The 56,476-nt window shown below is 36.6% G+C and overlaps 3 protein-coding genes across 3 annotated transcripts; 2 read left to right on the plus strand and 1 right to left on the minus strand.

The window, feature by feature from the left end:
- Positions 1 to 29,892: 29,892 nt before the first annotated feature.
- Positions 29,893 to 32,175, plus strand: LOC127137931 (uncharacterized). The gene is made up of 4 exons (XM_051064337.1): positions 29,893 to 31,033; positions 31,091 to 31,331; positions 31,533 to 31,642; positions 31,742 to 32,175. Exons 1-4 carry the CDS (start codon positions 29,893 to 29,895, stop codon positions 32,173 to 32,175), a joined length of 1,926 nt encoding a protein of 641 aa, XP_050920294.1.
- Positions 32,176 to 32,543: 368 nt separating this feature from the next.
- Positions 32,544 to 33,958, plus strand: LOC127137932 (uncharacterized). Its single transcript, XM_051064339.1, has 3 exons — positions 32,544 to 32,753; positions 33,065 to 33,331; positions 33,566 to 33,958. The coding sequence occupies exons 1-3, from the start codon at positions 32,544 to 32,546 to the stop codon at positions 33,956 to 33,958; spliced, it is 870 nt and encodes a 289-aa protein (XP_050920296.1).
- Positions 33,959 to 40,004: 6,046 nt separating this feature from the next.
- On the minus strand, positions 40,005 to 41,963 carry LOC127076054 (probable mannitol dehydrogenase). The gene is made up of 5 exons (XM_051017604.1): positions 41,653 to 41,963; positions 41,432 to 41,545; positions 40,709 to 41,222; positions 40,478 to 40,631; positions 40,005 to 40,391 (listed from the first exon to the last, which is right to left on the minus strand). Exons 1-5 carry the CDS (start codon positions 41,763 to 41,765, stop codon positions 40,186 to 40,188), a joined length of 1,101 nt encoding a protein of 366 aa, XP_050873561.1. The 5' UTR covers positions 41,766 to 41,963; the 3' UTR covers positions 40,005 to 40,185.
- Positions 41,964 to 56,476: the final 14,513 nt, after the last annotated feature.

Consider the following 56,476-nt stretch of genomic DNA (forward strand, 5'->3'; position numbering starts at 1 on the left):
GCAGCTTTTGATTCCTTCTGATTTTGACTTTGGCGCAATCTAGGGTTTTTGAATGGGGAAGAGGATGAACAGGGGTCGGGTCAGGCTTGACCCGGTTCGGAGTTGGGTCCTGGGTTTACCCAGTTGACCCTTGAGTCCTCTAATTGACCCAAGTGGAAGGAGGCCCGGATTGGGCCTAGTCCACTTCTGAACTTGGGCAAACGGCCCATCAGACCCAAAACAATAATAACCCTGATTTAATTAATTTTAACAATAATAGTCCAATAATAATAAATATAAGCTAATAATAATAGTAACAATATTGACAATAATAATAATAATATTAATAATAAAAGTCCGATAATAATAATAATAATGTTAATAATAATAATTCAATGATAATAATAACCCAATATTAATAATCCAATAATAACATTAATATTTTTAATAATAATCCAATAATAACAATGATAATATTAATAATAATAATATTTTTAGACATAATATCAATAATATTAATAATAAATAATTCTAATAAATAATTGTTATATTAATAATTAATAATAATAAATTAATTTAACTTAAATAAGATTAATAATATTCCTAAGAGTAATAAGTAAGATTAATAAGAAATGTTAATAAGTATTAATATAAATATTTTAATTACGTCACTTAATTTAAAAAGTCTCATTATTATTTAATGTAATAAAAGTAATAATTTAACCCTAATGTATCCCAATATTAATCAATTTCTGATTAAAAATACAACCCGGCGAATAATAATATTTTCCCCGATTAACCAACTCTTATACACCTCTAGCATGATGATATTTCCAATTATACCCCTAAATTGGAATTCATTCTCTATGAGGAACTAAAAGTCAAAATGGTCCTCCTTTGACTTTTTAAGTCATTGGAGTTGACTAGATGACCCGTATGAGACTCTGAATATATGAATGATCTATATATCTTGAGTTAGTAGTAAATACAAATGCAGTGGTTAAAATTTGGGGTACGACAGTAAATATTTTCATTTTGTAAATATTTTATTTTTGTTTCTTCTTAATTTTTTTTCTTTACTATTTCTTTCTCTTTTTAGTTTAGTTTTGTTTAAATTTCTTATCTAGTGCAATGCAACTAAAGTATTCTTCTTTTTATTTATATGCAAGGTCAAGACAATCATGCAATATGACGTCTATGGTACCTTTGCAAAGTTTGAAGCTTATGCAAAAGAACTTTCATAAAAAATGCTCATTCTGAAAAATGCTATAAATTATTCAGAACTAAAACCTTACACAGATCATTCATGGGCGGAGGATTCATCATCTCAACTTGAAGAAACCTTGACCCAATTTATAAAGATGACTCAACTCAATTTCGAGAAAATCAATAGACATCAAGAAACCGTGCGAAGTAACATGGAAACATCCTTCAAGAACTTAGAGATGTAACTTGGTCAAGTATCTAGCCAATTAGTATTAAAACTAAGATCTAGTGGGCATTCCTATGAAAATATGTTAGATAGTCCTAGAGATTAGGAAATTGAAAGAGAAGTCAAACAAGAATGTGAGGTATTCCATGAAGGAGGAATTGAAAAGGAGAAAGAATAAGAAAAATGCAAAACACCTAATAAAGAGATAGGAGCAAATATAGAAGAAGCGGAGGTGAAAATTATATATGGGACAAGAGCAAGAATGCAAGATAAAGATTGTATCATTTTGGATGAAGCTTCAGTTTCAATAATTAGTTCAGACTTAGATATCCAACTACAAGATCTTCAACAAAAGAATTGTCTTACACCTAGTAACAAGGATGATAAAAGAGGAGAAATAGATGAAGTATTGAATGAGATTTATGCCTTGTTCAATACTATCAAGCTAAAGAAAATATGGAAGAAAAATCTTCAATTCCTAAAAGTGACGGAATTCCTACCAAACAAAAGGAAGAAGAAGGGTGATGTGTTTTTCTTGTCATATATGCCGCCCTAACACAAAAATCGAAAGGTCAGGTTTAGGACCTTAAAGAAGCGTGTGATGGGAAGCTACCCATATTTTATAGAAGGAGAACTAGGAACCTAACTTCAAAGGTTTAAACCTACTTTCCTAAAAATATCCTACCCTAGCATAAGCCAAGTTACAACCTGAAAAGCCCTCTATTGTATGTGTTGTAATTTCTTTGATGAACTTTATTAGAACATGATCAAGCTAAGTTTAATTGATTTTGTATGTGGATTGAGTGATCACCATATCTAGTGAGTGAGTTATAGTTAGTTGAGAGATAGGTTGAGTGCTCATCATTGTTGAGGACATTTTTCGAATTCTCCGGATAGAAGTTAGAAGTTAGAACATGGTCAGGTAAAAGAAAAATTTAATTTAGTGATGTTCGATTGTTATTGTGCGACTTGTTGTCTATTGAGATGTGTAGTTATATGTGAGTTACTTGAAGACAAACAATGATTCAAGTTTGAGATTGTGATGACAGTCCATCATTGCATGTATTTAGTCAAAGAATTGGAGCAAAACAAATGAAAATTGAGCAAATATGAGAAGGAATGACTGGAAAATGAAATAAAAATAGTTAAGTGTGAAAATTGTGGACTTAGTGAAATTTTGAGTGAAAAAGGTGCAAAAAAGAGTGAAGCTTCGGAAATAATCCCATCCACCATCGCGCAACATCACACACGTGATAAGGCATTAAAACCTTCATTGCACGCGCAATGGTCACTTTTCTAGGCCTTTTTTTGGCGTGTTCTGGTCCATTCTAACACCTTTAAAAGGGGAAAGTCTTCACTTTCCCAAGGGTTACAGGATTTTGCACTGGAAGTACGATTTTACAACATCAAAGGGTGATTTTGATAGCATTGAAAGCCATTTGAGGCTAATCATTCAAGGGAGTTCATACGCTATTCTTTATTCAATTGGTATTGTAATTTTAATATGAGTAGCTAAGCTTTTCTAGGTTAGGTTGTTTGATGATGAACCTTATTCAATCTTGTTGACATTATATATTGGTTTGACTTTGTATGAATCCTTTGAATTATAATTTTATTCAGTTGTTACTTAACCTTAATGCTTTTTATTTGAGATACTTTATTAATCTGATTTTGGACACATAGGGATTACTGACATTTAACCTTTGTGTTGGACCTATGGCAACTGTTTTACTTACGTTGGTTGAATATGGATAAGATACTCCGAGTAGTGGCATATGGAATTAACATTATGTACATCGCCTAATCATGCTTACGCTAGTAGACTAGGGATAGAAATCTCCGAGTAGTGGTTAATGAGTTATTTCATGAGGGATCGACTATAACGGTTTTGTTAATTCGCCGTGAGATTATAAGGATAAGATCATTTATACAAGTCATCATACATCAACAAGTGAGGATAAAGGGATTCTAATACACAACCTAACCGTCTTAATTACTTCTGTTTCAAACTCGTAATTTGTTTTCCGTCTAAAAACCTGAACCCCCTCCGCTTTTTTACTAGTTTTTATACATTACACACATTTTGTCTTGTTTAGAGGCAGTCCCTTTGGATTTGATCTTTTTTTATTACTTCGACATTATTCTTACACTTGCTGAGAAGTCATCAATTACATACTTTGACCTAGTGTAAAGATCCATACATTACATACTTTGACTTAGTGTAAAGGTATGTACATTACATACTTTGATTTAGTGTAAAGGTCCATACATTATATACTTTGACTTAATGTAAAGGTCAATTCCTTAATGAACAAACACCTAGTAATTAGAAACCAAATGAATAGGAAATAAATTTGATCTAATAGATAATAATTTTCACTTTAATGTTCAAGTTAATTTAATTCATCATTTACAAATAATTATTGAGAGGCGTAAATGTGTTTAATTTTTGTAAGAATAGATATAACTTAATAAAATTAAAACTTAAAATATGAATAATTATATATTTTTCTAAATAAAAGTAAAAGAAAGAATAACTATATATATATATATATATATATATATATATATATATATATATATATATATATATATATATATATATATCTTCTAGATAAAAGTAAAAGTAAACATAACTATAATTTAGTAATTTGAATATATTATAGAAATGTTACATTAATTAAATGTTTATGAATAATTTTTTATTAAATTAATCTTTTTTAATTTATAAAAATAAATAATTATTATATACTAATTAAAATTTAATAGACTTCAATTTGAGATAGTGTTGCAATATTAATAAACAAACATAATATCATTTAAAAAAAAAAGGATAACTATAAAGTCTGAAATAATAATAAAAAATTTTCAAGCCATTTAAATATTTGGTGCTATTTATTTTAATAGTTGATATTTACATAAATTTTAAATAACTTTTTGTATATATAATTAAACTGATGTGATAGAACATCAAACACTTTTTAAAATTCTATATATTTTAAAAAATTTATCTACTAGATAATATTTTTCGATTTAATATTTAAATTAATTTAATTCACCATTTACAAAGAATTATTGAGAGATGTAAGTATGTTAAATTTGACACTTAATGTCAAAAAATTGTAAGAATTATAATTTAATAAAAATAAAACTAAAAGTAAGAATAAATATATATATATTTTCTAATAAGATATAAAAGTAAGAATAGTTAATATATATTTGAAGAAATATCCTTGAAGCTTAGCTTGGAGAGACCGCAATCGTCCTATTAGTTAGGAGGTATTAGTTGTTGTCCTCTTCCTAACGAGGGAAGTTTCCTTTTATACTGTTTTACTTGTCAATGATACTTAAAGGTATGCCTCTTCATATCCCTCATTAAGTCGACTCTGGATAACGTTCGCCGCCCTCTATAATTATCGGATAACGCCTCCTTCATCAATTTCTGTAACTCCCATGTAATCATGGAAGCATTTCGTAACTATTCCTTGTGACTATCCATATGGTTTCCTAACACTAACATCATATTCGACTTGTTCTTCAGTGATATCACGATATCGGCTCTGATGTGCTTAAATTGTATCTAAGTGAACACTAATCGGGTTCTGACTTGTGTAAGGCTATGGCTACTCGACCCACTTGCCTTTTCGTACTCGGTTCTCAAAAGCTCGGCTTCATGGAATTCCATGGTGTACATAAGTCCCCCGATCACGAGGTCCTATTGGATTTGAAGTGTTAGGTCAAGATAATCTTGGAATTCATTATTCCTTAAACTGACCTCTTATTCGGCTAGTCACTGGATGTCATCCATTTTAATGATGAAAATATTTCTCTCTCCTCGTCATGATGGCTTTTATGAGAACTCTCACTTGTCATCATTACTCTGCTTCGGTACAAATTATTGACCATTGCAAGCTTATTTTAAAATAAAAGTGGGACTTGTTCTTTCACTTAGCTTATTTACCAAACCTAGTGATCCTCCTTTCAATCGTTGTGGACAAACTTCTACTTTATGAATCGCTCGATTTTTCTGCAATCTCAAGCTCTAGGTATCGATTTCTTTCCCCTTTTCACTCTCTTTTTGTACTTTTTGTAGATGTCTAATTGGCTGCATTGTATAGTAAAACACTAGCTGGATTCTAATGTCGTGACTGATGTCATGACATGCTGTGGAGATGTTTGTTTGACTGCATTGTATGTTAGAATATCTAGTTGTACTCTGATGTCTTGGCTGATGTCATGACATACTTGAGTAGTATGTTGTAGGATTAGCTAATACAGGATTTATTGAATGTCAAACTGGATGTTATGACATTCATCCCTGTCAGCAGATACTGAGGAATAGAACAGTTTGTGTTCTGTTAGAACTCAATATTTATTTTCAGTCTGGTTATCAAGGAAATACCAGACCTGGCATAAGGCCTACTGTCTGAATGTCAAACTGGATGTTATGACATTCATCATTGACAGCATATACTGAACAATAGGCAGAGTGGTTTTCTGCTACATTTCAGTATGCAGCTCAGTCTGCTTATCAAGGGGATAACAGACCTGATGTAAGGCTCTATGTGTAAATGTCAAATTGGATGTCTTGACATGTATTAATGTACGCTGATACTGAGGTATGGACAGATTGGTCATGTACAGTTCAGCAAATTTGTACAGTCTGTTTTCAGGAAAAACAGACTTAGCATATGGTCCTTAATTTGGATGTCAAACTGAATGTTGTGACATTCATTCCTGACAGCGTATGCTATATTGTAGGTTGTTTAGTTTTTCTGTTTCAGCATTTTTCTCAGGCTATTCTTCAGGGATTCAACAACTGGGAGAAAATCCAGGAAACCAACAACCAAGCTACAATTAATGAACCTAACAAATAGCCTATTTGTTAGCAACCTAGATGTGGAATTTAGGGGAACTCGCGTGACCTTAATTTCAGGAAAATACAAGTACAAGGCCCAAGTGCTGCAATATAAAAGGATGGCAATCCTTCATTCAGAACTGGGGATTTTAGGCGTGAAGATTTAGTGTGTTCATCATACTTCACTGCTGTATTTTTGTGTGTCTTGTATTAGACGTATCTTGTAAGCCAAGCTATTATCACTGAGATGATAGCATTGGTATAGGGTGTTCATTGAGTTGTAAGTGTTGTGTCACTCTAAGCTTTTAAGCGTGAGTGCTGTGTATCTTGATCAAAGTTGTTAAGCACAATCAAGAGTTGTTTGACGTGTGACTTCACAAGTGTCTTTAATAGTAATTAAAGGTTGTAATCATTGAGGTGATTGAGAGGGAATGAGTAGGAACTCTGATCTTAGTGTAAGATTGAAATTGCATTGGGTAGGTATTAAGTGATAGGGTTAAATAGTTGGTTTAAGGTCTGAATTAATACTACTAATAGTGGATTTCCTCCCTGGCTTGGTAGCCCCCAGACGTAGGTCATGTTGGACTGAACTGGGTAAACAATTACTTGTGTTATTTACTGCACTTACTTTTAAGTTCTGCATAATTCTTGTCTGCGCAGAATCGGATGTCATAACAACCCGTGTGACATCGAAAGTCTGATAACTAGAATTTCAATTGGCATCAGAGCAGGCACCCTGCCTGTTAATTTCTGGGTGAGATCTAGGGAAGTTACTTTCTAGTACCATGGACAAGGATATAGGACACTCAAATAGACCACCCATGCTGGATGGTTCTAACTATGATGACTGGAAGCCTCGTATGATAGCCTTCTTAAGGTCTCTAGATAGCAAAGTCTGGAGAGCTGTCAACAAAGGATGGGAACATCCAACGAAGACAGGTGAAGATGGAGTCAGTGTGCAGATTCCTGAAGAAGAGTGGGACAAGGAGCAAGAGGCATTAGCCCTTGGAAATTCTAAGGCCTTGAATGCATTGTTCAATGGAATCAGTAAGAACATCTTTAGACTGGTGCACCACTGTGAGCTGGCTAAGGAAGTTTGGGATACCCTCAAGATAACTCATGAAGGTACCTCCAAGGTGAAGATGTCCAAACTTCAGATGTTGACCACCAAGTTTGAAAATCTGAGGATGAAAGAGGATGAGACTATTCATGACTTTCACATGAATATTCTTGAGATTGCAAACACCTCTGGTGGCTTAGGTGAGAAAATGGCTGAAGAGAAACTTGTAAGAAAGATTCTCAGGTCATTACCTAAGAGATTTGCCATGAAGGTCACTGCAATAAAAGAGGCTCAAGATATCTGCATCATGAAGGTGGATGAGCTCATTGGTTCTCTCCAAACCTTTGAAATGGGCATGTGTGAGAATGTTGAAAAGAAGAACAAAAGCGTAGCTTTTGTATCAAATACTGAAGAGTAGTCAGAAGCAGGATATACTGGAGGTGATGAAAGCATATCAGAAGCTATAGCCATGCTTGGGAGACAGTTCAACAAGTTCGTGAAGAAGATTGATCAAAGAGGTAGACCAAATGTCAAGAACATCTCGTCTGACATCAGGAAAAGATCAACTTCTGAAGAAAAGTTCAACCAAGGCAAGGGAATCCAATGTCATGGATGTGAAGGCTATGGACACATTAGAGCTGAATGCCCTACTTACCTCAAGATGCAAAAGAAGGGGCTAGCTGTCACATGGTCTGAGGGAGATTCTGAAAGTGAATCTGAAGGAGAATCTGCTAAACATGTCACTGCACTAACGAGTGTTTGTGCCACTGATGATGACTCAAGTGCAGATGAACTAACCTTTGATGAACTTGCTGCAGCTTATAAGAAGCTATGTGTCACAAGTGCAGAAGTGCGTGTACAAGGAGAAAAGCAGAAAAAGCTCATCAAGGAGCTGGAAGATGAGAGACAGAAGCATTTGACAGTCATAGAGGGTCTAAATGGTGAGATAACCTTGCTGACCTCCAAGCTGGATCAAATGACTAAATCCATCAGAATGTTGAATAAAGGAGCTGACACCTTGGAAGACATCCTAAAGGTGGGACAGAAGTCTGGAACCATATCTGGTTTAGGCTTTGTGAAAAAATCCTCAGCTGAACTCAAACGCCCAAAGGCTAAAGTTCAGAAATTCAAGCGGAGGTCACACCCAATGTCTCAACATCAGGGAACCAGGATGAATAATCATCAAAAGAGGAAATTCCAGAAATGGAGATGTCACCACTGTGGTAGCTTGGCCATATAAAAGCCTTCTTCTACAGGCTTCATGGTTACCCTAACTAAGCCCCTCATGTCAGACCTAAGCATAATACATATAGGCACTATGTCCCCATCAAGAAGCGACAATGGTATGCTAGGTTAGCTCACACAGCTCTAAGGGCATCTACCAGAGAAGACTGGTACTTTGACAGTGGGTGCTCAAGACATATAACTGGTATGGAGAATATATTGGTGGATATACAACCGCACACTACCAGTTATGTGACCTTTGGTGATGGTGCTAAAGGAAAAATAAAAGGTGTGGGTAAGCTGGACTGCTCTGGAGTCCCAGAACTGAATAATGTATTGTTAGTAAAAGGACTGACGGCCAACCTCATCAGCATAAGCCAGCTGTGTGATCAAGGATACTATGTTCAGTTCACTAAGGAGCTATGTGTTGTGACAAATAGAGATAATCAAGAAGTTATGAGAGGATCCAGATCCAAAGATAACTATTATCTGTGGGAACCTAAGCTCTCAAACTTTTCCACAATGTGCTCCTCAGCCAAGGAAGAACAGGAGGTGAAGTTGTGGCATAGACGCCTTGGTCATCTACACTTAAGGGGAATGAAAAAGATCATATCCAAGGAAGCAGTTAGAGGAATCCCAAAGCTGCTTATTGATGAAGGAAGAGTCTGTGGAGAATGCCAGGTGGGCAAGCAAACCAAGATGTCACATCTGAAGCTGGGACATCCTACAACTTCCAGAGTTCTGGAACTGTTGCACATGGACTTAATGGGACCTATGCAGGTTGAAAGTCTGGGTGGAAAGAGGTATGCATATGTGGTGGTTGATGACCATTCCAGATACACGTGGATAAGCTTCATCATAGAGAAGTCAGATACATTTGATGTCTTCAAAGACCTGTGCATCAGACTTCAAAGGGAAAAGGACAGTTGTGTTGTCCGAATTAGGAGTGATCATGGTACGGAGTTCAAAAATTCCAAGTTTGATGAGTTCTGCTCGTCTGAAGGAATAAGTCATGAGTTCTCCTCTCCTATAACTCCTCAGCAAAATGGGATAGTTGAAAGGAAAAATAGAACTATTCAAGAATCTGCCAGAGCTATGATTCATGCAAAGAAGCTCCCTATGCACTTTTGGGCTGAAGCTATGAATACCGCTTGCTATGTTCACAATAGAGTCACCTTGAGAAAAGGAACCTCCTCCACTCTGTATGAAATATGGAAAGGCAGAAAACCCACTGTGAAGTACTTTCATATCTTTAGAAGTAAATGCTACATTCTCACAGATCGTGAACAGAGAAGGAAATTGGATCCCAAAAGTGATGAGGGTATATTCCTAGGATACTCAACTAACAGCAGAGCGTACAGAGTGTTCAACTACAGGACCAATGTCCTGATGGAATCCATAAATGTTATTGTGGTAGATAAAGAGGAAGGAATCGATGTCATAGAGGATGTTGGAACATTCCTTGATACTACAACAGACATCCCAGTCAAGTCTGAAGAAGTACAAGAGACTCCTACTGAATGTGAGGTAGATGCACCCACCAAAATGCCATCTATCAGAATTCAGAAAGACCACCCTAAGGATCTTATCATAGGATATCCCAATAGTGGTGTGACTACCCGATCAAGGGAAATTAGCTCAAATTCCTGTTTTGTATCCAAGGTTGAACCAAAAAATGTGAAAGAAGCCCTGACTGATGAATATTGGATCAATGCCATGCAAGATGAATTGGAGCAGTTTAAAAGGAATGAAGTATGGGAGCTAGTTCCACGACCTGAAGGGACTAACATCATTGGTACCAAGTGGATCTACAAAAACAAGTCTGATGAGAAAGGAGTAATTACTAGGAATAAAGCAAGACTAGTAGCTCAAGGATATACTCAAGTTGAAGGGGTTGATTTTGATGAGACGTTTGCACCCGTTGCTAGGCTTGAGTCCATCAGATTGTTGTTAGGTGTAGCATGCATTCTGAAGTTCAAATTGTTCCAAATGGATGTGAAGAGTGCATTCTTAAACGGCTACTTAAATGAAGAAGTCTATGTGGAACAACCGAAAGGGTTCTGTGATCCTAACCAACCTAAGCATGTGTACAAGTTGAGGAAAGCCTTGTATGGGTTGAAGCAGGCACCTAGAGCTTGGTATGAAAGATTGACTGAATTTCTGACCTCAAATGGATACAGAAAAGGTGGGATAGATAAGACCTTGTTTGTGAAGGATGAAGATGGCAAAATCATGATTGCTCAAATCTATGTGGATGATATAGTTTTTGGTGGAATGTCAGAGCAAATGGTAAAACATTTTGTTCACCAAATGCAATCTGAGTTTGAAATGAGTCTGGTTGGGGAACTGACTTATTTTCTTGGAATGCAAGTCAACCAAATGGAGGATTCTATGTTTCTCTCCCAAAGCAAGTATGCCAAAAACATAGTTAAGAAGTTTGGTATGGATAATGCTAGGCACAAGAGAACTCCTGCACCTACTCATCTAAAGTTAACCAAAGATGATGGAGGGCCCAGTGTTGATCAATGTTTGTATAGAAGCATGATAGGTAGTCTTCTATACCTAACTGCAAGTAGACCTGACATTTCCTATGCAGTTGGAGTATGTGCTAGATACCAAGCAGAGCCCAAAATGAGCCACTTGAATCAAGTCAAGAGGATTCTCAAGTACATCAATGGGACTTGTGATTATGGGATGTTGTACTCACATGGTTCTGAGCTTGTCCTATCTGGGTACTGTGATGCTGACTGGGCTGGGAGTGCTGATGACAAAAAAAGCACATCAGGAGGATGTTTCTTCTTGGGAAACAATCTCATGTCATGGTTCAGCAAGAAGCAGAATTGTGTATCTCTGTCCACTGCAGAGGCTGAATACATAGCAGCTGGAAGCAGTTGTTCCCAACTGGTTTGGATGAAACAGATGCTCACTGAGTACAATGTCTCTCAAAATGTCATGACATTGTTCTGTGATAATCTCAGTGCCATCAATATTTCCAAGAATCCCATCAAACACAGCAGGACCAAACATATTGACATTAGACATCACTTCATCAGAGATCTGGTGGAAGACAAAGTGATTACCTTAGAACATGTAGCCACTGAACTCCAACTGGCTGACATATTTACAAAGGCTCTGGATGCTACTCAGTTTGAAAACTTAAGGGGCAAACTGGGAATATGTCTCTCTGAGAACTTATAGCAACCAATGATGTTTGGGATGTATTGTTTAATATCTCTGCCTATTAAACAATTGGAAGTGTGCTCCGATTGGTCAACAGATCATAGCTATGTCACTTGCAACAAGTATGGCAACAAGAGGTTAAGGAGATATCCTAACTTGAGGCAGCCTATGCACCTGCAGGAGTTCAAGGACAATGTTCATGCAGGAGTGGTTCTGGATGTCAGACACAAAGTCATGGCATCTGATATGGTGGTACCTACTGTAAAGCAAGAGTGTGTGACTACTTGTTCAAAGCTGTGAAGCAAGATCAAGTGGGTGTTGACTTGGTTGAAACTGTGAAGTAAAACCAAGTCTGTAATTCTGTCAGTTATGTAATTATGTTTATGTTATGTGGATCTGTAATTTAAAGTGTTGCTTTGGCAACATTTTTGACAAAAAGGGGGAGTAACAGGTGATACCCCAGGACAACAGATTGTTTTGCTTATTGCTAAACAGATATTCAGGACAGATATTCAAGATCCTCTAATCCAGAGGTTGTGCTGCAGCAGATGTTCCACTCCTATGAGTGTGAGTGTGTTTATGTGTGCTGCAATTAGAAGTTTTTATTTAACTTCTGTATGTGTGCTGATATGTGAAGTTTTTATTTAACTTCCATTTGTGTGAGTGTGTTGCTACTCTGAGTGTATTAGCTAGGTTAATTTTCTGCTAGATGTGTGATTTCCGCTGCTATGGACTCTGTTGTGAGACCAAAGTGTTTTAGCCAAAAATTTGCCAAAGGGGGAGTTTGTAGATGTCTAATTGGCTGCATTGTATGGTAAAACACTAGCTGGATTCTAATGTCGTGACTGATGTCATGACATGCTGTGGAGATGTTTGTTTGACTGCATTGTATGTTAGAATATCTAGCTGTACTCTGATGTTTTGGCTGATGTCATGACATACTTGAGTAGTATGCTGCAGGATTAGCTAATACAGGATTTATTGAATGTCAAACTGGATGTTATGACATTCATCCCTGTCAGCAGATACTGAGGAATAGAACAGTTTGTGTTCTGTTAGAACTCAGTATTTATTTTCAGTCTGGTTATCAAGGAAATACCAGACCTGGCATAAAGCCTAATGTCTGAATGTCAAACTGGATGTTATGACATTCATCATTGACAACATATACTGAACAATAGGCAGAGTGGTTTTCTGCTACATTTCAGTATGCAGCTCAGTCTGCTTATCAAGGGGATAACAGACCTGATGTAAGGCTCTATGTGTAAATGTCAAATTGGATGTCTTGACATTTATTAATGTACGCTGATACTGAGGTATGGACAGATTGGTCTTGTACAGTTCAGCAAATTTGTACAGTCTGTTTTCAGGAAAAACAGACTTAGCATATGGTCCTTGATTTGGATGTCAAACTGAATGTTGTGACATTCATTCCTGACAGCGTATGCTATATTGTAGGTTGTTTAGTTTTTCTGTTTCAGCATTTTTCTCAGGCTATTCTTCAGGGATTCAACAACTGGGAGAAAATCCAGGAAACCAACAACCAAGCTACAATTAATGAACCTAACAAATAGCCTATTTGTTAGCAACCTATATGTGGAATTTAGGGGAACTCGCGTGACCTTAATTTCAGGAAAATACAAGTACAAGGCCCAAGTGCTGCAATATAAAAGGATGGCAATCCTTCATTCAGAACTGGGGATTTTAGGCGTGAAGATTTAGTGTGTTCATCATACTTCACTGCTGTATTTTTGTGTGTCTTGTATTAGACGTATCTTGTAAGCCAAGCTATTATCACTGAGATGATAGCATTGGTATAGGGTGTTCATTGAGTTGTAAGTGTTGTGTCACTCTAAGCTTTTAAGCGTGAGTGTTGTGTATCTTGATCAAAGCTGTTAAGCACAATCAAGAGTTGTTTGAAGTGTGACTTAACAAGTGTCTTTAATAGTAATTAAAGGTTGTAATCACTGAGGTGATTGAGGGGGAGTGAGTAGGAACTCTGATCTTAGTGTAAGATTGAAATTGCATTGGGTAGGTATTAAGTGATAGGGTTAAACAGTTGGTTTAAGGTCTGAATTAATACTACTAATAGTGGATTTCCTCCCTGGCTTGGTAGCCCCCAGACGTAGGTCATGTTGGACTGAACTGGGTAAACAATTACTTGTGTTATTTACTGCACTTACTTTTAAGTTCTGCATAATTCTTGTCTGTGCAAAATCGGATGTCATAACAACCCGTGTGACATCGAAAGTCTGATAACTAGAATTTCACTTTTATTATGTCTTTAATACAAGGTTATAATCGTTTTGGAAAATGTTTGATTCCCCTTATTGCCCATGATAGAAATAGAATTTGGAATTATTGCATGAGAGAGTGTGAGAGTCACTTGATTCAAATGGATTTTGACCAAATTATTAGAGAAGTTTCTGGTGAAATCCCTTCACATATTAGTAACATTGACTCGGAGTCTTCGTCCTTAGGATCCTTGGACACTCTGATGGAGGCAACATGATATTTGATAGATAAATAAGTTCTAAGCTATGATTATAGTATCATTGATGATAGCTACATCTCAAGGCTTATTTCTAATAACCTAATCTCCTCCACCGGGAATGAGGAAAATGTTATACTACAACCTTGTGTGGTTGGTGAGAGGGTCTATATTACTCGGTCCAAGGGAGTGCCTGATGAGTACTTCTATTTCTACTCAAGGGTGATAGAGGATGTTAAAATCCGTACCCTGTTTACCAAGTTTGAATTTGATCTCCTCAAAACCCTAAATATAGCTCATTCTCAATTACGCATAAATGGTTGGGTATTTATCAAGGCTTTTGAAATAATTTGTGACGCAGTAGACATAACGCCTACCTTAGGATTGCTTTTCTCATTTTTTGAGTTGAAGGGGGGGAGAAAAAAGAGGTTGGGTTTCCCTCAGCGGGATCCTGGGTAAGAGCTTCCTTCAAGCTTATACTACCAATTATAAGGGTTTTAAAGACAAATTCCTTCAAGTGAAGAGCAAGAAGAGATGTCCCTAGGTTATATATGCGCTGGATGGGAACTATCATTTTCCGATTTACTGGTCGGATACTCCATTGTCGATCTCCAGTTTTGACTATGACAAGTTGAACGCTCTAGAAATTGGGGCTTTGGACATTTTGGATGCCTTCCAGGTAGTGAAAGTTAAGGATTTACTACAAATGGTTGAAGACCCTGAACAAATTTCTAATTTCTTGGATAATGCTTATATGTACTTTTTATAACCTTATTAACCTTCATATTTCTTGATGTTTTCTTTGTTCTTTTCATTTCAGCTAACATGACAAACCTCAAGCTTTCCGAACAAAAGAAGCTGATGGTTGAAGCCAGAGCGAGGCATGAGGATCAACCTACTTCTAAAAGTTATTTGACATGTATTCAAACTCGGACCCCAAAAAGGAAAAAGATGGATGTTATCAAAGCGGCTCCCGTTGTGTCAAAGCCCCATCCAACCTCTGTTCTTCCTCCCGGGGAATCCAAATCGGGTTAGCCAAAAAAGAAGAAGACCCTAATGAGTGATGATGTTAGTCAGGATGACTTGACAATTACTACCCTGATGCAGGATTCAGGTAGTAGTAATTATTCTAAATCCTCTTCTGAATTTAAGTTATGGTCCAACAGCTTTGACAGATTGGGATATCTCTACGATCATTTGACCATGTTATTTTATTTGATCGACTACTTAAGCCATAACTTGGCCAAAGGTTTCAAGACCTGACCAGAGGTTTGTCTTTTTCCTAGTCGATCTTACACGTTATTGATTTTACTCGGCCAAAGAATTAATGTTTACCTAGCCGATTTCATTGGTCAGAGGTTTCATTGAACTTAACTTGGGTAGAGGTTTAATTTTACTTAGCTAATTTCATAGGTCAGAGGTTTTATTGAACTTAACCTGGCCAAAAATTTAATTTTACTTAGCCGATTTCATATGTCAGAGGTTTTATTGAACTTAACTCCGCTAGAGGTTTAATTTTATTTAGCTGATTTCATAGGTCAAAGATTTTATTGAACTTAACCCGACCATAAGTTTAATTTTACTTATCCAATTTCATAGGTAAGAGGTTTTATTGAACTTAACCTGGCTAGGTTTAATTTTACTTAGTAGATTTCATAGGTCAGAGATTTTATTGAACTTAACTCGGCTAGAGGTTTAATTTTACTTAGTCGATTTTATAGGTCATAGGTTTCATCACCTATTGGTATGATTTTAGTTCTTATGTAAAAGCGACACACAATCATATGAACTAAGGGTGCCTCGTTAAAAACCCTTAGCCTTGCAAGAGAAAAAAGTTTACCCTTAATTTTTATTTAAATAGTGTTATTACATAACATTTAACTGTAATAAAACCTAAGGTTGGAAACATTCCAGGCCCTCAACATTTCTACTTTTTATAAGTTCTCTAGCTTGTAAGCTCCATTATTTAGTTTCTGTTTGATCTGGTAAGGCCCTTCCCAATCTGGGGAGAGCTTTCCCTTCTTCTGTGTGTCTATAATATTTTTTATAACCAAATAACATCCACGAAAAAATCTTGGTCGGACACTGGTGTTGAACCTTCTTGGCATCCTTTGCTTTGTTGCGCATTCCCTCACATGAGCCATTCTTATGACCTCTTCTATAAAATCGACCGAGTTCTCCAGCCCCTCCATATTATGGTTATTATCAAAATTGAAATTGAAATTCTGGTATAGTCAGAGTTCAGATATTCTACACGAAGTCATGACATCTGATCCAACATTGCTACTAATATAGCAAGACAGTTAGAAGAATTAAAACCCAGTACTCATATGCACACAGTCCCAGATGTCACGACATCTGCTACTCTACCACCATGGACAGAAAAACATCCAGTTTTATCCATCTAGTGCAAACACCCAGTAGAGATCAAACATAGCCCTTATGTTTATTGATCCTGCCCAGTTATCAGCATGATGTCTCAACATTGTTTTGAACATCACCTGTCTCAACATTACAAATGGGTGAACTGTAACAGACCAATCAGTCTAACAGTAACAGCAGTCAATAATGAATGTCATAACATTGTGTTTTGTCATCAGACGGCAGGCTATGTGTCAAGTCTGTTATCCCCTTCATTAACAGACTAGAAACAGACTGAATTATAACAAACAAAATATAGTGTGCAGAAGGTAAAAACACCAATAATTGTTAACCCAGTTCGGTACAACATTACCTACTCTGGGGGCATACCAAGCCAGGAAGAAGATCCACTATTAGCAGTATTAATTCAGAGTTAAACTCCCCCGTTTACAACTCCTCACTTAATCCCTACCCAGTGCAATCTATACCTAGGCACTCCTAGATAGAAACCTCCAGTTTCCATTCCTATCACTACAATTACCATGTAATGCTTAGATAACTTGAACATGCTTCACAGCTTCGTTCAAGAACACAATCACTCTTGCCTACAGGCTTTAAGTTACAAATAATCTCATGCTTTCAAGCACTGAGAAACACCTGGTAACCTTCCCACAGGTTGGGAGGTTTACCTCACACACACACCTCTAATTTTTACATTGTTTGAGGCTTACAAAACCTAGGTTACAATCTCCTATTTATAACCTAACCACCCAACTGAATTTGGGCCTTCAGAAATCGCAGCAAATCTTTCCTTTGCTGTTACAGAGCTGGCAGAATTCTTCTGCTACAATCAAGGTCTTCAATCTTTTATATCCTAAAAGATCTCCATATTTGGAAACTGTATATTCACCAAATATTCTGATTGAGTCTTCAAGACCTCCACAAATAACGCCACATAGGATTCTAACTGATCCTAGAATATTAAATCAGTTAACACATAACAGAATTAACTAATTCAGTTTTATACACAGCTGGGCTTGGACAACTTGAAAACCCTAAATCTATTTTCCAATCAAATCTTTTTATAACAGCTGTATAGATCTCCTTGGAAAAAGCAAATCTGGTTGATATCCCTGAAAGAATGCGCCAGCTAGCCATATCTTCAATCAACCAATGATTGCCACCAATTGTGCAATCACAAAACACCAGACATTCATACTGAATATTCTGTGTACAGGATGTCATGACATCGGGTCTGACATCTGGAAAAATCCTGCATAATCCAGTTTCCTTTTATAGCAGGTACAGCCATATTAGTTACCATGACAATATGTATGTCAACTGAAACAATCCTGCAGCATATGTCTTCCAATTTAGCTCCAGCAGGTACATCCAATATCAGAAGCCTTAGCATTGTAAGTGGCATTCTGAAACAATCCTGCTTGCATATGTTCTTCAACTCCAGCAGGTACATAGGATATCTCATGTTAAGACATCACACATGACATCTTGTGAACACTCTTTGTTTAACCAAAATTGCTGCCAACACTTAGAATCAACAAACTCCCCCTTTGGCAAATTTTGGCTAAAACATATATCTGTCCTTTTTGTTCACAAGGCAAACTATCAGCAGTTAAACCACATACCAGTAGTTTAATCAGCAGCAGAAGCAAAAAACAATTACTAGCTATGGCTACTAGTAATACACACATGCACAAGGGTACTTCTCCTCCCCCTTAATCTGTGCAACAATCAACAGAATTACTAGTTATGAATGCAACTAGTAAGACACACAAATGCATAATGCACAAGGGTACTTCTTCTCCCCCTAAACCTGTGCATTCATCAAATAACAGCTATTGTACCTCCAGCACCTGTACCAGCCAGAATGTCATACTGACATCTGCTTCAACATCAACACCTGTGCACTTCTTTCAATAATAGCTGTCCTTCTGTTCAGCCACATACAACTTCCACAACAGATTCCATATCAAGCACTTCTCCCCCTTTTTAGTCAAAATTGACCAAAGGTGACCAATTAGACAAAATAAATGTCTATTAGCCTAGCAGAGAATGTTAGACCAGATGTTATAACATTAAGCATGTTAAAACAAAATATTCAGGAAGTACACACCACAACCATATTTCCTTATGACTATAAGTTTCAGAAGGAAATAACAGTATTGTCCAAGGCAATGTCATGACATCCGGTCAGACATTCTTCTGCTCACTCAGCCTTGGCACACACCACATCATCCCACTAACTAACAAGGTTCCATACCTTGTTATCTGAGAACACATAGACCACAAGCTTGATGATTACTTGCAGTGAAAAGACAGAGCCCCCCCTGTCATGAACAACCAACTCTCCTCTTGAAACATGGAGATTACATATGACCATATCCAACACCCCAAATTGGACCTTTACAAACTTTCTGATTCAACGAGAACCCAGACCACTTGATGAATGGAAAACATAAGACGCATCTTCATGTCTTCAAGAGCGCACCCTCTGTTCAACCCTCTTAGCTGAAACATCCATACTCTGTGTCAATCTCTCTTCTAACCAGAACAGAGAGCTACTTCACACCATGCTCTAACATGAGTTAGGACATTCTTCACAACATAACATCATCTGATAATCTTCAGATATCACTGAGTCATTAGCTTGATCCACAAGAACCCAGACACAATTTGGGACATATACATTCTCATCCCATTACAAGAGATAGTCTTCCATAGATAACTTAAAACTTCTTCCACTGGCTCCACTAGAAGACACCTCCTTTTGTCTTCAACATACTACTTTTCTGCTCAAAAGTAACTTGTCTCAGACTATCCTCAAGAATAATCAGTTGCCATATGTAGATTATCTTGATTCTTCGAACTCACTTCTGAGATAGACCAAGTGCCACTGGTTGATTATCTCACTCATGAATCCTCATATGAAAAAGTCAAATGCCATTCTTTGACCTCTCCACGTTTATCAGACTTCTCCCAAAGATATTCTGACCTTCCAAGTGAGACTTGAACTTCAAGTTTTTGAAGTATCCAATCTACAACCCTGTAGACCCTTCTATCTCAAGTTGATGTGCCACTTCACCAACTAAGATTCTGATGTTGAACCAAATGTCATAACCTTGTGTTTTGACATCTAGCTGTTGAATTCAGCTCCTTCTTCTGCCACTTGAAAGAACTTCCTCCCTTCTCAGAACAAGAGTTCAATGTTCTCATAGACTTGATTGTGGAACCATGTTTGAGTAAACATCCTCCATCCTGCAGGTTTGCAGTTAAGTCATCCAAGCTCACACCTTGATGAATCCCTGCTTCTTCTCCAAAGACATCAGACACTCTGATGCATGAGTCTTCAGAAGGACCAGTTAGTAACAGTCCCTTCAGCTATACCAAGGATTCCACTTCCTAAAGCAAAGTTGTTTCCATGATGTCAAGACTGCTGCCACTTGTTCTTGACTCCATAGTGTGCATTAGCTAATGCACTTCCTTACCTAGATCAGAAGTAAACTGATCCAAGTAACCACCATCAGGACTATGATGTTTTCTTCTTCTTGTACATACCAGGGCTGAGCATGTTTCTTGCCAGGAAACCTTTTCAGTGATCAAATGTTTTTGCTGCCACCAAAGTGATGGATCATAAACCAATGTACTATCCTTCCTGTGATTCTGCACAGGATCTTGAAGATGAGATGTTCCAACATCTTTTAAAACATCATTTATCTTGAGCTCCAAGGATAATCAATTAAATACTTGTACTTGGCACAAGTAGACATTGATCTTAAATCCTTTCCCAATATTCCTTTCAGATAGTTTCACCATAAGAATACTTTGAAAATACTCTTCTAGTGTCAACATCTTCTGCTTGCAACCACCTCAACAGATTTGAAAGTCTTCCCAGATTAAATTCACCCTTAGGAATGATAGAGATGAATTCTTCCTTGCAAATGTGTCACACAACCACCAGAACCCATGTGACACAGGTCAACAGCCAACCAGACCCTAGGCTGACCGAACGTGAGGAGGTTAACCAAAACTCCCCCTCAAATTAACAATCGTGGAAACTCCACACCAATATCCATGCATTGTACACACATGTCTCAGCATGACATACATCACCCCTATCAGTGGCAATTAACTCTATGAGTTATACCTATACATACTCCAATCACACCAATCAGACTCCCCAGCTGACCATAAGTACTGGTGAAAGGAAAGAACACCCTTCAATAGTAGCTATGCATTGCCAGAGAATACTACCTCAACCAATCTCTGAATCTTCATAATCTCACTCCTTGAAATAACATCCACTTCTGAGCGTGGTGTTTGAATAACAAGATTCATGGTCCCAATAGCAAACAGGTTACCCCATTATCGACTTCTAACATCCAGGGGACTTGTTTTCCCACACAACATAGTGCTTCAGAGAACAACTCTCCAACCCTGATCAATCTTCTTGAGCACACAAGTAGTTGGCCCTATCCTTGTCAACTTAGCACCCACAGATGTCTCCTCTTCCAGGTCAGGAGTAGGTTCCAAACACAAGTATCCCTTTGTTTGACACCTAAAACCATCTGCTCTTCAACCAGTAGCTGCATATTTGTTGAACAACATGTTCTAACATCGCATAGAACATTAGTTCCACCTCCTTGGAGCAAACCCTCATTGAAAGTCTTCAAGGTCTTCATATACACTACCCAAGAGAGTAAAAGAATCAGTGATCAGGTGATTCTTACCATCCTGAAGTGAGAACGTCATGATGAGTGGACTTGAGGAGACTCAAGTATCTTTGACATCTTCAGTAGATTATGATGAAATCTTGAATACAGCAGCCTTTCATCCACATGAGGGGAACCTTCATCAGAGTTTGAGTTTAGCCAGGTATAATGCAGCGGAAATCATAATACAACTCAACCTATGACCACGCACTTCACCAGATAAGCCTCCAAGAACATACCAAGTTTGAATATGTTTCAATACAAGCACAGTTGTTCCACACAAAGGCCAATTGCCAACCTCAAGAGACAGTCACACACAGTTCCTGTCATGAATAGTCCATCCACCTACTTCAAGGGACCATTCAGGGAAATCACAGAACCTTCCACAAGTTCCAATCATCAGTACTGGCATAACTCCTTGCAAGATACCAGAAAGTATCACCTATGGATCTCATCCAGAGACAGAACAGGATGCCTGCTCTGATACCAATTGAAATTCTGGTATAGTCAGAGTTCAGATGTTCTACACGAAGTCATGACATCTGATCCAACATTGCTACTAATTAAGCAAGACAGTTAGAAAAATTAAAACCCAGTACTCATATGCACACAGTCCCAGATGTCACGACATCTGCTACTCTACCACCATGGACAGAAGAACATCCATTTTTGTCCATCTAGTGCAAACACCCAGTAGAGATCAAACATAGCCCTTATGTTTATTGATCCTGCCCAGTTATCAGCATGATGTCTCAACATTGTTTTGAACATCACCTGTCTCAACATTACAAATGGGTGAACTGTAACAGACCAATCAGTCTAACAGTAACAACAGTCAATAATGAATGTCATAACATTGTGGTTTGTAATCAGACTGCAGGCTATGTGTCAAATCTGTTATCCCCTTCATTAATAGACTAGAAACAGACTGAATTATAACAAACAAAATATAGTGTGCAGAAGGTAAAAACACCAGTAATTGTTAACCCAGTTCGGTACAACATTACCTACTCTGGGGGCATACCAAGCCAGGAAGAAGATCCACTATTAGCAGTATTAATTCAGAGTTAAACTCCCATATTTACAACTCCTCACTTAATCCCTACCCAGTGCAATCTATACCTAGGCACTCCTAGATAGAAACCTCCAGTTTCCATTCCTATCACTATAATTACCATGTAATGCTTACATAACTTGAACATGCTTCACAGCTTCGTTCAAGAACACAATCACTCTTGCCTACAGGCTTTGAGTTACAAATAATCTCATGCTTTCAAGCACTGAGAAACACCTGGTAACCTTCCCACAGGTTGGGAGGTTTACCTCACACACACACCTCTAATTTTTACATTGTTTGAGGTTTACAAAACCTAGGTTACAATCTCCTATTTATAACCTAACCACCCAACTGGATTTGGGCCTTCAGAAATCGCAGCAAATCTTTCCTTTGTTGTTACAGAGCTGGCAGAATTCTTCTGCTACAATCAAGGTCTTCAATCTTTTATTTCCTAAAAGATCTCCATATTTGGAAACTGTATATTCACCAAATATTCTGATTGAGTCTTCAAGACCTCCACAAATAACGCCACATAGGATTCTAACTAATCCCAGAATATTAAATCAGTTAACACATAACAGAATTAGCTAATTCAGTTTTATACACAGTTGGGCTTGGACAACTTGAAAACCCTAAATCTATTTTCCAATCAAATCTTTTTATAACAGCTGTATAGATCTCCTTGGAAAAAGCAAATCTGGTTGATATCCCTGAAAGAATGCGCCAGCTAGCCATATCTTCAATCAACCAATGATTGACACCAATTGTGCAATCACAAAACATCAGACATTCATACTGAATGTTCTGTGTACAGGATGTCATGACATCGGGTCTGACATCTGGAAAAATCCTGCATAATCCAGTTTCCTTTTATAGCAGGTACAACCATATTAGTTACCATGACAATGAGTATGTCAACTGAAACAATCTTGCATCATATGTATTCCAATTTAGCTCCAGCAGGTACATCCAATATCAGAAGCCTTAGCATTGTAAGTGGCATTCTGAAACAATCCTGCTTGCATATGTTCTTCAACTCCAGCAGGTACATAGGATATCTCATGTTAAGACATCACACATGACATCTTGTGAACACTCTTTGTTTTACCAAAATTGCTGCCAACACTTAGAATCAACATAAATGACGCCAAGTCGTAGAAGTGAATTCTATTGGTATCATCGCGTCAACTCTATATACCATCGAAAATGTGTTTCCTTAATGGTTGAATGGGGAGTAATGTGATAGGACCACAAGATCTCGTGTAAGTACTCAGCCTAAAGCTCCTTTGCTTCATCAAGTTTCTCCTTCATTCCTGATAGGATACTTTCATGTCCCTCTTCCGCCTGGTCGTTAGCTTGAGGATGTTCAACTGACACAAATTGATTTTGAATGTCGATGTTCCTGCAAACTTCTATAACGGTCGAGCTCGCAAATTGCATGCTATTATTATATACAATGATTCCTGGTAATCCAAAATTGAATATGATATTTTTCCAGTAAGAACGTCTAACCCGTTCTTGTGATATTCGAGATACAACTTTAACCTCCACCCATTTGGCGAAATAGTCCACGACACTATGAGAAACTTTAACTTCCCGACAACTAAAGGAAAAGGGTCGAAGATATCTGCTCCCCACTGATAAAAAGGCCAGGGAGATATTACCAAGTATAGAAAATAGGATGGCGAATGTATAAAGGGGGCATAAGCTTGGCATTTCTCACAACAGTTGATGAAGCACACACAATCTTGCAGCATACTCGACCAATAGTACCCGACCCTACGTATTTTTTCAGACAGAGCTCTTCCTCTAATAAGGCTTCCACAAATTTCTTCATGTACTTCCTTCATTATGGGACCTACCTCTTATTCGTTGACACATCTCAGCATTGGGGAGGATCTACCCATCTTGTACAACTAATCAACTACCATGAGGTATTGGGAGGGTATATCTTAGATGTGTCGCGCCTCGGTCTCTTTTTTTGGTAGATTATCTTGGGTTAAGTATTTTATTATAGGGGTCATCCAACTCTTTTTGTTTTCTAATATTATCACTTCTTCGGCCTCCGTGCTTGGTACTTCTAAAGTTTCTTGAATCACCGTTCAATTCAGCCTCGGGCCATTAGTGCTGACTAACCGAGCTAATAGAACGACTATAGTATTTTCCTCTCAGTGAATATGTGTCACCTCAAATTTTGTAAACCCTTTGGCTAGTTGTAGGACTCATTGCTGATACTTGAGCAACAACACATCCTTCGTATGAAAGTCTCCCTTGATTTTACTAGAAATTAGTATAGAGTCGATTTTGACGATTAAATTAGAAATTCCAACTTCCTTGGATAGCTTTAAATCGGATATTACAGCTTCATACTATGCTTGATTGTTGTTGGCTTGAAAGCTAAAGCAAAGAGATTGTTCTAGTATCAATTCTCTTGGTCCTTCCAACACTATCCCTGCTCCACCACCCTTGAGGTTAGATGATCTGTCCACCGAAAAGATCCAGTATTCTGACACTTCCTAAGGGATGGATGCACTCAATTCGATTAGGAAATCCGCCAACTTTTATGACTTGATGCTTGTTCTGGGTGAATACGTGATATCATATTCGAATAGTTCTAGTGCTTATGGCATCATTCTTCCTAATAGATCTGGCTTCTTCAAGATTCTTTTTATAGGATATATTATCTTAATTATTATAGGGTGTCCCTGGAAGTATTGTCTGAGTTTCCTGGCGGTCATTACCACTGCTAAAGCTAGTTGTTCAATCTTCTAATAATGAGTCTCCGCTCCTTTTAAAACCTTTCTTACAAAGTAGACCATCCTTTCTTTGCCGTTATCATCTTGAACTAACATTGGGATGATTTCCTTCTTGGATACTGCCAATTATAAGATGAGAGTTTAATTTTATTTGGGTCTGACCAAGATAGGTGGGGAAAACAATAATTGCTTCAATTCCACAAACGCATTTTCTCATTCTTCAGTCCATATGATTTGGCTAATTTCGTGATAGCTGCAAACAAATGAATTGAATTATCACATATACAAGATATAAATTGGTATAAGGCAGTTATCCTACCTGTTAGTTTTTTGACCTCTTTTAGAGATGTTAGGTTTCTTATGTCAATGATAGTCTGACACTTGTCCGGGTTGGCTTTTATTCCCCGGTGTGTTAACATGAAGCCAAGGAACTTGCCGACCTGTACCCCAAAAGTACACTTATCAGGGTTAATTCTCATATTGAAACTTCTTATAGATTCCAAATTCTCTTTAAGATCACCCATGTGACTTCCTTCCTCTTGTGTCTAGACTAACATGTCATCCACGTATACTTCAAGGTTTCTTCATATATGTGATGAGAAGACCATGTCCATTAACCTCTGATACATAAACCCAACATTTTTGAGCCCGGATGGCATGTCCTCGTAATAATATTTGTTTCAGTCCATCATGAATGTCATTTTGGATGCTTTCAGCCGGACTCATCCATATCTGATTGTAACCCGATTAAGCATCCATGAAGCTGAGTAGTCAAAAACCTGAGGCGATATCGATCAACCTATCAATATATGGTAACCAATATGGATCCTTCAGACATGCTTTATTGAGATCAGTGAAATCTACACATATATTTCATATTCTTGATTTCTTTTTTATCACTACCACATTGGGTAGCCATGTGGGATATTTTATCTCTTGTATGAATCCGACCTTAAACAGTTTTCCCACCTCTACGGTGATATCCTTCCTTTTCTCTTTGATTTCTCTACATAACCGTTGTCAATGTTGGGTCTAATGAAAGTTTATGGCATACGACACTGGGATAAATCCAGGGCATATCTGATGGCTTCCATATAAATAAGTCAACATTGCCTTTTAGTACCCTGATGATCTCCGCCTCATCCTCATGGAATAGTCCCAAACCTATTTGTGTAAATTGAAAATCCCCGTCTCCAATTTGTACCTTTTTTAACTCTCCGATTGAGGTGAAGCCATCTCTTGTGGGATCTCCTCTAGGATCGAGGTCCACCTTCAAGGATTCTTCCAACATAGTTGGCTCCTGCTAAATTTTATTTTTTTATATTCAAGCTCTCTTTATAGAACTTCCTAGCTATTCCCGAGTCACCTTTGACTATTCCTACATGTCCATCCTCCAAGGGGTATTTCATGGTTAGGTTAAGAGTGGATAACATAGCTTCTAGAGCACTGAATGTTGAACTTTCGATGATAATGTTATAGGGTGATGAAGCATTCACTATTAGGTATCTTACTATGATGATTTTTGCGTTGCTTCCACTTCCCAAAATGCTCATGATTGGCAAGTGTCATAACACCTAAACTTGTTCCCCATAGAAGTTGACTAGGATGCCCTTAAAAGGTAATAACTCAGATGAATCCATGTGCATACCTTTGAAGGTGTCCCATTATAGGATGCCAAATGAATTACCTAGATCGGTCAGCACCCTCTTCACACTCCGATCCTGAATCTGCACTTTTATGACCATCAAATCGTTCTCGTGCGCCATAATTCCTTCTGAGTCTCATTTCGAAAAACGTACGACAGTTGGTTTTCCTTCCTTTTTGGATATCTGGTTCTATGATATATGAATTATGGATCGCGCATATCTTTTCCTGGCTGAGCTTGTTTCTCCTCCCCTAAAAAAGCCTCCTGATATGGTATTTAGAAAATGTCGAGTTACCCGAGTTTCACGTATCTCTTCCTCGTTCTTTCCTTTTTTGGTAGAAGTATTTTCTGAATATGACTCTCTCTTAGACAGACTCATTTTCCCTTCCGCTCCTTTTGTCTCCTTTACATATGATACCCTCTGAAGTAGAGTTTCGATTTCTCTTTTCAAGTGGTGACAATCATTGGTATAATAACCCTTCAAACAATGATAGGCATACCATGCTTCTACATCCTTCCCTAACACCGCATTGACCCTCTTAGGATGGGGTGGCTCGGGATCTAACTTGAGACGATATACTTCCCTCAAGATGTCGACATGCTTTGCATTGAGAGGTGTGAAGTTTTCAGACGAGTTATCATAGGGTCTCCTAGAAGGTTTCATCATTGACCTATCTCGCAGGCCGTGTTTGTGGGGCTCTCTTCTGGTCCCGGGTTCTTCGTGTTTGGATTGTGTTTTGTCTTTAGTGTCTCGAGAATTATTTTTCATGTTTCTTTCCTCTCCTTTAACATAATATTCTGCTCAGCTCATGACCTCCTTCATGCTAGTGGCCGGCTTCTGCGCCAATGACTCGTCGAAATGACCAACTTTTAGACCATTTTGAGAATCTCCCACGAACGTCTCCTAATTTGGATGGGAGAATTTGATGGTTTCTTCATTGAACCTTGCCATGTATTATGATGACAGTCCTTTCATAAATTTAGTCAAAGAATCGGATCAAAACAAGTGAAAGATGATCCAAAATGAAGAAGAAAGACAAAAGAATGAGAAAAAAATAGCTAAGTGTGAAGATTGTGGATTTAGTGGAAATTTGAGTAAAAAAGGATCAAAAAAGAGTGCAGCTTCGAAAATAATCACATGCATCATCACGCACATGATAGGGCCATAAAACCTGCATCGCGCGTGCAATGTAGGTCATCACGCGCGCGATGGTCCCTTTTTCTGGGAATTTTCTGACACATCTACTCCATTCTAAGCTCTTTTTAAGGGGAATTTGTGCATTTTGATAAGGGTTATGAAAATTGGAGAGAATAGCATAATTTGGAGAACATCAAGGGGGATTTTTAGGGCATTTTAAGACATTGAAGGCCATTACTTCAAGGGAACTCTTATGTTATTTTCATCAATCAATTATGATATTGTTATCTGAATTATGAGTAACCAAGCTTCTCTAGGTTAGGTTGTGTTATGATAAACTTATTTCAATATTGTTGGATTCTATGTTGATTTGACTTTGTATGAACCTTTTGATTTATAATGCCATTCAATTGCTTATTGTTTTTATTTAGTTTTCGCACTGAAACTCAAAACCCCCCTTTTTACTAGTTTTTTATACATTGCACACATTTTGTCTTGTTAAAAGATGTCCCTGTGGATTTGATCTTTTTATTACTTCAACATTATTGGTACACTTTCCGAGAAGTCATCAAGTTTTTGGTGCTATTCTGTGGACTGTTGAAATCTCAACAAGGCGACGTTTGTGCAACATTTTATTTTTAGTCTTTTTTTTTCTTGTTTATCATAATACTATTGTGGTATTTTTTTGTTGTTGGTAAAGTGTAGGGCACATGTGTTGACAAGTTATTATGGCAGAGCCAAGAGCCCAAACTATGGGGGACTACTGCAGGCCTACTGATGTATCACATGTTTCTATGGGATTTCTTCCAACTAATCCTGTAAATTTCAACATCAAATACACCGTGCTTTAAGACTTAAGGGATAAACCATTTGAAGAATGCAACTAGTGACCCATGAGAGCATCTAGCAAGGTTCCATGAGACATCATCAATATGCCAACCATAGGATATTACAAAAGACCAGGTAAAACCCAAATTGTTCTGCTTTTCGTTACTGGGTAGAGAGAAAGATTGGTTATTATGTCTACCAAATGGAGTAACCAAAACATGGAAAGAATTGGAAAACAAAATTCTAGAAATATTCTTCATTACAACACAGTTCACGGAAAGAAAAGTTAAAATCACACATTTCAAACAACAAGAGATCGAATATCTTTACGATGCTTGGGAGAGGTTTAAATTATTTATACGCAAATGACCTAATCATAATATAAGTAATATGGAACAAATGCAGAATTTTGTAAAGGGTCTCCAAGCACAAGTTTGAATTCTTTTAGATGCATCCGCGGGAGGTACAATAAGAGATTCAGGTAAAAGAACTGATAGAGAAGATGAGTCTAAATGAATACAACTTTGCAAACACCAGAGTGTTGAACAAGTTAGAAATCAAGAATAAATATCATAGTTAGGAGGATACGAGGAACTTCTCACCAAGCTGGAAATACTCAATCAAAAGTTGGATATAGCAAGCACAACACATGAATCTTCAAATGAGGTAGTAGAATTAAGGAACCACACAACTCCTTCCGCTCACAGCAAACATAAACAAATAGTAGAAAAGAACAATGAGCAAGTTGAGCAACCAAAATCTACAATAACATAAGATGAGATTTCTGATGAGACTCTTGAGAAGGGAGAAACACTTGATAAATTCATTGATAAAGATTCACCTTTTTGGAGAACAAAAAACCAAATTATCAATGAACTAAACCCTTCTTTACCAAATTACATCAAACCACCATATCCTTTAAATAAGAAGAAGCCAAAAAGATAAATGGAGGTAGGCCAGTTTAAAAAGTTCATGGATATCCTCACAGCTTTACAAGTCAATATTCCATTTTGTGATGCCTTGGAGAAAATGTCGATGTACACTAAATTCATGAAAGAACTTTTGAACGATAAATGCAAATTAAAATATGATGAAAATGTAGTGCTACATGTTGTAAGAGTATTTGAAGGCGATTGAGAAAATATTTCGAGTTATGAACTGTTTAGATGCGCAGAAGGTGCAGTTTGACACTCATATGCTTGAGAACGAAGCTGAGGATTGGTGGCGCAACACTGTTCAGAGATTTGATGAGGATGGAATTGAAGTGACTTGGGCACTTTTCTGTGATGCTTTTCTGGAGAAGTATTTTCCAGAAGATGTTCGTGAAAAGAATGAAATTGAATTCCTTGAGTTGAAGCAAGGTAATGGTATCGTAGCTGAGTATGCTATAAAGTTTGAGGAGTTGATCAAATTTTGTCGCCATTACAATACTACTAATGCTGAGAGATCCAAGTGTCTTAAGTTTATGAATGGCTTGAGACCTGATATCAAGAAGGCAATGGGTTACCAACAGATTATGAGATTTTCTGAGTTGGTTAACAAGAGTATGATCTATGATGATGATAGTCGTGAGAGTGTTGCTCATTACAAGTCCTTGCGTGATAAGAAAGGAAAAGGGAAATTTCAAGGGAAGTCGTATGATGGTAAGAAGAAAGTTGGCGATGGAAAGAAGCCGAGTGGGGGAGGATCTCACACTCCTGTCAAGTGCTTCAGATGTAGTGTTGAGGAACATCGTGCTCCCGAGTGTCCTAAGGGCGATGTGACTTGTTTCAAGTGTGGCAAGCAAAGTTACAAATCTTTTGATTGCAGAGTTGGTTTGAATGTGACTTGTTACAACTGTGGTGAGCAAGGGCACATTAGTACCAAGTGCAACAAGTCGAGGAAGGAGCAAGCCAAAGGGAAAGTGTTTTCATTGTCCGGTGTTGATACTTCTGCTGAGGAGAGATTGATTCGAGGTACGTGCTTTATTAATAATATGCCTTTGATTTCTATTATTGATACTGGTGCGATGCATTCTTTTATTTCTTTGGATTGTGCTAAGAGATTGAATCTTGAATTATCTGTTATGCATGGAAGCATGGTTATTGATACTCCGGCTATGGGTTCAGTGACTACTTCATCTGTTTGTTTGAAATGTCTGTTGAATATTTGTGATAAAGATTTTGAAGTTGATTTAGTGTGTCTTACATTGAGTCAACTTGATGTTATTTTGGGAATGGACTGGTTGAGGGCCAACCATGTCTATATCAACTATTTTGTGAAATTTGTTCTTTTTCTTGAGCCAGAGAAGGAAGGTGATTTATTCTTGTCTACTTAACAAGTGAATGAATCTGTGTGAGATGGTGCTGAAGTGATTATGTTGGTGGCAAGTTTGAAGCCTAGTGAAAATGGAACAATGGGTGAATTTCCAGTTGTTCGTGGTTTTCCTGAAGTGTTTCCTGATGAGGTTAGCGATTTGTCGCCTGAACGTGAAGTTGAGTTCACGATTGATTTGATTCCTAGTACTAGTCCGATATCGATGGCTCCGTATCGGATGCCACCATCTGAGTTGAAAGACTTGAAGAGTCAACTAGAGGATTTGCTTGATAAGAGGTTTATTCATCCGAGTGTGTCACCGTGGGGTGCACATGTCTTGTTAGTTAAGAAGAAAGAAGGTATTATGAGGTTGTGTGTGGATTACAGACAATTGAGTAAGGTTACTATCAAGAATAAGTATTCGCTTTCGAGGATTGATGATTTGATGGATTAGTTGGTTGGTGCTTGTATGTTTAGCAAGATTGATTTGAGGTCTAGGTATCATCAGATCCGTGTGAAAGCTGAAGATATTCAGAATACTGCTTTTAGAATAAGGTATGGACACTATGAGTATTTGGTGATGCCTTTCGGTGTGACGAATGCACCTGGTATATTTATGAAGTACATGAATCGTATTTTTCATAAATATCTCGATAAGTTTGTTGTTGTGTTTATCGATGATATTTTGATATATTCAAATAGTGAAGAGGATCATGCTGAGCATTTGAGGATTGTTTTATCTGTATTGAAAGAGAAGCAGTTGTTTGCTAAACTTTTGAAGTGCGTGTTTTGGTTGAAGGAAGTGAGTTTCCTTGGCCATGTGATATCTAGTGGTGGTATTTTGGTTGATCCTTCTAAGACTGAGGCTATATCTCAATGGGAAGCGCCGAAATCTGTGTTTGAGATTCATAGTTTTCTTGGTTTGGCAAGTTATTATCGAAAGTTTATTGAAGGCTTTTCTAAGTTATCTTTGTCGTTAACACAGTTGACTAGGAAAGGTCAAGCTTTCATTTGGACTGCAAATTGTGAAGCTAGTTTTCAAGAGTTGAAGAGGAGATTGACTATTGCGCCTGTTTTGATTTTACTGAATCCATCAGAACCATTTGTTGTGTATTATGATGCTTCTTTGATGGGTTTATGAGGTGTGTTAATGCATAATCAATAAGTTGTAGCTTATGCTTCAAGGCAACTCAAAAAGCATGAGAGGAATTATCCGACTCATGATTTGGAATTAACCGTTGTTGTGTTTGTTTTGAAGATTTGGAGACATTATTTGTTTGGGTCGAGATTCGATGTGTTTAGTGATCACAAGAGTTTGAAGTATTTGTTCGATCAGAAAGAGTTGAATGCGAGGCAAAGGAGATGGTTGGAATTCTTGAAGAATTGTGATTTTGGTTTGAATTACCATCCTGGCAAAGCGAATGTTGTAGCCGATGCTTTGAGTAGGAAATCTTTGCATATGTCGATGTTGATGGTGCGAGAATTGGGTTTGCTTGAACAATTTGAAATATGAGTTTGGTTTGTGAAGAGACTTCTTCTAGAGTGAAGCTTGGTATGTTGAAGCTTACTTGTGGAATTTTGGATCAGATTCGAGAAGGTCAGAAATCTAATTTGGTTTTGGTAGATCGATTGACGTTGATCAATCAAGGTAAAGGTGGTGATTTTCATATTGATGAGAATGGTATCATGAGGTGTCATGATAGAGTTTATGTTCCCGATGTTTCAGATTTGAGAAAGAGGATTCTTGATGAAGGACATCGTAGTGGTTTGAGTATTCATCCTGGTGCTACTAAGATGTATCAAGATTTGAGGAAATTGTTTTGGTGGCCTGGTATGAAGAAAGAGATTGCGAAATTTGTGTATTCGTGTTTGATTTGTCAGAAATCGAAGATTGAGCATCAAAAGTCGTCTGGTTTGTTACAATCGTTATCTATTCCTGAATGGAAATGAGATAGTATTTCTATGGATTTTGTTTCTAGTTTACCTAGGACTCCGAGTAATTGTGAAGTTATTTGGGTTATTCTGGATAGGTGACGAAATCTGCTCACTTTATTCCGATTAGAATGGATTATCCGATGGAGAGGCTTGCAAAGCTGTATATTGAGAAAATTGTCAGTTTGCATGGTATTCCGTCTAGCATTGTGTCAGATAGGGATGTGAGGTTTACTTCAAGATTTTGGGAAGGTTTGCAACGTGCTTTGGGTACAAAGTTGTGTTTGAGTTCTGCTTATCATCCGCAGACAGATGGTCAGACTGAGAGAATGATTCAGTCGCTTGAGGATCTTTTGAGAGCTTGTGTTTTGGAATAGAGAGGTGCTTGGGATAGTTATTTGCCTTTGATTGAGTTTACCTATAACAATAGTTTTCATTCGAGTATTGGTATGGTTCCGTTTGAAGCTTTGTATGGTAGAAGGTGTAGGACGCCTTTGTGTTGGTACGAATCTGGAGAGAGTGTCGTGGTTGGACCTGAGATAGTTCAACAGACTACTTATAAGATTAAAATGATCAGAGAGAAGATGAAGGTTTCTTAGAGTCGTAAGAAGAGTTACCATGACAAGAGAAGGAAAGGGCTTGAGTTTGAGGTAGATGATCATGTATTTTTAAGAGTTACTCCGGTAACGGATGTTGGTAGAGCATTGAAGTCGCATAAGTTGACGCCACGTTTTACTGGTCCGTATCATATATCTGAGAAAGTAGGTGACGTGGCTTATCGGATTACGTTGCTGCCGTCACTTGCTAATCTCCATGATGTGTTTCACGTGTCTCAATTGAGGAGATACATTGCGGATCCTTCGCATGTTGTCCAATTAGATGATGTTAAGGTTAGAGATGATTTGATCGTGGATACATTACCTATACGGATAGAAGATAGAGAGGTGAAACAACTCCGTGGTAAAGAGATCGCTTTGGTGAAAGTCGTTTAGGGAGGACCGGCTGGTGGAAATATGATGTGGGAGCTTGAGAGCCAGATGAGGGATTCATATCCCGAGTTGTTTGCTTGAGGTAATTTTTTAGGACGAAAATATTTCAAGTGGGGAAGAGTTATAACACCCCGATTTAATTTCTGTATTTATTTAGTAGGTGTTTATTTTAATTAATCATTATTTGGTGTGATAATTAATTAAATATGTGTTCTGGTGATTATTTGAATTATTTGAATATATGTGTTATTTGAATAATTGAATTTTATGAGTAGAAATAACAATTGTCTAGTAATGGGCATAATTAATTATAATGAGTGGATAATTGGGTTAAGCCCATTATGAGTTAAAAAGATAGTAAGGGTTTTAGAGATTAGAGTTAGTTTTGTAAAACAAGAGAAGAAGAGAGAATAGAATAGAAGAGAAGAGAAAGAGGAGAAGAGGAAACTAGAAGAAGAATGACCTAGAGATTTCATCTATACTAAGGTAAGGGTGGGATTTCAAGTGGTTATGGGTAAACATAATGTATGTAATGTATGTGGATTAGATATCATGAACTTAGGATTTGGGAATTTTGATTTTTGAGAAACCCTAACATGTGTTTATGTTTTAATCCATGAAATTGATATTTATGTTATGCTATCATGTTTCTATATTGAATTCCATGAATGGGTATGTGTATGGAACATGATTTGGTGTATAATTGCATATTTGAGTTTCACTTGAAAATGGTTGATTTGGGATTTTGGTGAAAATTAGTGGAGCTTAGAATCTTGTTTCTATGATCCTAATAGTTGCTATATGATATATATATAGGTTGTATAACTATTTATTTCATGAAAAATGACGGGTTAATGTGGTTTTATGATGAAGATTCATGCTGGACAGTAGCATTTTCGCAACAACAGTTTTTCTGGTTTTGACAACATTTTCGCAACAACAAATTTTCTGGTTTTGACAGCATTTTGAAAAATTTGTAAATTCAATAACTTTTGAACCGTAACTCTGTTTGAGGTGCCATTTGGACCGTTACGAAGCTAAGAATATTATCTATAACGTGATATTAGTTTTGATAACAGTAGATTAATATTTTATCAAAAGAATCCTAATATGGATGTATGTTGTATGTGTGGTGAATGTGAATGACATGTTTTCTATTGTTTGACATGTATTGGATGGTTTTAGATGGATTTTGTGAAGAAACATAATACTTTAAATTATGTATGTGATGATGTGAATTGGTGAATTTGATGAATAACATGAATTGGCTTGTTTGCTTTATGTTAATGTGTTGTAATAAGATGATGAATGATATTTGATGTATTGTTTGGGATTGAAGTCATGTTAGGTGTATATTGTGCAAATGTTGGATGTGGTATGCTTATGTATGATTAAGGGGTTGCGACCGTCTTAATTGCATGAGTCTTGTTGTTGTTACACACTTACACTAGCATGAGTCTATGAAAGAGGCAATGTTGGGTAATCTCGCATAGATTATTTGCTTGTCCCAAACCTAATGCCGAATGGGGTTTGAAAGCTTAAGGTTGAATCGAGCTTTAGAGGTGGTTATCTAGTCTATATGAGAGACGCTCGGCAAGCCGTAAATGATAACAGATGAGATCCACATGCATATTGGATTGAGTCACACATTGAGTCGCACGTGTTAGTGTGAATTGTTGTTTGTGTGATTATGTGGATATGATTTTGGTAGATATGCATATACGTGGATTTTAGGTGATCCATTTGATATGAATTGTTGATGTGTTGTAGATGTGATATGTGTGCATACTTGTGATATATGTAATGAAATGGTGACTTGTATACATTATGGAATCATGTGAAAGTTGTATACATATTTCATGATGATTTGTAAATGATGATGGATGATAATATGTACATGAAATTGATATGTTGTGAAATATGATTTTTGTACATCGTTTAGTATTTATAAATGAATACTTGTGGATTGTTGAGCCATGTCATATGATAGTAAACATGTGGTTCTTTAATAAGATGATATGATGCATGTTTGTATAAAGCGTGACGAATTCTAATAATATATGTATGTTTGTTATACATTTCATATTATTATGTTTTTCTATAATGATTTGAATTCTCACCCTTCTATTGGAATGATGTTCTATCACGACATCGCTCAGGTACCGGAGATAGTGGTGCTTCGTACAAGGATTAGATTCGGAGGCTACTTCTTGTTGTGTTTTGACTAGGTAATCTATAGTGCTCGGGTCATGTAACACTTGGATTTATTGGATTATTTGTATTTGTTTTGATGTTGAGAGATATTGTTGTGCTCTCTTTTATCTTGTTATTTGGATATGTTGGTTTTGGTGTTGAGTGGCCTTAGAGCCCAAAACGATATTTTGTGGTAGATGATTTATGGGAATCATCACTATTTACCATTTTTGAAGAGAGATGTTATTCCGTTGTGCGAGTTTGCATGTTGGTTATTTGGTTTTAATTTATAATCCGTGTTACTTGTATGTGACCATATGTGTTGTTTCTGGCGGAAGTAAATATGATGGCCTCGTGTACGCTTGCTTTTAATTTACTCTGATTATGCAATTGTATGTTGTATTTGAGTAGTAGTAGTTTGGGGGGGGGGGGGGGGGGGGGGGGGGGGGGGGGGGGTGTTACAGAAAGCATCCTAATGCACCGAAATATGGAAAATGAGAGTTTCAATTGGGCGGATCATTGATTTTTTTGTCAATTGTTATGTATTTTAACTTTATATCATAATATTAATAATTATTTTTTATTTACCTATTTATTTTATTTATTTCAATATTATATAAGTATAACATATAAAAAAAATTAAAAAGTAATATAGAAAGCATGCGTCACATGTAATGGCGCATACACTCGATATAATAAAGTATGTGTCAATTGCATTGGCTTCACCTGCATGCATGCGCCAATGATATTGACGCCTATGTTCAATGATAAAATGCATGCGTTAGTTGGAGAGAGTGTATGAAATATGATTATATTGGTAAATAATTTGAAATAGTTGTTATTTTGAAAATTAAATTTAAAAATTTGATTATTCAAAAAATAATCTCAGTAATGTGAATTTTGATTTACTAAATTTTTTTTTTTAAAATTAAAAAAATAATTTTTTTTTACAAAATTACCATTATTTAAAAAAATCATTTAGATAAGTCACGTTAATAAAAGTGAAAATTCTTTATCAATTTAACATCTAAGGGGTCAATGAAACAAAATATTTATATTACAAGGGATTCTAAAATAAAAAATTTAGATATAAACCAAATGTAGCTCACGCAGGAGGATAGTATATAATCCTAGAATTGATATTAAGATTGATCCGTTGTGTGCCAAGGCTACAAACACTCATTTAAGTATGATTTCTGCTTACTTATGTATAAAATATTTGTATACTAGATGAAACAGAAATCTGACGGTTAAGGTCTTGAAATTCCAAGTCAACTTGCATCATCATCTATGAAGTCTAGATTCGGACACGAGACGAGACACGACATGGACACGGACACGAGGATCTTACTATATAAAAATCATAGGACATAGACACGGCTATATATATTTTATATATTAATATAATAATGCAATTTATGGACAAACTTTGTAATCAGTTTAAAATGAGAAGAAAAATTTATGTTTATTTAAGATAAAACAATCAAAAGTTCTTTCTAACACTTTCAAACAAATTTCAAACATAATAATTGATATTCACAGATACCTTGTGAAAACCGAAACAATGATGTGCAAAGATGAAAAATAATCGGAGAAGATAAAATAATTTTTTGAAGACAAAAACAGGGAAATATAAAAAAAAATAAGGAATTCTAATTGTGTTGTTTTTATAGTGAAGAAGTGGGATATCAAAGCTAAAAAACCCTATTTATTTTTTAAATTTAAAAAAAAATTGAATAGGGATTTTTTTTAACAAAACATTCTAGAATTTTCTGAATTGAACCGTATCCTTTATTTGAAATAAGGTGTCGTATCCATGTCCACAATAATTAAATATTTTTTTCTGTTGGATACTTCAAAAATGTGTCTGATTCGTGTCGTACGAGTGTCGTACGCGTATCAGTGTCCGACACGTATCTGACACGGCGACACGCTCTATGAATGACGTATCGGAGCTTCATAGATCATCACCAATGATTTTGTTAACTGATTATCATCCACATACTTCTATGATTACGGTAAGCTAGCACATGCAAATTGGAAATAAATGCATTCTTCCACAACATCAAGACCAAATTAAAGCCTGATAGTGACAATGCTATATCATCTCAATACAGACCAGCCAAAGTAGCAGGTTACAGTTTGATTTGTACCAACCAAGTTTATGCTTCTATCTTATCCTAGAAGAGATGATAACCACATGATTCTCCCAATGACAAGTTCCAACTACTGGTGTCTAAATTGTCTTCATTTAGAATTGGTACAATTGATTGATATGGTTCTTTTATGCAATGTTATAAAAACAGATTGATCATCAAATTTAGATTTTTCATTGATCCAATTATTGGATTATTATCGAACCGCGTGAATAAACTAGATTACATTAGATAATTTAGTTGAATATACAGATTTTGTAACAAAACTTTATATTTATTATACTAATCGAACTATATGACTTTGACTCTAAAAAAAAATGAGATTACTTGCAAACATTAGAATTTTAAAATATCATAATTTTTTAAATTTAAATTTCAAACATAACTATCACAAATTTTAATTGCAACATAAACTAAATACAAAAATAATGGTAGGGTCTAATAAATTTAAATCTGTTGGAAAAGTTGTTCTAAAAAAATTTTAGACAAAATCTATTTATATTATGGTGTCGTTTTGTCTAAAAAAAAATAAAACAAGTGTTTAATCCTTCGATTTTGGTCGATTTCCATTGGTTCAATAGCTTACCACACTTTAAAATTCGACCGACAATTTTTAAAATATTTTCTCTTACACCAATACCAGAGTTTTGAAAATAAATCTCCAAAATACCACATTTTAAAATTTAATGTCTAAAATGCAACTCTTTAAAGTTTTTGGTGAGTGTTTGCTCATTAAATGAGCGGAATTCAATGTGTATTTTTTTAAAGTTTTTTCTATCTACCTCTACCCACATATTTTAGTAATATTTCTGCATAAAACACATTAATTACGAAAATTCTTGTAAAACCTTTTTGAAGAGAAATTGTTGTAAGATCAGTGGCAAAATAGATATGAAAATCCGCAGGTAAGGTGTTTTCTGCAGAAGTTTTGCTAATATTCAAAGATAAACACAAAAAACAAAATAAAAAACATTCCAACAATGGCATTGGTGTAAAAGATTCTCTTTTATGTTACTTTGGTTTAAGGGACATTTTATTTTAACTTTAAAAAAATTGATTTTTTCATTATATTTTTGAAAATGAATTTTATAAAAATATTTTTTAAAATATTAGAAGTTTTTCTACGTTTGTTTTTTATAAATTAAAAGATTGAATTATTCATTGTATAACATAAATATAGATTATTGAAGATCAAAACATAGTCAAAATTAGTCAAAATTATAATGTTTTCAAAAAGTTGTATCTTAAAAATGATTTTTATGAAAAACTATTTGAAATAGTTTTAAAATTAAGTGATTTTTTAAAATTTTGATATCCAAAAAAAGTTATGATAAAATAATGAAATACCTAAAATAACATTTTAAGAATAATTATTCAAATCAAATTTTCATTTGAAGCTTTTATGAAAAATTTCTTTTTAAATTTTTTTTATACTAAATTATATAACACTATAAAAATCATTTTTGAAAAAAACCAAAACAAACAAACCCTAAGAATCTAGATTTTGTAGTCATTTTGAATAAGCAGTCAATTATATTTTCCATAGATATTAATACCTCAAAAAAAAAAAAAGCACATATGAATAGAATTTGTGAAGCTTGAAAGATGCTTCTCCCTATATAACTAAGGTAAGTAAGTATTTAGGAAAATGATTCCATGGGGAATCCCCTGTCAAATGATGGTTGGAAATTTCATAAACATCTTCAAAACCCACATAAATTTTATTAGAAATGGCATGAATAACGATAAGTGCAAAGACATAGAATACATGTTTATTTTTTCTACTCTAGAAAATTACATAACAGAACAATTTCATAAAGATGAAAATCCAAAATATCCTTATTAGAAATGCTTCATGCCATGAAATATATCTCGCAAAGTTCAAGAGCTATGTTTCAGTGTGTTTCCAATATCAATCACGAATCGATATTTCACGTCTGCTTTAACAAGACGCTCCATTGCTGTGTTGATATAATCAATAGGAACAATCTCAATCTCGGGTTTCACATCATGTTTTGCAGCGAAATCAATCATTTCTTGAGTCTCTTTTATACCTCCAATTACACTTCCAGCTACTAACTTTCTCCCTACCAATAATAATGTGAAATTAAAGTTTCTCATATTTAACATTTTGTCCTGAGAGTATATATGGAAATATTTTTCATATGCTTACCTCTAAGTAAAGAAGATACAGGAAGCTCTAGGGGCTTTGATACCCCACCAACCATTACAAGCTTTCCATGAGATTTCAATATACTAACCAGCGGTAAGATAGGATGACTAGCTGAAACTGTGTCAATAATACCATCCAAACTATCAATTGCAGCCTACAAAATCATGTTTAATATTAGTTTGAGTCGGGATCTGCTTTACATAGATACAACTCTAATAACTTTGTATATACCCGCATCTGATCTGGATCGCGGCTTATCAGAAATGAGTTAGCTCCTAAGTGTTCTATTGCTTCTTTTTCTTTGTTAGGCGATGTACTAATTACAGTCACATTAGCGCCCAAAGCTTTTGCAAATTTGACAGCCATGTGGCCAAGTCCACCAAGACCAACAACGCCTATATTCATTCCAGCCTTGTCAAGTCCGTAATATCTAAGAGGGCTATACACGGTGATACCGGCACATAGGAGAGGACCAGCAACATCAAGCGGTAAACTATCAGGAATGCGAATCACAAAGTGTTCGTCTGCCACCATTGAGTCGGAGTAACCTCCATATGTGACAGTACCGTCACGATATTTTCCACCACCTGTGACTGTATATTGTGGACAGTAATTCTCAAGATCGTCGTCACAATTTTGGCACGACCGGCATGAATCAACCATGTAGCCCACACCTACTTTGTCTCCAACTTTAAACTTTTCTACTTTGCTTCCAACCTCTGTTACTACACCCACAAGCTCGTGCCTGTATTATTATATCAATTAGAATAAGAGCAATTATATGCTAGGTTCTCCCTTATGATAAATACTTTTCTACAATTTTGTTAAATAAACTTTGATCTCACATTCAAAATCTAGCTCAAATGATGAATACTACAAAATCTATATATACACAATCTGAAACACAATTGTAATATGATTATATGTGATTCTGGTGCAACAGAGCTGGAATACCCAGGAACTAGTGGATAGATGGAATTGCCCCATTCACTCCTGGCCATATGAAGATCAGAGTGGCATATCCCACAATACAACACCTTGAATGCTACATCTTTCTCACCTGTTTCCCTACAAGAAATTGATGCACCAAACTGTAACTAATTAATAGCCAAAGCAAAAAATAAGTAGCTAGAAAAATGCATTAAAGTAATGAATGAGTGATAAGTGAAGTGAACCTTCTGGAGAAATTGAAAGGGGAGAGAACACCAGAAGGATCTCTAGCTGCCCACCCAAAGGCCTTCTTAGGATGCACAAATTCAGGCTCAACCACTTTACCATCTGTTGCCATTTCAAACTCTGCTATGACTCAATGAGCTGCTCAAATTGATGCTGTCTAGTTATTAAGCAGTATTTATTAAGTAAAAGTATAAAGGATAAAGAATAAAGTTGTGGATATTAAGTGTTGTGAAGATTGTATCCACACATACGTAGATTATGGAGGTACACTTTTTGAAGATATCTATGGTGACTTTTCTTATAGTTAGGACCAAATAAACATCCAATGTTTTTCTAATAATAAAAGACCAGAATAGTACCTTCATTTTATTAGTTATATATACATGTGATTTGATATGATACAATGAATGAATTAACAGATTTCATTTGGATTGCTTAGATTGCCTACATACATTTCATTTACTATCATATCCTTCAACTTATAATTTTATAAGCTTAATCTGACCATAAATTTACGTTCGTTATGCTGAGTTATTATTATGAACTAATTATAAAAGAAACATGTACACTTAAAACAGATGAAGGCAGAAACATCAAAACAAGAAAAGCAGAAGGTCCCTTGAGACAGTAGATTAGAATAGGGGTGGCGTAAACAGAATTGTCCACCCTATTTAGACCGGTCCCGCAAAAGCTCGCAGTAAAATAAGATGAGCGAGGCGGGCTTAAAACCTTGGACTTCCTCACATAAAAATAAGAGCGGGGCGGGGAGGGTCCATGGATACCGCCCCTCTAAAGTCTAAAAACGCAAAAATTTATATTCATGTCCGCATACCAAAAAAATATAGCAGGATGAGGTGAGCGTATCAGAAGACATGGGTCTAAAACCTTGATCCGCACTGTAAAAAAGTGCGGGCAAAACAGGTGGCCAGTTATATAGACATTAAAAATAAAACAACAGCATAAAAAACGGAATGGGATACATAGCATTTGACAATTATATAGATATGAACATCTATAAAATAATTTCAACATAACATTTATTATACACTTACAAACTTAAATGAGTTTTTCCTATTATGCTATTTTCAAGTGAAAACAGTACATGTAAACACAGATACCTTAGCTGATTGAAAATCTCTAACATGTGAGCAACTAATTAAGAAGAAATGAATGACAACGAAAACATCGTAAGCAAAAACAAAAACATAAAAAAAAAAAAGCTTTTAGAGTAAGCCAAAGATTACGGAGAACAAACAAAACCAGATACAATATGAATTGAAAAATGCATATGATAATAATAATTTATGTAATGTGTTTCTCCCTTGAAGAAGATTAAATGAAGAAAGGCTTGAAACAATTATTGAGAATATAATTTTATGTCAAAGTATCATTTCGATAGAGTCTATTGTTGTTGAAATGCTTTGAGTAATAGCCGTTGAAATGTCGAAAATAAGTGAATCTCGACACAAAATTAAACTTAGGTTTTATTTTGTATTTTAGCTAAGTTAGTTAGTTTGTTAGAGATTGTTTGATGTGCAAACAATCTCCACCTATAAATATGGAGGTACCTTATCATTGATTGTAATGCAGTTGTGTAGAGAAAAGTTGAATAAAATTTTAGTTTGAGAGCAGAGAAGTTTTTTTGCAGAATTCTTCTTCTTCTTCCGTCTCTTGTTGAAATCCTAATTTCTTTTATTTCCCAAATTTAATTTTTTATTTTCTTTTTCAATAATCTTCGTGCAGCAGAATCATCTTGCAATCAAGGTTGGTTGATTCACTTGAGTGAAGAGTGAATAACAAGAGGAATAATCAATCAGAAAGATTGATTCTTCTTCATCAAGATTGATTCAGAATTCTCCATAGTTTTGGTGCAATTTCCATGCCAAAAATTTGGAGAAATTCTAATATCTAGTATCTAGAGCATTGACCGTGTGATTCTTGGGAAGCATAGCGCAATGAATCATTTGAATGAGGAATTTCCGTTGAGTCTCCTAATTTTGAAGAATCGAAATTACGAGAATTGCTGTAAGAAGATGAAGATTGTTTTCTGCTATCATGATCTTTGTGATCTTGTGAAGGAGGGAGTGATGCCGCTGAAGCTAGCGGAAATATACCCGAACGTATCACACGCTCGAACATACAACAGAGTCTCCATCGAACTTTATTTATTTTCAAAGAAAAGGGAAAACATCGATAAAACCCAGGGGAAAAAGATATGTTGGGTAAGGAAGTCGGTTATGCAAGGGGAAGGTATTAACACCCCAAACATCCATGGTACTCCATGGGAACCGTTTTGATTGTTCTCACTCGAATAGATGTTGTATCTAAAGATTATTCGCAGAAGAATGGGGGGAAAGGAAAAGAAATAGATAAAGTGCTCGGTGAGGATTAGGGCCCTCATGCCTACGTATCCTCATAGTGTAATGAGAAATTCAGAGCTCCGTAGTTTAAGGAACTAGTGACGGGAGGTGAAAAGAAGTGAGATCAAAGTATGGTCTGAACCAAAGGATTGTGTTTTGAACTCCAACGAGGGTGAAAATGTGAACCCAAGAATAAGGTGGCTATTACCAGTACGTGGGCTAGCAGGGCTGCCACTATAGGGTTGTAGCGGGGTATTCGTTACCTTTAGATTTATTGACTAAATCAAAAGTAAATCATACAATTCGAGTCGCCACCGCACTTCTATTTATCCAAAGGAAAGGTTAGAAATCAAACAAAAACCGGGAAGTTTTATCAAATCAAAAACTAATAAAAAATGTCAGAGATCTGGGTAAGGGGGTTGGTTATGTAATGGGAAGGTTTTAAGCACCCAAAACATCCTTAGTACTCTAAGGGAGCCCTTTTTGCAAATGTTGTATGGTAGGTTGGTATTTGTGAAAAATATTTGTGCAAACATGATTGGGGAGATGAGAAAAGAATATACAAATTATTTACAATTTTTGTTTTTGAATGGATAAACCCATTGCCTACGTACCATCACAAAGGTAGGATCAAAACCTCGTAGTTCGGGGGTAAAAATCTCAAAAGAAATTGGTGAATTGATTGGCCAAAAGCCTTAAGGTCTTTTGTTATCAAAGGGAGAAAACTCAACATAAACCACAAATCCACCATGTCATGAGAGCTCCAACATACTAGTGAGGGATCCACCCTATAATAAGTATGGAAGACTTATAGTCCAATCACTAAGAATATAGGTGAGGTTTATATCAACCACTATGATAACTCAAACCTAATAGCTAATTTTTATGAAAAGCTTTGGCAAAAAAGTGGTCATTGGAACCACAAAAACAATTTGAGTGAGTTGTATTTACAAATGAAAAGTATTCACAAAATAAAGTCAAAGTTGACTTAAGATTCAATTCAAAATAAGTATTATGAAAAGAGTTTGAAAAAAAAATCAAAGGCATAATGCCTAGGTTTCTAATTTTGAAAACAATGTCAATGTTTGCACAAAATGAGTTTGGCTTGGGTTAGAGTGGAGAGAAGAAGAGAAAGGCTAGGTCCTAAACATGCAAAGATGAGGGAAGAGAAATAAAACCACTTGGAGTTCCTTCCTTGAGATCATAAAGATGATCCAAGAGCTCATTTCCTTTGGACTTAGCAAGCAATAAGCAATTAACTCAAGCAATCAAGCAAATATTCAATCAAGCTCCTAGGAATCTTCCAATTGGCTTTGTCTCTCTTATCTTGGATGCTCATGACAATGGTCCTTCTAATTGGCTCAACTTTGGGATCCCTACCACACAAGAACAAACAAATCAAAAAGTTCCACAATGCAATAGAAAGAATGGATAAGAGTGAGTTTAGAATAGAGATCCTTTCAAGTTATCTTCAAGATTAAGCATTCTAAAGGCATGAGGCCTAGTTGCTCTTCAACATATTTAGCATTATAAAGGCATGAGGCCTAGTTGCTCTTCAAACTCCATTAAGCATAGGTAAGGTCCTAAATCTAAGTCCTTTCTCCTTTTGCATTGGTTCACACAAACAAAACAAAACAAACACAAGGCAATAGTATATACACAATAATGTGCTCAAGTGAGCAAAAGGAAAATGGCATAAACATAAACATGAGCTCAAGTGAGAAAAAGAAAAAGGCAATATGAATTAATGAGCAAGACATTAAATTGCATTAAAATAAATTGCAAGAATTAAATGTTAGTAATTAGTAGTTAGTGCTAGTGTGCCATAAGGCAATTTAGCGCTATGTTAAGCAATCGTAAGTGGACTAATGTAGTAGTCACACCTATATGAGGCAGGTCAATAAAACTATAGGCAATTAAACACAAGTTAGAGACCATGACTAGTAAGCCAAACTCCTACAACTTGCCTTGCCAAAAGAAAAGAATAATGACCTTGTATGGATTTAGGTTTTTTGCTTGACCAAGAAGCAACCTATCTTGGACACAAAGTAATTCACTTGATCTTTGATCATGATGAATTTGATTTGGATCAAAGAAGGTTAAGCCTCTCATATGTCAAGGCTAACCACCAATCATTAACTCATTGGTCAAAAGAAAAAGAAGAAGATGAAGATGGAAATGGAATGTACAAAGTTGAAATTCAAAAGACATAACCAAAACACATTGATCAACCATGAATGGAATCAACATCAATCAATGGTAAACAAAAGTGAGATGAAGATTAGAGATCAAGAAATAACAAAAATATTTTTAGTATTTTTTTTGGAATTAAAATAATGCATAAAATAAAATGAATAAATAAAGGTCAAACATCAAATCCAATTCAAATCAACTTGGATAAGTCCAATTGGATCATCATAAGTCTAACATGGTCAAACAAGGTTTGACAAAATTTCTCAACATTTTTTGAAAACAGAAACTAATTTTAAACAATTAAAAATGAAGAAAAATAACATAATTGGACTAAAATCTCAAATAAATCTCAAATCAATTAAGAAATTGATGAGAATATTTTTCATAGATTCATCATCATCCAAAGATGTTAAGAAAATATTTTTGGCATTTTTGAATATCAAAAAGTATTGTAAATGAATTAAAAACAACCAGAAATGATATACTTCACAAAAAATATTAAATGGAATCACAAAAATAATTAAAAATCATTTTTAGAAACTAGAATTTAAGAGAATTTTTTTGCAATTGGTCCCATATTTTTGTGGTTCCAAATAAAGAAGTTATGAATTTTTAAAAATAATTGGAATAAAAGAAAATAAAATGGAAATTAATAAAAGAGAAAAAATCTGGAGCGCTAGATGACTTCATTAATTGACGTGGCAACATCTAATGGATTAGAAGCGCGCACGTACCATAGTCATTAGTCAATGCGTCACATGCTGAATTAAAAAAAGTCATAACACGCAATGGTCAAGATTAGATCTGGCAAGCTTGATCCAAAGGCCAAGATTCAAACGCGTGGGGACGGTGGTGGAAACCACCGTCTTCTCCGGTGAGAAGGCCTTTTCCGGCCACCTGTTGCAGGTTTTCAAACCTGAACCACAGCACGCGGTGTATATACCATTCGAAAGATGGGGTGATGTACATCACCCCTGTGACCTTAGTTTTCACTCAAGATCCCTATAGAGGAAGAAATCTGAGCTTGAAAAATGAGGTGTTCAATCTGAACTCAACCAATTCTCAAAATTAAAACCACAAATCAATTGCCTCTCACATGAGGACTTCAGAGATGCCAACCAAACCAAGCAATGCACAGTAATAAGAGAGAATCGAATCAAAATAGTTATGGTGAAAACCTTTGAAGTGCAGCTTGTGTGAGCTTGATCCAATCCAATCCTCGAGTGTAGCTTGATCTTGAAGTAACAAGGAAGCAAGGCTAAGGAATTATAAGCTGAAGATCAACCAGGGAAGTTGAAATTCAAGCTTGAAAAGTGAAGAAAAAATTTAGAATTCCTTTAATGGAGGGTTAGGGAATCAGTTGAGCAGAGCTTCAGGCGCCTTTAGGTCATCATTTTAAGTGAGCAAGCATGTCTATTTATAGCCACAGCTGATGCAAGCAAGTAGAAAACTCGTGTGTGCATGAACTTGGGTCCTCCATGCATGGGCCTGTACAGGCGCATGTGAGGCTCACACTCAATTTCATTTGAGTGATAAACATCAAACAAATGGATTTGGACGTGCAGATGGCAATGCAATGGCTTGTGTAGCAAGATTTAACATGTTATGCATAATTGATCACAAAACTTCACCTCTTAGAAAATGCCACTTGTAAAATACAAACATAAGCATGTGGGTAATGGTTGGAAAGGTCTTGACATAAAGAATAAATGTTATGTTGAGCAAAAATCCATTTAGAGTTGGGGAAATATTGAAAACTGGCCATGAAGTTCAAGGTACAAAACATGTATTTGAAAATTTTGCCAAAATGGACCAACTTCAAGCCCTTCTGTTTCACTGATGAAAGCCTCAAATGACAAAACCTTCAACATAAAAGTTGTAGATATTTTCAAGAAAATAAACTTGGACTTAAATTTTGCATCATTTGGATTTTTTATGAGAAAGTTATGGGCACTTGAAGTTGGACTTTTTCATATTTCAATGGCTTTGGTCCAAAGTGACCTATAATGTTTTGTATTATCACATGTACTTATTTTAGGATTATGAAATTTTGTCCAAAATAACTGATCAGTCACCATTTATAGTAAGTTTTCATTACTGATCTGATGCAAAACAGAGACATTTGATACACTGTGCAAGCATTTAAGGTACAATTCAAGTAGTTTTACTTCCGTTATGTTATTTACGCATTTTTAATCTTTATTATGTTTTACTTTGTTTATCTTGATTTTATGCGTGAGATAGCTGTGTTTTTGTCAAACGGGTCCAGGTAGAAGAACCGAAGAACTCAGAACATGACAATGCGAGAGTCCGGTACGCAAAAAAGCAAAAAATCCCGGTACAGGAGGCCTGACACGGCCACCCGTGTCACCTGACACGGGCCGTGTCAAGGCAAGGGAAGTAGAAGAAGAAAAATAGTAGCCTGACACGGCCACCCGTGTCCGCTGACACGGGTCGTGTCAGGCAGAAATCCCAACCGTGTTAGGCTTGCCATGGGCGTGTCAGGAGAAGCAGTAGAAGCATGATGGCCATACTAGATCTATGGGCATTAGGGGTATGCCTGATTGGCTCTAGTGCTAGTGGGAGATTGTTGGTGTAAGCCCTAGAGTCCAATACTTTTGGTACTTGTATTGAATTATTTATTAATAATAAAAGGCTTTTTCTTTATTATGTTTGTTTAATAAAGTCCCTGGAATAGATAGTCTGTTTAATGTATCAAGTGTGACTTAATCATGAGAGCACATTAAACATAAGGACACTATTCTTAAAGTATCCGTAGTCGAGCTTTATTGTGAAGGGGGATAACATTAAAGCATGGAGACTATTATGTTTATAGACTGATGATCACATCTCATGGATCATGGATAAGGAGTTATCAAGTCTCAAACATAGGTATGAATATTAAGAGTAATATTTATACTGGATTGACCCGCTATGAGAATACTATATAGAATGTTATGCAAAGTGTCATAAGTTATTCTCATGGTGATAATGGTGTATACCACTCTTCGACCTGAAACCACTATGGACCCTAGATGTAGAGTCGAGTGCTTTATTTCTGATCCAACGTTGTCCGTAACTGGATAACCATAAAGACAATTGATGGGTACTCCACAAAGCATGCTAAGGGACATGAGTGACCTAGATGGAATTTGTCCATCCTGCGTAACAGGATAAATGTCTATGGGCCCAATATTGAACTGGACAAGGATGACACAGTCTATGCCTTGTGTTCAATATAGACATAAGGGCAAAAGGGTAATTATACACATAATTATTATTACCGAAGGATTTGTCAGATCACATGAAATTTTTGTGTCTTGGGTAGCAGTGATGTGTTGCTAGATACCGCTCACTGTTTATTATGTTAAATGTGTGATTTAATATAATTGCCAAAGTCGCGAAAACCTACAGGGTCACACACAAAGGACGGATTGATGAGAGATAGAGTAACTAAGGAACACCGTAGGGTAAGGTGCACTTAAATGGAATACGAAATATGGTAAGGTACCACACGCTTAAGTGATTTTGGGCATATTATAAGATATGGGCCAGAATACACTTAAGTGGGCTTTTTAGCTTGAAGCCCACACAAGTGGTTCTATAAATAGAACCCTTGGGTAGAAGCATTGTCACTCTTGCATTTCGTTTCTCTCTCTCACACTCAAAACCTTCATTCGTAGCAGCTAGCACTAAGATTAAAGGAATCCGTTCGTGTGGACTGAGTAGAGGCGTTGTCATCGTTCAACGCTCGTGATCGCCACAAGAGGTAACGATTCTATCACTGATCATGCCCATTCGTAAGGATCATTAAAGGAGAAATTTTTTAAATTCCGCTGCGTTTTGGATCGCCATTCTCCTTCACTATGGGCATACATAACAACTTTCAAAACGCATTTGGGTTTCTCCCCATATCAATTGGTATATGGGAAAACATGTCATCTTCCAGTCGAATTGGAGCATAAAACATATTGGGCAGTAAAGTTCCTAAATCTTAATGAAAAGTTGATTGGGTGGAAGAGGTTATCGAAATTGGATGAATTGGAGGAAATATGATTGTCCAAATATGAAAATGTGTTGATTTATAAGGAAATGAAAAAAAGATATCATGAAAATAAACTTGTACGACAGAACATTCAAGTAGGCCAACAAGTTTTAGTGTTTAATTCACGGTTGAGATTATTTCTGGGAAAGCTGAAATCCAAGTGGTCAGGACCCTTTGGGGTTACCGAGGTTTGTCAAAATGGTACTATTGAAATTCAAGATCCTGGTGATATGAGAAAATTTAAAGTGAATGGACAACGACTTAAGAATTACTATGGAGGAGAGATTCCAAGTGAAAAATCCTCCCTATATTGTCAGACCCCTGATTTCTATCGTCAAGCTATTGACGGAAAAGAAGCGATGGATGAGAGGAAACCCATCATTTATAACTAGTTTTTACTTTGCATATTTTACCTTATTTTAATTTAAGACCATCCAAAATAGGAACTAGCTACTTAAGCATGACCCTTCCATGACGATCTATGTTTTCTTTAATAAACAAGTTTGTGAAGGTGAGAAAAACAAGAAAGGGGAGTTTGAATTGTTTTAGAAAATAAAAGCTTTTTCAAAAGTAAGAACACACAGAATTTTATATTGGTTCGCTTATAACACAAAGCTACTCCAGTCCACCCTGCCAAGGTGATTTCGCCTTCAAAAAGGACTTAATTCACTAATCTTGAAAGATTAATACAACCAAACGTCTAAGAGAGTGATCTCTTAGTCCTCCCAAGTATAAAGACTACGCAGAGTCACTTGAGGAACAAAAGCAATTTAGAAAAAATAAATTTGTAATGGAGAGTGCTTCTAAGAGTAAGCAAATATTACAGCAGAATAATCAAGCAAGTGCTTTCACGTATGAGCAGCAGCTCGTGAAAAACTAAGAGAGAATGTAAAGAATTTTCTGTGCGTTGTTGTATCTCTCACTGAAGTAGGTTGTCCTTTATATAGTGGTGAAAGGACCGTTGGAGTGATGACAGAATATTGGCCTTTGATGAGCATTCAATGTCATTACTTCTGTGTTTCTTTCCATAACCAATTTATCTCCCTGAATAACTTCTTTCTAAAAATACTTTCTTTCCATTTGAATAAATTCTTTCCGTTACTCTTTCTGGATTTGGAGAATCTTCATCAGAGTCTTTGTTATCTCGGAGTTTCTGTGTCAGAAGGAGATTGCGTTGAGGTTACATCAGAGCTTCTAATAGTACTGGTCTTCTAGATCATCGGAACTAAGTCCAGTGGATGATTAGAGATTCTGGTTCTTTCTACTGTCTTATTTTGCTCAGAATCAGAACTTCTAGAGCGCACTTCTTCTTCAGATGCTTCTGATCTTCTAGTACTTTGTATCTGATCAACGTTTGCATCTGATAAAACGATCAGATTCCTTTGTTGCTGTTAATAGTCCTGCACACTTAGAGAATTTTCATTAGGGTGCCATTTTTGGTTTCATCCTTTGTTATCATCAAAATCCTGGAATTATATTATAGAACTAATTTTGTTCTTACAATCTCCCCCTTTTTGATGATGACAAAACAATCTTAATTAAGAGATGAAACATTTAGAGATAAGAATATTTAGATTAGATAGACGTGAGCTCCCCCTGAGATAAGTCTGGGAGTTCAGAAGTTCTTACCGGAGCGCTTCCATGAGATGATGTTTCTAGATACTCTTCTGCAAATTTCTAAGTCAAGAAGGATTAGAACTAATTTATTAAACAATGTTTGCAGAGTACTAAAAGGATTTAGATATGTTTTCATCAGAGTTGTTTTAAGTTCTCCCTCTTTTTGTCAGACTCAAAAAGACTTAGATAAATGAAGGAAAGACAAATATATATATATATATATTCAGATAGAAAACATAAACAGCGGAAAGGGAGAACAAACATAACAGAAAGCAACAAGCAAATCAACAATCAAAAGGAATCCTAGGTGCCTAAGGGTTTGGAGGTGGAGGCATCCTCTGAAGCAGTTGGGTCAGCAGATTCTGAATGTTGACATTTACTGAATCCTGTTGATCCAATCTGGCTCGGACTTCTTTCTGCTCCTTCTAAAGATCTTCAAGTGTCTTGAGAACTAGAGGGACAAAGGTGGAGGACTCCCCTTGAGTCAAAGCATCCGGTTCTACCCTGTTGGTAGATTCTTCAGCACGACGAGCTTCAGCTTCAATAGCGGCTTTAGCTTTAGCTTCAGCAACAGCTTTTGCTTCAGCTTCAGCAGCAGCAGCCTCAGCTAGAGCTTTGGCTTCAGCTTCCTTAATCCGTTGCATTTCTTCTTGTCTGGATTTCTCTTCTGCTTCCTTGCAGGCTCTCTCCTCAGCTTCTCTGGCTAGACGCTCCTAGAGTCTTAGCTCAGCGTCTCTGATGAAGTCGTTTCGGACTTGCTCAGAGAGGCTCTTCAGTTTGAAGGCTTCAGCGGTCATCCAGCCAATAACTTTGTTCCAGTGTGTCCTAACAACTAAAGGATCATCACTGATGCCAGAGTTGATGGTCAGAGACTTGACCTTGTCAACTAAAGCTCCTGCAAACAACACTATTGCTTCCTCTAGGGTTGGCAGGGTGTTTTCTGGTTCAGAGGGTGGAGGTGGAGAAGTGGGAGGGCTTAGGTCGAGAGTGGGAGTTTGTGGTTCAGCGGATGTATTTGGTGGGTGTGTGTCAGACTTATTTGGTTCAAAAGGTTGAGGGTCATATGGTGTTGGGTTTGGTTGTTCTATGGGCAGTGAAGTGACTTCTGGTTTAGGTGTGGTTTGTGTTGGCTGTTGTGAGGCCAGAGTTTGAGCTTGAAGTTGGGCCAGAGTGGGAGATGAGGGGTCAGATTATTCTGTGTCTAACGAAATGTTGTAGTAGGGGGTGATTCTGGAGAAGAAGATAAAGATGGTGAGGTGGTTTCATTAAGCATTTTTGCGTCAGAAAGAGGTAAGGTGGTGGTGGCAAGGTTAAATTTCTGGGATGGTTGATGAGATGTTCTGGTGGTTGAAGAAGGGGTTTCAGATTTTGTATAGATAGGAGTGGGTTGAGGGAAAGAAGAAGCAATATTATGTGTTTGTACAAAGGGAGCGAGTGAAACGGACTTACGAGAAGGTCCAGGCAGAGGTGCTGGAGGTCTTGATCCGGAGGATTCTCCCAGTCTTGCCTTCTTAGCTTGCTTCGCCTTCTCAGATGGTCCTCATGGACGCTTCATGAAGTTCGGAGGCTCAGCTGGCAGCTGGCTTATGTTGAAGTCTGAGATATCCACTCCTTGTTTCCTCAGATCATCTAAGTAATATAGGATTACCTCTGGAGGGTCGATCTTTGAGAACAGATAAAGTCCATGTGGGATCTTCCTCTGATCTTTGAGAGCTTCCCAGGAGGTGTCCATAGTAGGTTTGAACTTCACCTGATCCAGAATCCCCCATGCTCTTCAGATTTTTGGCGTTGAGAGCTCTTCCAGTGTCAATCATCACGTCTTCCATGAGTCTGAATGTTATCAGATAGTCCACGAGACGGCTTTCGATCAGAACGTTAGAGATTAGCCTTCCCAAAGGAATGTAGTTTCTGGGCTTCATGTTGTTTCTTTTATCTCGTACAGAATCTCTGAGGTACTTGAAGAGAAGTGCTGGAAGGTAGAGCTTCAGACCCTTTTGGATGCAGTACAGAATGCACTTCTGCTCTGTGTTGATGTAGTCTGAAGAGTTAGAAGCTGGACGATGATGGATGGTGCCCAAGATGATCTTCAGCCAGACCCGGAGGTTCTGATGTAGTTCCTTGTTCTTGGATTGGTTGCCTTCAGCGTTCTGTTTGAAGATGGTTGGATTAATCTCATGGGACAGATATTTTGCCCTAGGATTAATGTTGTAGATCCTTCTGCCTCCATCTTTCTCCATGCCCAGAAGAGCAACAATGGACTTCTCAGTTATCACCATTTTCACTCCCAGAACATAGGAGACGATGTAGTGATCATCAGCATCAGCGAATCTCCATAATTCCTTCACTAAATTTGTGTAGACTGGACCATGCAAACGCTTGAAGTAATTTCCCCAACCTTGATTTCTGAGTTCTTTAGTGAGGTTAATGCCATTTCTTCGCATGTTGTCAAAATCCACCAAGGATTCACATAACACTTCCAGTTTCTCAAATGGCATTGCAAGATTGATGTGAGGCTCACGATCAAGAATGTGAGGCTCTTTGTAGATGGGAGTTGTGACTACACCGGTAACCGCTGGGTTTGGGTTGCTTGAACTTTGAGCTTGTTCGTTTGATTCCATTTGTTGAGAGAAGTTGTAGACGAATTGTTGTTGAGCATCCATGAATGTTGTTGATAGCTGAGATGAAGATTGAAGAATGCTGCAGGAATGCCTTGAAAGAGCTGAGCTTGCAGAGGTTTATGAGTGCGTGAGAGTGAAAAGTGTGCAATGTGTGAATTGAGGTGTTTAAATACCCAAATTAGGGCGCATGCAAAACGACACACAACACAGAGTTTAGCACAAAAACCAAGTCAGCACGTTTAGGGGGAAAATGATTACAGCTTATTAATGATGTCTAATCCCAACAGTCAGTACACTGCTCGAGGAGATCTCAAAAGATTGTTCCTTGATTACTGCTAGACAGCTGTCTAGAAGTTCCAAGGTCAGACGCAAGGTACTCCACGTGTTTGCTTTATCTGATCTTCAGGAATACCAAGGGATTGGTTCCTGGAGATTTCTAACTCAGATAACTTCTAATTTGGTAGGAGTATCAGAGTCAGAGGCAGAATCCACTTTGTTTACGTCAGAATCTTATTTTACACACTCAGAGGCACATTTTATTCAGGGCAATTTTGAATGTTCAAATTCTTTAAGATGAAGAGGAATCTATCTTCAGCTAAGGGTTTAGTAAAGATTTCAGCCCATTGAAGATTTGTATCAATGAATTTCAATGTTATTACCCCTTTCTGAACATAGTCTTTGATAAAATGATGTTTTATTTCTATGTGCTTAGCTCTGGAGTGTAAAATGGGATTCTTGCTTAAACAAATGGCAGCAGTATTATCACAGAAGATAGGGATGTTACTCTCAAAGATTTGCAGATCCTCTAATTGATTCTTCATCTAGAGCATCTGAGTAGTGCACAGAGATGCTGAGATGTATTCCGCTTCTGCAGTAGACAAGGCTATGGTTGATTGTCTTTTGCTGGCCCAGGATATCAGATTCTTTCCCAAGAGTTGACAATTTCCAGATGTACTTTTTCGTTCCATTTTGTCTCCTGCGTAATCTGCATCGCAAAAACCAGATAGTCTATACTCTGATGTTTTCTCATACATCAGGCCCAGGTTAGGAGTTCCTTTCAGATATCTGAGAATTCTCTTAACTGCAGTTAAATGAGATTCTCTAGGGTCTGATTGGAATCTGGCACAGAGACAAACACTAAATAGAATATCAGGACGAGTAGCAGTCAGATAGAGAAGGGAGCCTATCATACCACGATAGAGCTTCTGACAAACCTTTTGACTGACTTCTTCTTTTTCAAGAATGCAGGTTGGATGCATGGGTGTCTTTGCAGGTTTGCATTCAGCCATTTCAAATTTCTTCAGAATGTCTTTTATGTATTTACTTTGATGAACGTACGTGACTTCTGAAGTTTGATTGATTTGAATTCCTAGAAAGAACTTTAGTTCTTGCATTAAGCTCATTTCAAATTCTGCCTGCATTAGCTCAGAGAATTCTTGACATACAGAGGCGTTAGCTGAACCAAAAATGATATCATCAACGTATATCTGGCATATCATGAGATCATTATTAATGTTTTTACAGAAGAGTGTGGAGTCAACTTTCCCTCTGATAAAATCATGTTCCAGAAGAAAATTACTTAATCTTTCAAACCAAGCTCTGGGAGCTTGTTTAAGTCCATATAAAGATATCTTAAGTTTAAAAACATGTTCTGGATTATTTGAGTTTTCAAAACCTGGAGGTTGGTTGACATACACTTCTTCTGATATATAACCATTAAGGAATGCGCTCTTGACATCTATTTGATACAATTTGATAGAATGATTTATAGAGAATGATACAAGTAAGCGAATAGATTCTAACCTGGCGACTGGGGCAAAGGTTTCATTGTAGTCAATGCCTTCTTGTTGACTGTAACCTTGAGCCACCAGTCGAGCTTTGTTTCTGACAACTTCTCCTTTCTCATTCAACTTGTTTCTGAACACCCATCCGGTTCTGATAATGTGAGTGCCTATGGACTTAGGAACAAGATCCCAGACGTCGCTCTTTG

The sequence above is a fragment of the Lathyrus oleraceus genome, chromosome 4 (assembly GCF_024323335.1).
Source record: "Lathyrus oleraceus cultivar Zhongwan6 chromosome 4, CAAS_Psat_ZW6_1.0, whole genome shotgun sequence".
Classification (NCBI taxonomy): domain Eukaryota; kingdom Viridiplantae; phylum Streptophyta; class Magnoliopsida; order Fabales; family Fabaceae; genus Lathyrus; species Lathyrus oleraceus.

Excerpts from the sequence above, each read along its gene's own strand:
- LOC127137931 (XM_051064337.1), top strand. The coding sequence starts at position 29,893 with ATGAACTGTTTAGATGCGCAGAAGGTGCAGTTTGACACTCATATGCTT. Across the intron at positions 31,332-31,532 it reads GAGGATTTGCTTGATAAGAG|GTATCATCAGATCCGTGTGA; the intron begins GTTTATTCATCC and ends TTTGAGGTCTAG. Across the intron at positions 31,643-31,741 it reads CGGTGTGACGAATGCACCTG|AGGATCATGCTGAGCATTTG; the intron begins GTATATTTATGA and ends CAAATAGTGAAG.
- LOC127137932 (XM_051064339.1), top strand. The coding sequence starts at position 32,544 with ATGAGTTTGGTTTGTGAAGAGACTTCTTCTAGAGTGAAGCTTGGTATG. Across the intron at positions 32,754-33,064 it reads ATAGAGTTTATGTTCCCGAT|GTGACGAAATCTGCTCACTT; the intron begins GTTTCAGATTTG and ends TATTCTGGATAG. Across the intron at positions 33,332-33,565 it reads AGGATCTTTTGAGAGCTTGT|AGTCGTAAGAAGAGTTACCA; the intron begins GTTTTGGAATAG and ends AAGGTTTCTTAG.
- LOC127076054 (XM_051017604.1), bottom strand. The coding sequence starts at position 41,765 with ATGGCAACAGATGGTAAAGTGGTTGAGCCTGAATTTGTGCATCCTAAG. Across the intron at positions 40,632-40,708 it reads GCGATCCAGATCAGATGCGG|GCTGCAATTGATAGTTTGGA; the intron begins GTATATACAAAG and ends ATGATTTTGTAG. Across the intron at positions 40,392-40,477 it reads TGTATCTTCTTTACTTAGAG|GGAGAAAGTTAGTAGCTGGA; the intron begins GTAAGCATATGA and ends TATTATTGGTAG.